The sequence below is a fragment of the Aaosphaeria arxii genome (genome assembly GCF_010015735.1).
Source record: "Aaosphaeria arxii CBS 175.79 unplaced genomic scaffold BU24scaffold_1, whole genome shotgun sequence".
Classification (NCBI taxonomy): domain Eukaryota; kingdom Fungi; phylum Ascomycota; class Dothideomycetes; order Pleosporales; genus Aaosphaeria; species Aaosphaeria arxii.
Genome location: NW_022983474.1, coordinates 1,017,963 through 1,072,286, shown reverse-complemented (window position 1 = coordinate 1,072,286; position 54,324 = coordinate 1,017,963). Strand labels below are relative to the sequence as shown.

At 51.3% G+C, this 54,324-nt stretch overlaps 17 protein-coding genes and 1 non-coding gene across 18 annotated transcripts; 8 read left to right on the top strand and 10 right to left on the bottom strand.

Annotated features, from left to right (window-relative positions):
• Nucleotides 1-4,895: 4,895 nt before the first annotated feature.
• Nucleotides 4,896-5,633, top strand: BU24DRAFT_456769 (uncharacterized protein; the record flags this gene model as incomplete). Its single annotated transcript, XM_033531473.1, has 2 exons — nt 4,896-5,029; nt 5,087-5,633. The coding sequence occupies 2 exons, from the start codon at nt 4,896-4,898 to the stop codon at nt 5,631-5,633; spliced, it is 681 nt and encodes a 226-aa protein (XP_033389067.1).
• A 661-nt stretch (nt 5,634-6,294) lies between these two features.
• On the top strand, nt 6,295-7,282 carry BU24DRAFT_7643 (uncharacterized protein). The gene has a single exon (XM_033534616.1). It carries the CDS (start codon nt 6,484-6,486, stop codon nt 7,132-7,134), a length of 651 nt encoding a protein of 216 aa, XP_033389066.1. The 5' UTR covers nt 6,295-6,483; the 3' UTR covers nt 7,135-7,282.
• Nucleotides 7,283-7,695: 413 nt separating this feature from the next.
• BU24DRAFT_7630 (glutathione-S-transferas-like protein omega 1) lies at nt 7,696-8,845 on the top strand. Its single transcript, XM_033534615.1, has 4 exons — nt 7,696-7,836; nt 7,893-8,075; nt 8,139-8,486; nt 8,550-8,845. The coding sequence occupies exons 2-4, from the start codon at nt 7,908-7,910 to the stop codon at nt 8,763-8,765; spliced, it is 732 nt and encodes a 243-aa protein (XP_033389065.1). The 5' UTR covers nt 7,696-7,836; nt 7,893-7,907; the 3' UTR covers nt 8,766-8,845.
• A 337-nt stretch (nt 8,846-9,182) lies between these two features.
• BU24DRAFT_469489 (DNA-binding domain of Mlu1-box binding protein MBP1) lies at nt 9,183-10,646 on the bottom strand (the record flags this gene model as incomplete). The annotated part of the gene is made up of 4 exons (XM_033532611.1): nt 9,183-9,928; nt 9,988-10,072; nt 10,120-10,235; nt 10,283-10,646. The coding sequence occupies 4 exons, from the start codon at nt 10,644-10,646 to the stop codon at nt 9,183-9,185; spliced, it is 1,311 nt and encodes a 436-aa protein (XP_033389064.1).
• A 4,856-nt stretch (nt 10,647-15,502) lies between these two features.
• Nucleotides 15,503-21,229, bottom strand: BU24DRAFT_487284 (type II DNA topoisomerase). Its single transcript, XM_033533442.1, has 5 exons — nt 20,618-21,229; nt 20,272-20,559; nt 17,523-20,222; nt 17,213-17,473; nt 15,503-17,164 (listed from the first exon to the last, which is right to left on the bottom strand). The coding sequence occupies exons 1-5, from the start codon at nt 21,065-21,067 to the stop codon at nt 15,740-15,742; spliced, it is 5,124 nt and encodes a 1,707-aa protein (XP_033389063.1). The 5' UTR covers nt 21,068-21,229; the 3' UTR covers nt 15,503-15,739.
• A 626-nt stretch (nt 21,230-21,855) lies between these two features.
• BU24DRAFT_469487 (uncharacterized protein) lies at nt 21,856-23,210 on the top strand (the record flags this gene model as incomplete). The annotated part of the gene is made up of 1 exon (XM_033532610.1): nt 21,856-23,210. The coding sequence occupies exon 1, from the start codon at nt 22,005-22,007 to the stop codon at nt 23,208-23,210; it is 1,206 nt and encodes a 401-aa protein (XP_033389062.1). The 5' UTR covers nt 21,856-22,004.
• A 357-nt stretch (nt 23,211-23,567) lies between these two features.
• On the top strand, nt 23,568-23,648 carry BU24DRAFT_t5. Its single transcript has one exon. It is a non-coding gene; the product is annotated as a tRNA-Ser (tRNA).
• On the bottom strand, nt 23,640-25,376 carry BU24DRAFT_361248 (thiolase). Its single transcript, XM_033524138.1, has 3 exons — nt 25,098-25,376; nt 24,234-25,044; nt 23,640-24,174 (listed from the first exon to the last, which is right to left on the bottom strand). Exons 1-3 carry the CDS (start codon nt 25,251-25,253, stop codon nt 23,837-23,839), a joined length of 1,305 nt encoding a protein of 434 aa, XP_033389061.1. The 5' UTR covers nt 25,254-25,376; the 3' UTR covers nt 23,640-23,836.
• A 133-nt stretch (nt 25,377-25,509) lies between these two features.
• On the bottom strand, nt 25,510-26,767 carry BU24DRAFT_416414 (uncharacterized protein). Its single transcript, XM_033526445.1, has 2 exons — nt 26,104-26,767; nt 25,510-26,032 (listed from the first exon to the last, which is right to left on the bottom strand). Exons 1-2 carry the CDS (start codon nt 26,329-26,331, stop codon nt 25,985-25,987), a joined length of 276 nt encoding a protein of 91 aa, XP_033389060.1. The 5' UTR covers nt 26,332-26,767; the 3' UTR covers nt 25,510-25,984.
• Nucleotides 26,763-27,248, top strand: BU24DRAFT_403801 (uncharacterized protein; the record flags this gene model as incomplete). Its single annotated transcript, XM_033525601.1, has 1 exon — nt 26,763-27,248. The coding sequence occupies one exon, from the start codon at nt 26,763-26,765 to the stop codon at nt 27,246-27,248; it is 486 nt and encodes a 161-aa protein (XP_033389059.1).
• Nucleotides 27,249-27,440: 192 nt separating this feature from the next.
• BU24DRAFT_361245 (uncharacterized protein) lies at nt 27,441-29,717 on the bottom strand. Its single transcript, XM_033524137.1, has 2 exons — nt 29,035-29,717; nt 27,441-28,970 (listed from the first exon to the last, which is right to left on the bottom strand). The coding sequence occupies exons 1-2, from the start codon at nt 29,449-29,451 to the stop codon at nt 27,756-27,758; spliced, it is 1,632 nt and encodes a 543-aa protein (XP_033389058.1). The 5' UTR covers nt 29,452-29,717; the 3' UTR covers nt 27,441-27,755.
• Nucleotides 29,718-30,089: 372 nt separating this feature from the next.
• BU24DRAFT_7539 (uncharacterized protein) lies at nt 30,090-31,808 on the bottom strand. Its single transcript, XM_033534599.1, has 2 exons — nt 31,040-31,808; nt 30,090-30,922 (listed from the first exon to the last, which is right to left on the bottom strand). Exons 1-2 carry the CDS (start codon nt 31,684-31,686, stop codon nt 30,211-30,213), a joined length of 1,359 nt encoding a protein of 452 aa, XP_033389057.1. The 5' UTR covers nt 31,687-31,808; the 3' UTR covers nt 30,090-30,210.
• Nucleotides 31,809-32,637: 829 nt separating this feature from the next.
• BU24DRAFT_416410 (NAD(P)-binding protein) lies at nt 32,638-34,280 on the top strand. Its single transcript, XM_033526444.1, has 3 exons — nt 32,638-33,474; nt 33,543-33,628; nt 33,699-34,280. The coding sequence occupies exons 1-3, from the start codon at nt 32,950-32,952 to the stop codon at nt 34,216-34,218; spliced, it is 1,131 nt and encodes a 376-aa protein (XP_033389056.1). The 5' UTR covers nt 32,638-32,949; the 3' UTR covers nt 34,219-34,280.
• Nucleotides 34,281-34,394: 114 nt separating this feature from the next.
• On the bottom strand, nt 34,395-35,641 carry BU24DRAFT_456757 (Aldo/keto reductase; the record flags this gene model as incomplete). Its single annotated transcript, XM_033531472.1, has 4 exons — nt 34,395-34,775; nt 34,856-35,326; nt 35,396-35,546; nt 35,613-35,641. 4 exons carry the CDS (start codon nt 35,639-35,641, stop codon nt 34,395-34,397), a joined length of 1,032 nt encoding a protein of 343 aa, XP_033389055.1.
• Nucleotides 35,642-36,475: 834 nt separating this feature from the next.
• On the bottom strand, nt 36,476-37,905 carry BU24DRAFT_7241 (polyubiquitin). The gene is made up of 3 exons (XM_033534569.1): nt 37,618-37,905; nt 37,317-37,544; nt 36,476-37,255 (listed from the first exon to the last, which is right to left on the bottom strand). Exons 1-3 carry the CDS (start codon nt 37,637-37,639, stop codon nt 36,588-36,590), a joined length of 918 nt encoding a protein of 305 aa, XP_033389054.1. The 5' UTR covers nt 37,640-37,905; the 3' UTR covers nt 36,476-36,587.
• Nucleotides 37,906-40,055: 2,150 nt separating this feature from the next.
• BU24DRAFT_7207 (uncharacterized protein) lies at nt 40,056-45,239 on the bottom strand. Its single transcript, XM_033534568.1, has 3 exons — nt 44,338-45,239; nt 41,267-44,278; nt 40,056-41,216 (listed from the first exon to the last, which is right to left on the bottom strand). The coding sequence occupies exons 1-3, from the start codon at nt 45,062-45,064 to the stop codon at nt 40,249-40,251; spliced, it is 4,707 nt and encodes a 1,568-aa protein (XP_033389053.1). The 5' UTR covers nt 45,065-45,239; the 3' UTR covers nt 40,056-40,248.
• A 4,538-nt stretch (nt 45,240-49,777) lies between these two features.
• Nucleotides 49,778-50,227, top strand: BU24DRAFT_7192 (uncharacterized protein). Its single transcript, XM_033534565.1, has one exon. The coding sequence runs from the start codon at nt 49,903-49,905 to the stop codon at nt 50,161-50,163; it is 261 nt and encodes an 86-aa protein (XP_033389052.1). The 5' UTR covers nt 49,778-49,902; the 3' UTR covers nt 50,164-50,227.
• On the bottom strand, nt 49,890-53,495 carry BU24DRAFT_438168 (WD40 repeat-like protein). Its single transcript, XM_033530243.1, has 2 exons — nt 52,859-53,495; nt 49,890-52,804 (listed from the first exon to the last, which is right to left on the bottom strand). Exons 1-2 carry the CDS (start codon nt 53,115-53,117, stop codon nt 50,292-50,294), a joined length of 2,772 nt encoding a protein of 923 aa, XP_033389051.1. The 5' UTR covers nt 53,118-53,495; the 3' UTR covers nt 49,890-50,291.
• Between the last annotated feature and the right edge of the window lie 829 nt (nt 53,496-54,324).

Genomic DNA, 54,324 nt, shown 5'->3' with positions numbered 1-54,324 from the left:
TCTAATGTGTCCCAGTCTATCTCTAATGTGTCCCAGTCTATCTCTAATGTGTCCCAGTCTATCTCTAATGTGTCCCAGTCTATCTCTAATGTTTTCTAATCCCAGTCCCAATCCCAACCCCAATCCCAATCCCAATCCCAATCCCAATCCCAATGCTCTCAAACCGAGTAGCCTCGATACATCACTACTCTCGAGTTTCAATGAGATCAATTTGCGCCGCCACTAGAGGAAGAAGCTAGAATAATATCAAAGACAGTTTGGTCAAAAACCCTCTGCAGACCGTACAGGATATTGCCTCCACCAACTTTGACGTTCTCTTTCGCAGTATTCATGTCTTTACCAAAATGATGGCCCCATTCTCTCAGATCGTTCCAACTGATTGGGACGCCTCCCTTCTGCGCAACAGCTTGCTGCGCTAAAGCCACACCGTCCTGCAAATTCTTCTCTGAAATCATCCCGGTTCTGCGAAGCTCCTTTCTGATTTTGTCCATTTTTCCTGCCAGGTTAACACCAAAGTGTCCATGAGCCACATAGAGTCTCGTGCCACGGTAGATGAGTCTATTACTCCTTGTGGAAATCCATGTTCGGCTACCGCTTGGGATAAAACGCTCAACTGCCGTGTTCATGTAATTCGGTGCTAGTAAGTGCGTATTGGCCGAATAGACAAGCGAAATAGCGGTCCGTAGCGCTATTTGTATTGCCCTGGACGTTCCATCGGTAAAGAAAAAGTCGCAGTCCTCGGTTACGCCCACAGGGCCTCTTGACCCCAAAGCGAGTGTGGAAACGCCACCCATGACATTGATGATGACTGGATGTGTGATTCTTCGGTCCCGCGCTAAAATATCGTCTATCTGTTGGAATACTATGGCAATGTAAGTTGGACCCTATCAATTGTAGGAGAGAGAGCTTACTCTCGATCCAAGTCGCGATTGGGATTGCAAATCGGTCACCAGACATTCGTTTGGCGACTTCTCCAACCTCACGCTTTTGTTCAGGTTTCGAATCATCTTTCTTCTTGTCCTCTTTCTTTGGTTTCTCCACGGGCTTGATCATGACTGGTTTCTCTCCCTTGTCCAAACCATACAATGCCTCATCAAGGTCCTTAGGTGGTGGTACCTTGGGAAGTGGTTTTGCTTTGACTCCTTGCTTTGGAACGTTCAACTTGACAACGGGTGCTTTAGCACCGGGTTTGACGAGTATTGGCTTGAATAACTTCAACTTCGTTTCATCCATCTTTTGGGGCGGTTTCTGGCCAGGGTAAGGTTGCTCCTTCCTTTTGTCATTTGATGATATGGCATCGCGTTTTGAAAGAGGACTCCCATCGACTTGATCGATGCCAATGTCTCGATCTGCATGGAGAACACCGATATCTCCATCATTGTACGCGGGCCATCGGGCTTCAGCTACTTCTCTTTCAGCAATTGTCAGCGCGTAGGACGTCCCAAGATGGTTGTTGAGGACTGCAAGCCCGAGGGCCACGAAGGTAAAGCGCATGGTGATCACCCAGTCCAGGCGTTGGAGAGTCCCGATTGAATGTTTACTGCCCGCTCAAACTATGGGATAGAAGGTGACACCGGCCAGCGGTATCGTAATCAATGGAAATGGAATATGGTTGTTGTGTAGTGATTGTTGACGGACTGTGTGATGATAGCGTTTACGGCTAAAGCCATCTCGTGCTTTATATCTCGATAAGATGGGATGCAATCATCTCGACACAGTTTCGTTCAACAGTGTTACCTCCACCATACCATTCTTATGGCGAGTGACAGCCCGTAGGAAGCCTCTTTCTCCCAAGGACTTCCACGATTCGAGCTCTTGTGGCATCAACTTATTGCCAATGATCAACTTCAGTGACTTTGAAGAGGACAGATACAGATTCTCTCCCGTAGGCAACCCGTCTTATCGAATGAAGTCCACATCCTCAGGTTCCTCAGCCCCAGAAATGGTACATTTTGGCCATGCATAGACGCGGAGATATACTCTCAGGCTCGCTGCATTGTCGGGGATCGAACAGCATTGAAGTACCTGCTCCCTTAAGACACCGGAAGCTCTTGGGGAACCAAACAGATCATACTGCTCTTGTACGTGTCTCTAAGTAGGCTTCGAATGCTTCCTAATCCCCTTGATAATGGTGTGGGCCTATCGCTCTGGAGTCCTTGGACTCTCTCATCGGACATATAGAAATGCGGAAGGCCTTGAATCGTCATCAGAAAGGAGACAGTGTGAAGTCCGCAAATTGTGTCAAGTCTTCGCATTGGATATGATAGGGTAATGCTCTCGTTTAACAGCTCGGGGACATTAGATCTATGATTATAAAACATGGAATAAGGGCATACATTAATCAAGGTATTTGGTACACCTCGCACTACATCCTAACCAAGATAGTGAAGCACGTGGAATCCAAGCTGCGATTACTATCTAGGCGGAATATATTCGTTGCATTTCATGAATCCAAACAGATAATAATCAAACGGTCATAATCCGGCCATATTCGGAATCGTCATGCGTTCTGTGCTTGATGTAGGTCGGCACATTTTCCAGAACAGGGTAGAGGTCCAGGTTATTGCGGAAGTTTCAACGGCACGGGTAAAGGCAGTGTCCGCACAGCATGAGAAAGTATTGGACCATCGAATAACATACTGACCACATTCCAAGAGACCAATACTCCGACGGTTTCACGCCCAAATCGAGTTATCGCTACCAACATACCAGCTGCCGGGATGCAGTCGATGCCAAGATAGGAGACTCATCCTGTAGAGAAATATAAGGTCCCGATATTTTTTTGATTCGTCGAACGTTGTAATAAGGCCTTAGCGAACTCCGGTGGGTGAGGAACATTTGACCGGACTAAGTCTCAGGAAATGCGGTTGAGCGCCAGATATCATACTGGCTTGACTCTACCATTAGACACTCTATTCTCCGCGATCACCGATGCCAATTTCTGGTGAATGGCCTCTCCGGTCCATTTCAATGTGTTTTGGCAATTGCTATTGAGCACTCTGGGAATTATTTTTTAAATTCAATGCGCTTTTCAAAGTGGGTTCTGTACTCAAGCAAGCATCGGTTGTGGAGATAGAACGTTGTCTGGGGTCCGCTTCTCTGCAATATGAAGATCAGGCCCGAGGACGCGCTCAATCTTCTCCAAACGCGCGGACTAGAGACAGTCTATAGGCGACTTACGAAAAGGTGTGCTGATAGGCCAAAAGGAACATATGCGCACGATGAATTGCTATAGGAGGTGCGTAGATGAACCTACAATGATTGCAGTCTTGATCGCATTCGCATTCGACCAACATTAAGAATGTCTCAGTTTGCAACCCTCACGACGGTTCAGGCACGCAACTCGCTTCCGACTTAGCTTCTTACCGTGCCTTACTTGCGATTACAAGGGTTCGAAGCAAGCGTCATTTGTATATCTAGCTAAGAAGAACCCCAAAGCCATCAATTGACGGTGTGTAACGAAGATTCTCATAGTCGCAATGAGACAGGTCCGCTGATGACCGCTCCACTCACGAATCTTGTCGTTCGGATTGGTCTCCGCATCCACATGAGGCATAGAAGACCCTTGCTTGCTCCTGGTTCCCTTTTCATGGCGATTGAAGACGAAGTTTCAATATCCTTTTGTCCCCTAATACTTCCCTAATCGTCCGGCACATCAAGGTTATCATGAAGCGGTTTTAACAGCAACAGCATCCTCGCCTCCTAGATGAATTCTCCTATCCGTAGTAAGATCTACATCAGATGGGTATAATAGTATCCGTCAAGGCCGAGGTTGTCGATTCAAAAGGCCATCTGCACCTATGCCACCAACAACATGATTCAAAGGTACAAAGATCTCATGATATGCGGCGGCTGACTTGGATGGACATTGAAAACCTAGGAGATACCAATCTATCATCGAATAGCTGCTTATCTAAAATAGACCTCAACGTGAGTATGGTCTTTGACATTATTCGATGTCTATAGTTCCTATGATTGTATTGGAACCCATTCCGCCAAGATAGCTGCTCAATGTTGCAAGCAATGATGTTTCTCCAGTCCTTTCCGTATACGATAAAAGGCAAGTTGCTGCACTTCGGGATATGAAGGGAGAGCATTCGTTGCACGCTCTTTGCATGCTCTTGCACAATGTGTTCACAATGCCCCCTCAATGTAATAATGTACATGTATGGAGTACATACATACATATGTGCAGAGCCAATAGCTTCTAGATGTATCCAAGCACCTTGCCACTGGATCGATGTCGTGTCCGCTGGTCCAATGCATGGACTAACCTTGATTAGTCTGCATCGTGTTGCGTTGTTGACCGTTGGGAGATGTTCTAGTTCGATGGAGGTCGATCAACGGATATGTGTAACGACCGCCTCGTAGAAGAGGAAGACGGGTATCGGACTACACTTAGCAGTCTTCACATATAGTTTTAAGATTCTTTTAATTCTCTAAGTAAAGTAGTCATAATAGATGAAGGACGATGAATTCCTGAAAGGGATATCCGGGAATCTGCTTGGCGAGCGCGGGGAATGTATGCGAAAAGACGTCGTCCGGTAAATTAGCGACCTTGCCAACGCATCCGCGCATGTCCAATACAGCGAAACTGCCCCATAAGCCGCACCGCAACAACTAGCCTGATTCCTGTCCTGTCCATTCCGATGTCCACAGCATCATGTATCATGTACTTCGTCACCGCCTACATGCCCGTCGTCCAACTTAAGGGTCATTCGTCTCCTCAACTCAACCTCCCTCGCACCCGTGAAACCGTCTAGCATCAGACGAAACCACCAGGACTTAGGTCTCGCCACAAGATCGTTACCCCTCCCTTGATCGCCCATCAATTTCGCAGGTCGATTGCACCGCGATAATGTGCTTGGATGAGTCCCAACATTGAACCCCAAGAAATGGATGCGGCTCCAAATTGCGCCATCTGCAACGCTCCAGCGTACTCAGAATGCTCATGCGAATCCGAGCGACTGCAAATCGCAGTCCACCAGGCCGAACAGCGGGCCATGGAGGCGAGATTGGCGGAGATAAGGTAGGCACGCATCTACCCGTCGTCTTGTTGAACCGGAGAGAGCTCACCAAGTCAAAGGGACTGGGTCATTGCGCACGCTCGCATGCACATTCTGGGCGCCTTTGAGCGACTGAAGACGACTCGCAAACAGGCACATTCCGCCTATCTCGCATCGTTACCTTACTACACCGTCTATATGCAATACTCTGGGCACCCGCCGATACATCCAATGGCTATTGCACAGTTGCAGGCCCAGATTGGCGAGGCACACGCTGAATTGAAGAGAGGTATCGATGCCGATTGGCGAGCATCGGTCCTCCGCTATCCAGAAGTCCTGGATTATTTCTACAGTCTAGTGGAGGTGCGGATGCCGAGCGATAGGTCACCCCGTGTTAGAGAACCTCCATTTGCCGTCGCGGGATATGCAGACCGAGGGTATGACCATTCAAGGCTAGAGAAGGAAATGAAGAAGAGGAAGCAAAGGCGTGAGAGAGAGGGCTCTGTTGGTCTGAGAGAAGATCAGGTATACTCAGCGGTGGGCCGGCATTTGAGGGGCCCACCTCCTGTGCCGACACCTCCCGTAGGTGGAGGCTATCCTCCTCCACCTGGGAGGTACAATTATTGAGGCCAGCCTTCCACTACTGCACAACTTGTTAACGAGCAATTGTCGCCTGGTAACACTGGAATTTCCATTTCGACTACGAGAGCGGGCCCGATCTGCAAACAAGACTCTGGTGGCCAAGAGTTCCACCCAGAAACGGCTTGATGCCTTTCATTCTTATTCCCTCACATCACGAATAGCTGGTATGAACGCCTTCTTGCCACTGACACAGGATCGATTCTGGTTCCATCATGATCATAGAGCATCTGGATCTCTCTGACCTCACTCATTTCAAACCCGAAGGCTGCAACCTTTTCATCTTTACTCCTTACGCGATACGGTACCACACGATCACTCACGAATGAATCCAATACCAGCATACTGAGCGGCGTTTTTGTCAGAATCCGTAGCAAGCTGGCACTCCTGCGCGGCTTATTGGGAGGTCCCTGTGTCTTGAAGAGCAAGCATAGCGCGGAGTAATTTGTTTTTCTAATCTCTTTGAACGAAATTGGTTCAGTTCTTTCTGTAATTAGCTTTTTACTTCGATACCTCGCTGAATTATCTAAATTGAAACCATTGAATAGGATTAATCACCTTATATAACCTCGAATCATGAAGCTCATTCAGTTGAACACCACGGCTTGCCCCAATTGGTATTAGCGCCAGAATTTACCTAGGCTGTTTGGACCTCGAAGCTAAGATTTCGAGCTTCAACTTTCCCCAGAAACTAATCAACTGCAGCACTACTCAATTCTTCTAGGCTCTCCTCTACTAGACCAATCTACGATAAGAAGCCCATTCAGACTACCTGCTACATCTATCTCCAACTGGGTCCAGCATTACGCGTTATTCCTTTCCCCAGACGTGCCTCGCCATGAGTTCGCAAAAGCAAGGCGCCTACGGCGGCGCAAAAACCGGCGGAGACACACACCGAAAGACCTGGGACCGAGAAGAGTATGCGCAGCGCGCAAAGGACCATGACCACAAGTCGAAGGAGGAATCCAAGGCCCGCTACGAGGCCGCCTTGGCCGGGAAGAAATACCACAGACGAGCGTCGACGCCGCCCGACGTGCGGGCCACGGAAGCGCGACAGGCGAGGCTCGATGTCGCATCTCGAGTCGGGACGACGGTTCTGGTGGGTGCAAGTGCTGCGACGGGGAAGAGGGGGAAGGGCGCGGGTTTCTACTGCGAGGCTTGCGATCTCACGTTCAAGGATCACCTGAGTTACGTCGAGCACTCGAATAGTATACAGCATTTGAGGGCTATTGGACAATCTACGGAAGTTGCTGTGGCTACACTTGAGGATGTGCGGAACCGTTTGCTGTGGTTAAAGCGGAAACGAGACGAAGAGCAGAGGGATGTGGTTGTCGACTTGGATACTCGCTTGGAACGAAATCGATTGACGGAGGAGCAAGAGCAGGAAGAGAAGAGGCGCAAGAGGAGGGAGAAGAGGAAGAACAAGAAGAAGGCTGATGATGATAACGTTATGAAGTACGAAAGCGACGATGACGGCGTTATCCGGTGATCGAAGGTTGCTTGTCAAACATCAAGAGGCTTGCATCAAGTGTGACCTTCCGAGATATGCCATGGTTGCGAATGCTGCGACGGATTGCCATGCCGAACAGTTCGCAGATGATGGGATACTCCTTGTCAGAGTCGGCTAGCCAACATTTTCCCCAAAGATATTCAAGATGATCATTGAGGAATCCAATACCGGAGTGCCATCAGGATTTGTAATATCCCGTGCTGCAACTTGGACAGCCAATCTTGCCAGTACTGTACATGTGGTTGCCAGGACCTCCAGGAAGACGAGTCTGCAACTACGAAACCAAGACTCGTAAAGGAAATTGCATGATTCCAGAAGGGACAAACCCATCCTGAGCATATTCACATCGCGTTGTGCAAGCTCCGTGAAGCTTTGTCCGGGCATTTCCTGTGGAGGTGCGGAGTGCAGGAGGCCTGGGCGCTGTCAGATGGCGTGGGCGAAATGGCGGGGCACAGGAGTCCCTCCTCATTCGGGTCGCGTTGGGGATTCGCCGAATGTGTGATTTCCTTACCTTTGACGCAATCCTTTGATTTCTAAGCCATCGTACCTGGGGAAAATAAATATAATATATATCCGTACTCTGCTCTATCATAAAAGAGACACAATATATTTGTTTCGTCCTTCAAATTGCAACAGAAGTTGACCTCACAACCCCCGACCCACCTCATACTCACATCATTAGTCAGTTCAGAGCTTCCGAAGCTGTTGGATTGATTCATGTAGCTAACTTACCCCAGATTCCCAACGTCACAATGGCAGCTGTCAGCGGCGAGGCTCCCAAGATCACACTCTATACTAACCACCGATGCCCATGGGCTCACCGAGCACACATCGTGATTAAAGAGCTAGGCCTTCCATACGAAGAATCCATCATTGATCTCGACCGACCACGAGACCCATGGTACCTCGAAGTCAACCCTGTATGAACTACCCAGAGACCACATAATCACTACGGTAGATAGCTAAGAGATCCCCAAATATAGCGCGGTCTCGTCCCCTCAATCAAGTACTCCTCAGACTCCGTCAAAGATGAAATCATCACCGAATCCGGCGTCGTCGCGCAGTTCCTCGCGGACGCCCACCCCTCGCACCTCGTCCCCAGCACCGGCGACCCCAAGGCGTCCCTGGCGCGCGCTCGCATCCAATTCTTCGTCGAGACGTGGTTCTCCAAGGCGAATTCGTTTTGGTTCCAGATTCTGACGAAGGACACGCAGGAGGAGAAGGAGGAGCTGTCGAAGCAGCTCGTTGCCGCGGTCGAGAAGGAGATCGAGCCGCTGTTGAAGGACGCGAAGCCTTTCTTTGGGGGTAGCGAGAGGCTTACGCTTGCTGAGGTATGGTTTGGCTGTGTAGATGATCAATTAGTTGTTGTTCTTGTTCGCTGACGGTATCGTTAGGCTCTTACTGCGCCATTTGTCCTGCGTATCTATGCTCTGGCGAAGCATGACATCATTCCGAAGTCCACTTTGTCCAGCTTTGAAGCCCTTCCTAACTTTTCGAAATGGGCCGCAGAGGTCATCAAGCACGATAGCGTCACCTACATTTGGGACGAAGAGAAGGTCATCGCCGGTACCCAAGCAAGGATTGCGAAGCTGAAGGCTCAAGCCAAGTAAGTCCGCCACGTCAGTGAAGGGTAATATGCAAAAGAGTATCGCGGGGTAATTTCATGGAGGGAGATTTCACTTCAGAAGTACACAATCGAAACGAATGAACGACAGTTTTCATTTGCTTTTGCTTTCAAGTTTCGGTGTTGGTTAATCTTTCATTTCAGATTAACATGAATGCTCGACCAAGTTATAACCTAAGCTATGTTTACCATAAAACAAAGAATCCCAACCCGCGAAAACGCCAGCTCTACGAACGAAAAGGTTATTTTGAAATCGTGATTGCCACCGTGAATTGGGTATGTGCCTGCCAGTATCGCTGCATGTTGAACTAGGCCAGAAGGCTACAGGTGTGTTTCGTTACAATAGCTGCCTCCAGTGTTCGTGAACATCATTCCTCATTATCTGGAACCCGTCAGGAACCCGTCAGGACCCAGGGCCCCGACGAAGTCTCTTGCGACGGTGTATCATGTTCTCGTCTCCCGAGCTCAACTGGAGAAGGATCTCCGCTGCGTCAAGGTCGTGTTCACAGTGACGCCTCTCTGGAAGAGACGACCCCGAGTCGGATACGAGATCCATCTCGAAGGCGGAGGCTGTGAATGGTGCCTGGCTGTCCTCTCCATATGTGACTTTTGAGAATGTACGTTTAGCTCTAAAGTCTTCGTCGCTGTATCCGATGGGACAGGATGTGGCCCAATGCTGAGGAGGGCTGTATGTAGGTAACGTTTGAGGGGATTGTGATCGATTGACCGTTGTCCATGTGGTACTGCGGGGTGAGATCTCGGGCGAGAAGAGACCCTTTTCGCTGATGTCCTCATCAGTCCCGTACTCGCTATCTGTATCCGCAAGCTTCAGATGCCGTGCCCTAGTACTCTTTGCACCCCAGGGTGGGAAGGAGAACTTCAGGTGTGGAGTTCGGGGGCCCATCATGTCGGGACTGGAACTCATTGCTGGATTCCTGCCTGAACTCAATTTCTTCTTCCACTGCTTGCAATCCTCCGCGCAGAATTTGACAATCTCTGGGTTGATTACGAATTTGCCAAACGTGGGGTCTTTGGGGTGGATGCACATGGACAGGAACTCGTATCCGAAGACGGGGGTTAAAGCGTGCCGTATGTTGTAGCAGAATGTGGCGGCAATCGCTTTCGCGGCTTCGTAAGGCAACCAGTAGCCTAGATAGAGTGAGTACTTGTTGCCATATAGCATCGCGGCATGGGGCTCGGTCACTTACCTTGTGCTGCCAGTGCGCCACCAGTGATGCTATAAGAGATCTCTCGTAGGCCAGGGTTCAAGCTGAGAGCTTTTGCCGGTGTTGTCTAAAATCGTAAGAATGAAGCTCAGGACGTGAAGATCTTCTACTAACCTTGGAATATTTGCAGCACTTGAAGAGGGCAGTCATGCGAACAAGACCGACCTGGTAATCCCATAGCAGGATGTAGTCTTTCTCATCACCAGGCACCCTGAACTGGTACTGAAACACTAAGACGATGTGAGTATGAGCCTTTCTGAGATCGGATCCAACGAACCTTCGAAGGCGTCTCGCCCAGTCTTGTTCATGAAGTCCTTCTTGTCACTGTTATAAGGAATGCGGCGCGGCCCCTTCTGTCTGATATTGCCATTCGGGTATATCTGGAACTTGCGATGCTGAGCCTGAAGCTCTTTGTCATCCATGTACTCGTACGGGGGATAGTTGACCGGTCCATTGACCTTGGCTCCCTCCGTGAAGATGGCGGCATCCTTGGGGATCTTCTGCCTCTTATTGCCAGCTGTGTATGGAACAATCGGCCGCGGGGCCGGGGCAGGCGTCGGGCTCTCTGAAGTGCGGTCATCATCATGATAGTCATGGTAGTCGCCGCACTTGATGGGGTTTAGCAGTAAGGGAATCCGCATATTGAGAAGCTCAAGGAAGGTGATCCTCGAAGACTCAGGTCTAGGTTTTGTTGTGCGCGGTAATCCTGGTAGGAACGATCCACGGAAGGAAAGGGCTGAAATGGGATTATTACCGGAGGGTAAGAACTCGCTGTCGTGAAACAGTTGAAGACTCTTTGGACTTGAGGCTGCTAGATCAATATTGGGTACGGAGTGGCCAGGCAACAGGTCGTTTGCAAGTGTGGCCACGCGGGCGCGAATGACCTTATACGGTATGCCAACGAGAGCAGCCAACGTTGATGCCCACTGATTTATGGGCACGCGATCTATATTGGCCCGTTGAGTTCGTGGTATCCAAGAAGACTTTAGAGATTACTTACCTCTTGTAGGCGCCGAGAAACGAAGGGGTTCGAGAGAAGGGCGACGAAGTCCCAAGGGTTCTTGCAGTTCGTTCAGTATTCGGTATTCTTCTGTTCCAATGGGCCGACGCTCCAAGTATCAAATGACTTCGTTTGCTGGCGCTCTTCCCGTGGCGACAGATTGTGTCTCGCTTGGTCGTCCAACGAGTATGCCAACTCAGTGATTGGATGGCAACGTTCAGGTCCGACCACTTCACAAGTCAGCTCTTGGTATGGATAACTTGTGATGAATACGACCCTGAGACAGTGTTCAGAAGTATCTGGAAGAGAATGAAGGGCAGTCTCAAAGGGTATAAGAAGCGGTTGATGTACTGAGCGACGAGGAAACAAAGCTAACCAAACCATGTGCTATCAAGCGGCCTTATAGCACAATTTGTTTTGATTTTATGTCCACTAGTCGCCACACGTACCCGCAGGTGCGTCGCGAAAGCTTGCCGTCAAAGCTTCCTGCAAAGACGTCCGGTGTACTGAGCGCGCAAGATGGTACTCTGCGGTTTCAGCACAATCACTTGGTGGCTGGAAGGCCACAAAAAAGAAGGACAGCTAATTGCACCAAACGACCGCCCCAGCATGAATTTCTGTGGGTCAGCCTGGACAGATGGTAGGGAATAAGGGTCGAGGGAGGGCCAGTTCCACGACGTCAATCACTCATCCGGCTTGAACCATGCATCATGTCCAGTAGCCGTATGAGCGGTCTGTCAACTACAGATCCAGACTTTGACCTCAGAAAAAAGAGAAGAGATTGGGGTATGGGTTAACCGAGCTTGCTGTCAGTGAGTGGTGTAGCTTGTCCTGTTTGGACTTCACTGGGTGTGTCCTTAGATGCACCACGTTATTCAACAAGCGGCACTGCAAAGTCCATCCACATGTACCGCAATGGATCAAGTGGTCACCGTGGCCGATCGGATACTCTTCGTCATCGGCTTCTGCTTCTACCAGTCGGAAAGCATAGCGTAGGACACTACATCCTGGACAAGATCGCCCACGAAGCCCTCCGATTATTGGTATACAAGCGACATTGATGGCACCACACTTCAATTACAGGATAGCTGTCATGTACCTTCTTCTTGGTGTGTGGGTCGTGGAGATGAATTGGTAGGGTTGTTTACCTGCAGCCAGCCGCCAAATGAGCGCACGCACCTACATGTCAAACGGATACAAACGTGGTAGCACTCCCTTTCCCTGGCATTAACATCGGCTTGCCACACATCTGAACCCTCATCATCACGAATAAAGAATTTATTTCCAAACGGCCATTAAAGTTGCTCGCAATGTTTGAGACGACGGATGTACTCGAGAGAGCACCATCTCAGTGTCTTAGAGCTTGTGCGTGGGTGTCTTTCCGCGACACTCATTGATATAGCATCAACATGTAAGCTGTACTGGATTTAATGATGATTGGACTGCATCTCTCATGCCCACATGTTTTACGCCGCCATATGATTGCCCACAAATATGCAGTCAATGAGCAATCCAAGGATCATCGTTTTCTGGAGACTAGCCTTCACCGGGCGGACAGCAACACAGAAGTTGAGTTTCAACTCGCGATTGTGCATCGTTGACCGCTTGTTGCTCCCGCATTCTAGGGAAAGGCGGTGATTGTGTCTCGGTCGTCGTCATTCAGAAACAATTAGTTTTTGTGCACTGCCTCCTGGCATCAGTAAATGATTGCACTCCATTCTGGATCATTCTGGAAACCATATAACCAGAATCTGTAGCTTGTCATTTGGAGCCCATTAGAACGAAAGAACAGCAATATGCAGTGACTAGTTCACGAGCATAAAATGCATCCTGAGTTCAATGCTGCCATACGGTCAAGCCACGACTAGAGTCTAGGTACGCGCCCAGCGCCTTCGTCCGTATTGACCTCGATCAGTGGCCGTCTCTCTGAAACCCATGGTCAATAGACATTGCCCGATACAATTTCGGCGAGCTCTCATCCCTGCCGCTGTTGACCATGCTTGTGCGCGAAGCTGCCGATTCCGCCTGGGGACACAGAACCGTCACATTGGGATGACAACCCCTTTGCAGGACGTTAGATCTTACGGTGTGACACAAAATATTAACAGTGCATTTGGATGCCTATTGGGTGGCGGCTATCAACATTGGATTTTCAGTGAGGAGAATTGCCATCGCGGGCAGTGTTGACGGGCTTGAATTAGCGGACTGATGGCCTTTGAGACAGGCCCGTGATGGTCAACAGCCTGATCAATTACAGCCACAGTACAAGAAAAGCAATACTGCGAGGGCTGTATCTATTCGAGTAGTCTCAGCATGACTCACGACACCGACGGACAAGCACATTTAGCAACGAGCGTCGAGGAAGTGATTGGGCTTGCAACATGGCACCATGCCGGCCGTCTCTGTAGCAGCACAAAGACTCAACGAGGCTTGGAAATCCAGGGTTGGCCAGAAGAATTTACAACCAATAGTACAGGATGAATTTGCCTTGAATACTCCACTCGTCCACCCATGTCTATCGCACACATTGCGGGTACGCCCAGGAAGTCAGGGCCTCCTTTCCCGATCAGGTTTACAACATGGTAACTCAAACTTAATGATCGCCTAGATATCCAAGTCACTAGCGTACTTACAACTCATAGTGCTCAGTTGCACCCAAAGCGTGGAAACGAGGCCATCCCCACACATCAATCGCGAAGAGGCGATGAAGTGACTACAGCGCTGTCAGATCGAATCAAAGGTGAGTTTGACCCTCCAAGCCCATCATTCCGACGGCATATTCTCATTAATCTTAACCTTGCTATAGCAGACGTCTTGTATCGTGCTGTCCGAGAACAAACTACCGCACTCCGGGCAACTCTGCCAGCCGTTGTAGTCCATCGTCAAGCGGCGAACCCTTCGAGATGTACTCATTTCTCAGCCGACACCAGAGCATTACCTGTACTTCCTCGGTAGATTCATCTCATGTACGAGGCAGCTTCGAAAAAACACAAATGAACACATGCAGAGGCACCAACCCTCGCAACCAAAATATCTTTACGTCCGGTTCACCCGTACGCAATCATTCGTTCTGCCAATGACTTACCATCTCAAGTCGAGAACGCTTGCTCGAACTGCGTGCACCAATACAACGATCCACAACGTTTTCGACCAGTCAATCGCTCGTACAAGGTAAGTGGTATGCGCGGCAGTGCTTGTCTTGTATGACGAGGCTGTCAAAGGTTCCCATCCTGTACTCTCCCAGTACCGTTATGCGCTTCCGCAACCTATATCGGAGAAGAATTATATACTGATCTGAACGGTATAGCTGAACATTGGAGCTCCCAACAGCTGGGTGGAGTCCAGCTCAACAATTTTAGCAAACCGACGCACCTAGCGACTGCACTGGAACGTTTCCTGGAAGAAATGACCAGTTGCATTTGCCTTCCGAAATCCCCCCCAAAGGAAAGAGTTCACACAGCTGCTCTAACGAAGTTGTCGCCGAGGACAACAGTAGACGCCGATGCGTCACCCCCTCCCTGCCCCTTACCACAAAACAAAAGCAGAGAAGTGTATCGTGTACACCTGGTAACATGTCGAGTATGTAGGGTAACCATTACCTCACGGTTGAGCGAACGCAGTCCGTAACTGACATCTGCAGTGAGGCGATCAAGCTTTGTGGCGCATTTTGGTGCAGGTTGAACACGACCTGGTCACTGAACGACGACCTCGATGACCCGCATCACGGTATTGGAACACAACATGGCACAACACAACGATGAGGGAAAAGGGAGAAATAACCAAGGATCATGTTCAACGGGTTGTACTACAGAATGGTATCATTGAACCCCCATTGAACTGGTCCTTCTAGCCTATGATGGCTAGCCACGAGGTGCGAAACGCGGGTAGGGGAGGAAATTTTCGTTCGGCTGGGAACTGTCAAACAGCGGGATCGCGCTTTCTGTCAGGTCTGCCTTGTCTACGACATGGACACGGAAGACAAACGCGAGAGCGGGCTGGTGGTATCATTTGGACCGAGGAACGAAGACAAGACGGGAGGGGTAGTAGTCGGTGTTGGGATTTCATAGGGGGTCAGTCTTCACAGTGGTAGTAGTAGATGTTGTATCATGTAGCCAGGAGCGACGAGATCGATAGTAACGCCCACATTCCGTATCAGGGTTGATAGTACAACGCTTTGCGGGCACCTGAACGCTTCCAAGCTTCTGAATCATTCTGTCGTGTCGTCCAATGTCTGATCGACCAGGCACCCGAAATGATGAGATTCTGTTGTGCCATCTGTCAAGGACTTAAATGAGCGGGGTTTGTACGAGGGAGCACCATCTACATGCTCCCACGGTAAGTTGCTCATGAAAGAAACGTATCACAAGTAGATATGATTATCTCATTGGGTCTGGGGGATTTCAGTCCCGGTGATTCGCCCCGTCAATGTCCATTGACAAAACTCTACAGATTGAGTACCCGGAGTCACAGTGAGCAAGGTATATTCAGTGAAATCTCGGACAAACTTATCATGTCTCATTGAAAGTATGTTGGCCTATCGTTGCAGGTTAAGAACGCCTAAAAATCAACGAAACTGACGAAGACCCATAACAGGTCCAGTAATAAGGACCAATGAAAGAAAACTGCCGTGAAATGTGAGTTTCCCACCCACATTCGTCAATCTGCCCTCAGTGCCGAACGCCCACCCCTGGATATCTAACCCCAGAATAAAACAACGCCACCGAAAGAGACTGCTTAATCGCTGTCATCATCATCGAAGTCGGCCTCGGAAGCCTCGTCACTGTCGTCATCGTCACTCACGACATACTTCGCAGGCTTCGCAGCAGCCCTGCGGCCTGGGCGAGCAGGAGCGGGCTTGACGATGGACTCATCCTCCTCGTCATCAGAGAGGATTTCGTTTGCAAGATCATCGGCATCCTCCATGTCCTCATCGGAATCAAGTGACACGGGCTTTTTGGGCTTTGCGATGGGCTTGGTAGATGACTTTGCATTCATCAAAGCGTAAGCCTTTGCCGCTGGGCTCAGTTGTGTGCTCTTCTTAGCTACCACAGCGGCAGCAGGCTTGGGCTTGGTGGCCGTCTTTGAAGCTTTCAGAGTCGCTTTGGGTGCTGGTTTAGCGGAAGGCTTCTTGACATTAAACCCGAACTCATCCTCGTCATCGGAGAGCATCATTGTGTCGTTGACGTTGCGGGGTGCTGGCTTTTTCGGGGACGCCTGTGGCATCAAACCCTCATAGTTTGTCTCATCATCGTCAAGCTCGATGGGGCTTGACTTTGCTGCACGATTCGGTAGTTTTGAAGGCCCAGCGGCACTACCGGGGCGCGCTGTAGTCGAAAACAGCGGCCGATCGTTGCCCCCACCCCCGATGGTCTTCACCATGCTGCTGACATCAATATTGTTACCCAGGTCATCGCTGTCGCTATCATCATCAAGTGTGTACTTCGGGGCCTGCTTGGTGGCAACGCGGGCGGTTCGAGATGATTTGACAGGTTCCGCTGGCTTCTTCTCCACCTCCTTTGCTACGGCAGCGAAGACGTCAGAGTCCTCATCGGAGTCGATGGGAGCAGGTGTCGGCTTTTTGACGTTCTTAGCACCGGCAGGGCGTCCCCTCTTCTTTTCGGGTGCTGGTGCTGGGGCAGCTGCGACAGGCTCAGGCTCATCAATCTCCATGACATCTACCGATGGGGTAGGCTCCTTCTTAGTCAAATAACTAAGAAGACCATTCGTCTTCGGTGCAGCACCGCCCATGTTCTTGAGAGCCTCTGTAGCACTAGGCTTCTTCTTCGGCTCCTCCTTTTGCAGATAGCTTAGGAGGCCACCCGGTTTAGGCTTTGCAACCTTCTTCTTGGCAGGCCCTCCGAAGTCAGAGTCAGAGTCGCTCAGATCACTGTCATCCATCTTTCTCCTCTTCTTCTTGCCACCTTTGGCTGCTCCGATCCCGAGCTTCCTAGAGGCACGGCGACCCATGCTGGCCCGCTTCTTTGCCCGCTTATACTCTAGATCGATCTCGGAGTTCCATTCCTCAACAAAGGCATCAAGATCTTGCATCCAAATGTCCTTTGGTGACAACTTGATGAGAGCATCGATCTCGACCTCTTTATCGCCAATCTGTTTCTGCAGCTTCTCTACTCGTTCCTGAGTCAATGACCAGATAGCCATCTATATATGTGTTAGTTTGCGATACGCAACTGTAGATATTTCACTTACACCCAAGAGATAGTCATAATCGTTTGCTCCAGCTTCACCCTCGCCCTCTGATTCGTCTTCTGCCGCATCCTCAACTTCGCCAGCCTTCTTCGCATCGCTAACCTTGGGGAAAGGCTTGAAACCAAGTTTTTGAAGCTCCGCGACCAAAACGGCCTTCTTCTTTTTGGCAATCACGAGCTTTCCGTCGATAATCATCTGAATGAAGCGCGCCTGGTTGGTCAACTTGTCTAGATCCTTTTGTAATTCGCTGAGTTGATGAGACTGTAGTTTGTTAGTTTGCATGTCTCCATTCAGACAATTCTCACATTACCTTTCGCTTCTCATAGTACTTAAGACGGATGTGATAGAACTCCTCCATGATGTCAAGTGGGGTCTGATACTTATGAATGCGACCTTGAGAATCAAAGGCCACCAAGTTCGAGGTTGCCATTGTTTTCGCAAGCTTGAAAGCTTCCTCGAGTCCTTTCGCAAGAGCACTTGCCATGTGCTTGTCGTCCAGTTTGATGATGAAATGAACCTTATCCGGAGTATTGTACTCCGTGTAGTCCTTGATGAAAGATGGAGCCTTCTCAGCCTTAATGATTTCTTCCAGCTTCTCCTTGAAATCCTGGGTCCAGTATCGCACAGGCAACTCAGTGACCTCGATTTCATTGTCGCTGGTTTGGCGAATAGTTCCAGTGAATTTGAATCGATCTCCACCCATGTCTTCCGTGGTTCCAGTGAAACCTTTGAACCAAGGGATCATGGATTTCATATCATCTTTCGAACTTCCTTCTTGCATGCGAATCTTCAGATTCTCAACAATGTCAAGTGGGTTGTAGTTAGGAATGGATGTGCTCCATCCAGTTCCGATACCGTCAGCACCATTGACAAGGACCATTGGTAGAATCGGTACGTAAGTCTCAGGCTCAACCTTCTTTGCATCTGATTCTCCGTATTTCAAGATGGCGTCATCCTTGGGATGAAAAATTCTCCGTGCAAAAGGCGACAACCTAGTGTAGATGTACCTGGCGCTGGCGGCGTCTTGACCACCCTGTAGACGTGAACCAAAATTGCCACTAGGCTCCAGGCAATTGATGTTGTTGGAGCCGACAAAATTCTGGGCCAGGCCAACGATGGTGCCTTGCATAGACGCCTCACCATATGCGTAGTCTGTCGTTCCGGATACGGAACCAGCAAGATCCACGACCTTGATATCCTTCTTGAGATTCCTTTTGAAACAGGTATAAAGCACCTTTCGCTGTCCCGGTTTGAATCCATCAATGATTGATGGAATAGAACGCATGTTATCTGCCATACTGAACAAGATGAGCTCCTTGTTGACAAAATCGTCGTAAGTAATGCCTTCGTTCGTCAGATCTAGATGATTTCCCGGGACGAAGTCACGTAGCCATTCTTTTCGCGCATCGGCCTTTTTCTTCGAGAAAGCGAGCTCGATCATCTTTTCTTCGTGCGCTTGCATGGTGTGGAAATGCTTCAGATGCGTATCCAGGTCCCTGAAGTAAACTTCGGCATCGCTGACATTACTAGTACCCAATCCCTTGTAGTACTTGTATTCCCATTGCGACAGATTGTGTTGAAGTTTCCACTCTTCCCATTCAGGCATGGAGAAGAAGTTCTTCATCTGTTTCGGGTCTTTTGGATCACCTTTCCAGACTCGGACAATGGGAGTGATGAATTCCAGTAGGAATTTGGGAAGCTTCAACAGGCTTGGGAATTGGCACTGCAAGAAATTGATGAGTAAACCTTTGATATGGCTACCGTCGTGATCTTGATCGGTCATGATCATGATGTGGCCATAACGCAAGCCTTTTGTGTCTGTGTACTCTTTCTTATGCTGAAGACCGATGAACTTCTTGATGTTTTGAATCTCCTGATTTTTCGAGATTTGATCGATAGAAGCGTCTCGAACATTGAGAACTTTACCGCGGAGAGGGAAAACACCAAACAGATCAGGATTGACAACGGCACGGCCAGCAAGTGCTAACAGAGCAGCAGAATCTCCTTCAGTGAGGATCAGTGTGCACATGTGGCCGTCCTTTGTGCCAGCTCTATTTGCATCGGTGAGCTTGGAATTGCTCATGCGACTACGCTTGTTTCCATCTGTCTTCTTCAACAATTGATCAGCCTTCTGCTGCGCAAAATGCATGATGTTTTGAACAACTTCGGTCGCTTCGACTTTCTTTAAGAACCTCTCGGTCAGGACAGGTTTGCTTCCGAATTGTGACGATTTTGTTGTCAATTGTTCCTTGGTCTGCGATGTGAATGCCGGGTTGACGATCTGGCAGTTCACAAACAAGAAGATGTGGTTCTTGATCTGGGCGGGCTTCAACTTAACTCCGCCTTTGTTCTTCTTGTTAACATGGGCGAGAAGTTTGTCGATAATCTGGTCTGCGATGTAGTTTACGTGTGTACCACCGGAGGAGGTCGCAATCGAGTTCACGAACGAAACCTGGTTGAACGCGCCGTCTGAGACTGCGAAACCAATTTCCCATCGATCCAACGAGTCGGTAATGATGACTGGTTTGTCCTTTTCTTCCCCTTCCTCCGTCTTTCCTTGTTCTTTCGAGATGGCTTTTGTGTACATTTCCATGTACTTTGCGAAGGAATTGATTTTGATTCGCTCGCCATTGAGGTAGACCTTGATACCCCGCAATGTACCAGCCATATCATAGGTTCTGCGTCGAACCAGGGCGTCGAAATCGTCATCGATGCCAGACATACCAAACTTGCTGAAATCCGCCTTGTAAGACACCTTGGTGTAATCGTCCGTTTTGATGTCTGTGATTTTGGCCTTTCCCATCTTGCTCATATTGTTGGTCCAGGTCTGTTTGTACTTCTTCTTTTGCCGGGAGTCCACAGTTTCGAGTGTGAACTCAGTACTGAAAACGTTACACAGCTTCGCACCATAACCGTTTCGACCACCCGTAATCTTCTGCTGATTATCGTCGTAGTTGGAAGATGTCAGTAGATGACCAAAGATCATCTCCGGCACGTAGATGTTGTGTTCCTAGGTCCATAAGCTTGCGCAACATGCCCAAAACCAAATGCTAACTTACCTTGTGAATTTCGATTGGAATACCCCTACCATCGTTCTTGACAGAGATTTCGCCTGATTCTCTATCTACCGTAACGCGAATTTCGCTCATGTTCTTGTCGTTCTGCTTATTATCCGCGGCATTGACAAGAATCTCATCGAAGATCTTGTACAGACCAGGCACGTAAGTCACGTCGCGGAATTCCATAGCCTCCGTGGTCGAGTTATACACCCACATCTTGTCGGTAGTTGGTTCGACCGATCCGATATATGTGTCGGGACGCTTCATAATGTGTTCCAAATGCGTCAACTAAGTCACTGTCAGCAACCTATTCCAAATAGCAGGCCAAAGGCGCAATTCAACATGCCATCTGATATTTACCACTTGAACCGCCAGCGGCTTTCTTGGGCGCCGGGACTGGCTCATCATCATCTATGCCATCTAGACCGAAACTCTCGTTCGCAATATCTGCCAGGGGTTTGCCGCCTGCTTTCTTCGGTGCTGGGGCCTTCTTCGCCTTTGGGGGCGTGTCTGCGAGCAAGGACTCGCCGTCGAACGGATCCTCGTTCATGTCGACGTCGGAGTTTTCATCGTCAAAGTCGTCCTTTCTCTTCTTCTTGGGCGCTGCTTTAGCCTTGGTCGCTTTCGGTTTTGCAGGCTGTGAGGGGTCTTTGGCTGGCCTTCCGCGTGGTTTTGCTGGTCCGGCAGCCTTCTTGGGAGCGGCCTTTGGTTTCGTGGCTTTTGCAGCCTTGACGGGTGGTGCAAAGTCAGAGCTGTCACCGTCGTCGAAGGCGTCGCTCATCAGCGAATCGTCCATGGCGAAACTGTGGTTAGTATAGAAGAAAGAAGTCCCGCAGGACGAGAAGAATCAAAAGAGCGTAGTAAACAGGTCAGCAGTGGGTTGATGCGACTCGAGCGAAAGGAAGGGTTGTTGTTATGGGTGAGAAAAGAGAGAGAGGAGGCGTGAGGTGTGTTTTGACTGCAGCGCGGTCGTGTTTACTTTCGTTAGTTTCCGTGGCGCCGACATTGGAGATCCTTGCGCAGGGACAGCCCTTCACTAACCCCTATTGGCTACTACCTGCCACTAGTCCCGATCTGGCTTCACCGCGCGTGAAGTGAACGGCTGTGGTGAGATGCGCTTTGTGATTCTGGGTCTGTAAACAATCCATACTGAATACTTCCATGCGTGCTCCCAAGGAAACCAGGTCAAAGGATGCTCTGATGCTACCAAAGAAGTCTTCAATGGTTATCTCTAAGGCAACTGATTATACTTGCACAGTAGAACGCGATGGTTCCTGAAAAAGCTTAAATTACATGTTAATGCAACTCCTCGTATAGTGCACCGTAGTGAGTACTAAAATCAGTTCAAATCAAAGTAAACGGCAACGCAAAAATTAATTAGACACCTTCAATAGTTGGTATAGAATCAATGAAAACGTTTGTATTACTGAAACAATGGTTGCCATGAGATGAGGAAAATTGGCTTTTCGTTTTTTCTAGAGTAAGCACCAGACTATGTACCCAAAGTGCAATTTCTTGGTCATCTGCATGCTGACAGCAGCTCCAACGTCTCAACTTCTTTTATAATGTTGATTCCACATAAAGCTGGGTAGTAGTTGAATCTTTCCTACGTTGCATTTGCTGGCTTAAGAACAGAAGAAAACCCACACTTCACTATTGTTGGAAACCAGAATTGAAGGTATCGAAATCCAGCCGCGCTATAGCGATATCAGTTACACAATAAACAACAAAACATGGCAGACCAAACGACCTCCAAAAGGAGATCCTGCGCCGACTGCGTGAAACACAAGAGGAAATGCGACATGCAACAACCCAGATGTCGACGATGCCAGAAGAAAAAAATCCCTTGCTCGTATCCAAACAGACCCTCTATGGTTGCTGAAGTCGACATCCCAGAACTTGATTTCCCATGGCTGGACGACCTGATGAAAGATCCGGGGTTGGCACCGTGGAGTGGAAGTTTACAGCCATCCATAGCGAAAGTGGCTCCGGGCGGCATTGAGAGGGCATCCAAAAGGCAGAGAACACCTGATTACTTACCCGGGTACCCGGAAGGCTATACAAGATATACACTACCGCGAACAGAGACTGAAGCGGCGGTTCATCAGTTCAAGCTGTGGCCTTGCAAATGGCTCAGTGACGGCAAAGCGCCGTTCATCCATCCAAGGGTTTATTCAACCACTATGCCGAAGCCGCTTCAAGAGGCGTATGCGGCTTGCGCTATATACTCTACCATGACTACTCAGAATGCTTTCGTTGGCTTTACCGTAATCGAGTCGAAAGCGAATGAGCTGCTGAGGTCCGCTGATGAGGCCGCGTGGACGCCTCTAGATCTCCTAGCAGCCGTGCAGGCGTTGTTAATTTTCCAATTAATTCGACTGTTTGATGGAGACATTCGACAAAGAGCGCTGGCTGAGAAAGCCGAGTCTGTATTGCAAGCATGGACCGGTCAGTTGCAAGCTTGTACGGTGGAGGAGCGAGACTTTACATCGGACACTGCACCGTCGTGGCGATCTTGGGTTTTCGCCGAGTCGGCCAGGCGGACAGTTATCATGTCTATGTTCCTATCAGGGTTATATTCGCTTGTTAAGAACGGATATTGCGGGATGGGAGATAAGATCAACGTGAACTCCTTCACTGCCCAAAGAAGACTGTGGGACGCTTCTTCTGCGCTGGAATGGGAACGTATGAGACAAGCATACAACCCCTACTTCATCCAACGCATGAACTTTGAAGACTTCCTACGTGAGGGAAGTGGATCCGAGCTGGACGACTTCGGATTGGTTATGATTACAACGTACAAAGGGAAGGACAGGATTGACGATTGGTTGGCACTGAGAAGTGAAGGGTGGAATCTAATTGAATCATCCAGTATTGGCAATGATTTTTTGAATGTGGCTCAGGTTGGCAGCTCGATCTCATCTTCGGAAACTTTCTGAGGCATGTCTATGAGTAATTTGGTTACAATTTAACGCCCTTAGGTGTCTCGATGAGCGAAACGCTTATGCTGTCCACGTAGGAAGACCACGAAAGATGGCCAACGCACCCTCCGCCCCATTGCAGTAGTGTTCATGAACCCAGTCTTGTGAAACAAGTCGCCATTGCACCCCCGTCAGACATGGTGTACTTTCCCGTCGTACGCCATATGTCGATACCCGTCGGCGTTTGCTGCCCAGCTCATCACAACTCACCGCCACTCTCGACATGCTTGTGAGCACTTGTCAACGAGCCAGACGGCGGGCTGCGCCCGATCTCACTCGTTTATATGTTAAAGAAAACGAAAACTGTCCAAAGAGGGCGTGGTGGCGGAGTGGTTATCGCGCAAGACTTGAAATCTTGTTCCTTCGGGATCGTCAGTTCGAATCTGGCCCACGTCGATATTTGATAATCTGCATGATTTTTTTTGCTTTTATTGCTAGGCGATGTACAGAGAGGGCACAGACATGTCGTTGTTGGACATCCATCTGTATCACAAGTTCGGTCTAGTTGGCAGGTAGCTCAGGGTATGAAGTCGTACATTACATTTTTATTTTTGCATATCGTATCTAAATGACAGCTGATCCATTTACAGGCTGTCGGGGCTGACCTTTTGTACAATAATTCCCGTGGCTGCTCCTCCGCCGTTGCAGATGGCAGCGGCACCATACTGGCCAACCTCGAGCTGGTGCAACAAAGTCACCAGGATCCTGCTTCCTGAGCTTCCGAGTGCGTGGCCAAGAGCGATGGCGCCACCCCTGGGGTTGACGTTGTCGACACCAAGATCAAGGATCTTAGCATTTGCCTTGATGACAGCGGCAAAGGCTTCGTTGAATTCCCAGACAGCAATGTCAGACTTGGAGAGACCGGATTGCTTGAGGAGCTTCTCTACAACGGATGCAGGCGCAATTGGGAAATCAATAGGATCTATCATATTCGTTAGTACCTCCGCAGAAAAGTGGTCCTTATCCTGGGAATAAACTTACCAACAGAAGCATCAGCGTACGTGACGATCTTCGCCAACACCCTGCTGTCCTTTCCGTACTTCTGTGCGATCTCCTTGCTTCCCAAGACCAAAGCGGAAGCTCCGTCGCTGAAGCTCGAGCTGTTTGCCGCTGTGACGGTGCCAGTACCGTCCCTCACGAATGCAGGCTTCAGTGTTGGAACCTTCTCAAGCTTCAACTTGTTGTAGCCTTCATCCTCCTCGACGACGGTGTCGCCTTTCTTGCCCTTGACGGTGACGGGGGCGATCTCATCCTTGAAGAGTCCCTGCTTCCAAGCCTCCTGTGCACGCTTGTACGTCAAGATGGCGAACTCATCCTGCTCCTCGCGGGTGACCTCGTACTTCTTTGCAGTGTTCTCCGCACAGTTGCCCATGTGGATCTGGTTGTAAACATCCCAAAGGCCATCGCCGATGAGTCCGTCCTGGAGCTTCTGGTGTCCGAATGGGGGTTGCTGGCTCGCCCTGTTCAGGTAGTAGGGCACGCGGGTCATGTTCTCGAAGCCGCCGGCAACCTGTGCTTCTGCTTGTCCGAGCTCGATCGACTGTGCGGCAAGGTTCACGGCCTTGAGGCCGGAGGCGCACACCTTGTTGACGGTGGTGGCCTCGATGTTGGTAGGCAGACCAGCGAAGATGGCAGCTTGCCTGGCGGGTGCCTGTCCCACACCTGCAGAGAGCACATTGCCCATGTACACGGCATCTATCGAGGAGACCGGGACGTTCGATTTGGCGACTGCGGACTTGATGGCGGTGGCGCCGAGCTGTGTCGCGGACACAGTTGTGAAAGAGCCATTGAACTGTTACAATCAGTAAGTTTGGAGATCCAAGGACAAATGTGGGCAAAACCTACAACACCCGTGGGCGTCCGGCTTGCAGACAGAATGTATGCGTCTCTGATCTCTTTCTTCGCGGACTGTGACGTGCTAAAGTGCTTCTGAATGCTCGCCAGTCGTTGCTGCGGGCGGGACGCCATTCTGTATGATGCTCGTAACGCAGTGGCAGACATGATTTTCTCACACAAAAGCTAGGAATATGACGTTTTGCACGAGACAAGAAAAGAAAAGATGCAGCTCTTGCGAGTCGAGTATTCTGTCTCTCACATGGTGCATTACTGCTGTTTTAGTGCGGGTTGGGGTTGACATCTGCGTGCGGAGTGTTTCCGTGCCTCGGCTTTGCGGGCGCGTTCGGCCCGTTGCGGCTTAAGGGCTGATTTGGGCCAATCAGATGGACGTTCACCCACCTCGATCGACTTCATCCCTCTCTTCCTCTTGACCTTGGTCGGGATGTGGGGGAAGACGTCCTTCATCTTATCCCTGGCTTGGTAGTCCAGAATCTCTCACGATGGCAGACAAAGCTACAGCTCCGTCCACTCAGAGATTGAATTCGTCAGGTCGCCGGTGTCGGTAACCTCGCTCCTGACATCAACCTCAAACGCCTCCCTCGCATTTGCTCAGCCTGGGATCCTGACCGTAGGAACAATGAACAAGAAACACACAATTTGGAAGAAATCGTTTGGCGATGTGACGTTCTCCTCTTCCCTCGTAGAAGCAGCCGCAATTGACAATATCTCAACATGACGGGTGCAACGGAAACGTCTCAGCCCTCGCGCGCCGTTCCCGCCTCGAAATGAATTTTGTGTGGCCTGGTGGCGCTGCTTGACAGGTTGACAGATGACCACATGCTCAATGGAATCAATCAAAACATCATTTTCCCTTCCATATCTCGGTATTTGAGATGTTACCACAGAGTGCTCTCGTTGTAGTACCATTCGAACCGGGCCCTGTGGTATGATATCTTCAGTCCCCATGTACAATATCTCATCTCAATTGTGCTCCCCTCTGATAGGCCTCCTTTAGGTGAAATATCACGTTTCCTAGCAAATAATTGTCAATCACGGATGCAACGGTACCACCGCTATTCATCAATCTTTTCTGTACCTGCATCATCACAATCCCAGGTCGTACCAACGTGCCCGTCCTTTCGTAACCCTTCCACTCGCAGGAGTTGTAACCAAAACATAGCCCACGGGGGGAGAGCAGGAGAGAGGAAGAGGAGAAAACTTTTCTTGGAGAAACCTTGCACATACTAACTAACCCCTTGCCCTTGCCTGGATATTTGATATCACCAAACAATGTCTCTCCTCGCATCAGACGAAGGAGCTGCTCCTGCTCGGATACTGGCACTGGTGCCCGCCCCCGTGGTGCCTGAGTTGGGCACCTTGGTTCGACATTCTACCACCTTGCCTTATCTGCGACGACGCTAAATCGTCAATATCATTGTTCTAGATGGAAGAGCGGCAGTGTCTGACGCCTTCGCTGGCCAAGGAGGTCCTGTAAACCAAGGACAAATGCTCAGCAGATCGTGTATAAAGGGCGCCCGTCGATCTCTCCAAACACCCATACACTTCCCAACCACACTGGCCAGACACATCAACATCAACCAATCCCTCGTCCATCCAAACAACAACTCCAAACCCAAACCCAAACTCAACCCCAAAAAGAAACCAACTACAACAATGCTACACCTCCTCCTCCCCACCCTCCTCTCCACCCTCCTCCTCCTCACCACCCCAACCCACGCCACCAACTCCACCATCCTCGTGAAAAACAACTGCCCCTTCCCGCTCTACATCACCAGCGTCTCCTCGACCGTCGGCCCCACGATCCCCCTCGGCGGCGGCGGCGGCACCTGGACGGAACCCCAACACAAAGACCCCCTAACCGGCATCGCGATCAAAGTCGCCGTCGCGCAGGACGCGCTGTACGCCTCGAAGCCGGTGCTGACGTTCGGGTACACGGTCGACTACGGCGTTCCGGATGTGTACTACGATTTGACGACTACGTATGGGTTTGCGGAGGAGCTGAGGGGCAAGAAGATTGCGGTTAAGGGGGACGAGGGGAAGGGGGTGCCTGGGATTACGTGGGAGGGCGCGCCGCCGGGGGAGCAGCAGACGAAGAGGTTTGTTGGGACGACGGATTTGACGCTTGAGGTTTGCTCTTGAAAGGGCGTTGAAGGGAGGGGAGAGAGTGGTGGTTGGAGGAGGAGGGGATGGTGGATGGATTGGTCTTTGGGAGGTGGAGATGGTGTGTGGCAGATTTCAAGTGAGTCGGTTTGTCTGTGCTTGGATAAGTCAGGCAAAGTAATAGCGTGTGTCACTGTTCTTCAGTTCGATCAACGGAAACGAAAGCTTTGAGTAAAGAAGTGGTCAATATTGAAATATTTATGGAGCTCAATAAACACAGAAATGAGAAATGTTCCTCCTATTCAAGATCCCTTCATTGTGAAAAGAACTAGCGAAGCCGATGTAGTCCCTCGATAGAAATATATGTTTGACTAGAGACACATTAGGAGCAGACAGAATGCAACGCCGGATAGTAATGCTATGTGTATGACTCCAACCCAAAGAATCGTCGATATGTAGTTGAACAGTCCATGAAACGCCTAGGCCAAGCAAAAGAGGGTATAGAGCAGAAGAGTAAGGACGAAGTGCCTCCACCCTGGATGGAAACTACAGCGCCCGTCGACCCCCCCGTCTTCCAGACCCGCTAGCCGTCCTCGTCATACCGACACTGCCGAGGCCTAGAGAGCTGTCGCCAAATCGTCCCAAGGGAGTGTTGCCTCCGGTATCGCTATACCCGCCCATGCTGCTCTGGGCGCTCATAGGGATGCCGCCAAGGGGCATGCCGACCTCTAGATGTGGTGCGGAAGATCGCACGTGGCTCGTGATTTCAGAGACAGGGACTTGGAAATCTGGTGGTTGGATTTGGTATTCACGAGCCTTGACTGGATTCACGGCGGCCTGGAGGAGCTTCTCGTTGAGTGCATCATCTGGAGGGGCGTCTCTCATCATGAGCATCATATCCTGATCGATATCTTGCGATACTAGTGGGGGAGGCGTCGGGGCTTGTGCGTTCTGCTTCTGGAAGACCTTTGCATCAAGAACGAAGGGCGGGTTATAGATGAAAGGCAAGCGGCCGTTGGCGAGAGACGCAACATTGAAGGCTGAGCGTGTCGCACCGCGAGTGGCGTGGGGATTGGAAGAAACCTGGCGCGTCATCTCTGGTGCGCCCGCGGGAGAATCTGAATCATGATTGTCATCCGCAGGGTCACCATTTTCGCTGGCGACCTCCTGACCATTGCCGTTTGTACCGTTTGCCGAAGCCTCTTGGCTGGGTTCCGCATTCTTCATCTTCGTGAAGAAATGCGCAGCCGCGATCGTGGCTTGGTTCATCGCAAGATTCAGTTCCTTCTCGGTGAAGAGACGCTCCAGCGAGAAAGCCGCTGCTTCGAATTGAGTGTGCACCGTCCGCTGCTTGGCTTCGCGGAATGGTGATCCTATGCCCATTTCGAGATTCCTGCCAGACGGTGCTGGGGAGTCGTTGTCGTTCTCCTCGAAGAGCTTCCGCTTGCGCTTGTTCTCAGCAGCCAGCTCCTCCCCTTCTCCGGTCTTGTGGCCAGTCCTTCGAGTTTTGCGCGGCGCCTGAGGTCCACCTGGGCTTGCGGGGTTGTTGATGCTGAATTGATTGGGGTGTAGAAGCATGGCATTGCTGTCGGAAAGGTCCAATTGCTCCTTTTCACGCTTTAGTTTCGTTGTTCGCTGGAGAATGCTAGCCGAAAGGCGTTCGCGGATGGTCGCGGTGAGTAACTTGTACTCTTCTTCGGCGGTCTGCATTTTGTAAAGGTACGAGTTCTCGATTTCCTGCTTTATGCTGTCGTGCTTTTTCTGTGTATCGATGATGTGGTCAGCCAATGTCGGAAGTCAGGGTCTGCGATTAGAAAAACCCTACCATTAGTAGAACGAGATTGTAGTCACGCTCCTCCATGGCGTCATTCGAAGCATCCACGAAGCGTGCGTAGTTTCTGCCGACCTGGGCGACATAGTCGGTGCCGGCACTGGGCGCAGTGGGAACATTTTCGCCCATGATCTGCTTGATGAGGTCACGAGCCTCTTCTCCGTTGTCCTCCAGCGGTTTGTTGGCGTAGGGATCCGCTCGGAGAATAAGATTGATATCAGCTTGAAGCGCCTGCAATTGGGCTCTGAAATGGCTGTCCCGGTTGTCGGAGAACGAGGCCGCCATGTCGCCCATCTTCTCAGCAAGCATATTGCGTCTTTTATCCCGCTTAGAGACCTGCGGTTGCGGCGAAGTTGCAGACTGGCCGAGGGGAAGTTTGTCTCCCGGAGACGGGCTTCTATTACGAGCCATGGCGAGAGAATTCTAACGTTGTCTGTTTTGCGCAAGGGTCTGACGGGGAGGGTTGATCGTTTAAGGAAGCGCAAGAGAGCTCCGCTCGTTGCTGGAGCGGTGCGATTCGAGGGTTGGTTGGTGATGGAATGAGAGTGCAGACGAGGGATCGGCTGCCCTTTGAGAAGTAAAAGACTAAAGTGCGAGTGACATAGAGGACGATCGCAGTAGGTGAAGGTTCATTCAAGCGGCGCGCGAGAGTGAGTGAATGGGTGAATGAGTAGTAGAGCTGGCGTGAATGGTATTTCTGGTCTGCGCTGCGACCAATCGCCGGACCACCGACGGTCTTGGCCAGCACGTGCCATCAATGCACGGCATCGAAGCGCAGATCTGTACGCCAGTGATCATGCATGTAATGGACATCAAATTTGATGCTGGCATCCGGAAGGTGATCTATGAGAAAATCCTCTTCCGAATAGTAGAAATTCGAAATCAGCTCTCCATCTTCACTCAACACCCAGATCACATCTCGAAGTAGTCCAAAAGTCTGGAAGCACAGAAACGCTAACACGAATTGAAAACGCAGGAGGATTCTATTAGAAGAAGAACAAAAGGAATACTAGGCTACAGAAAGGAACACACTCAAGGTGGCCCGAAGTGGTCCACCTGGAAAACAGTCGTCATGCTTCAATGAGAACCACACTTTTTCCTTCTTCAAACAATTTGACCAATTTCCCCAAACCATGCTCTGCGTTCAGCATCAGGTATCAGACCTGACATCTAATGCTCATCATCAGACCACTCCACCTCCGGCCAGATTCTGTTGAAGTTCTTCTCAACATCCTTGGGACGCAGACCGGGGAGGTGTTCCTTGACTGGCTTGCCGAGATAAACCTTCTTAGAAGCAGAGAAATCGTTGACGATGGTTTCGCAGTTGGGGGCATTTCGTTCTGGGTACATGGCAAGGAGCCATTGGCATGCGACATCACGGGAGACCTTTGGTGTCTTGCGAGCTACGCGTAGACGAGTCAAGTGGCCTTCGCCGTAAGGGGTCCCGGAGCCGGAACTGGAGCTCCAGTCGTTCGCAGCGAAGAAGCTCTTCAGATCCTTCTCGAGGGATTCCCGTTCAACGAAAGAGTTCTCAATTCCCGTTCGAGAGAAGCGAGTGCCAAAGTGAACCTCGGGGTCACTCTTGGAAGGATGACGGGCCAGGGCCGCGTCCTTGAGCTCCCGAGCTCTCTTCTCGCAATCAGTGCCGCCGAACATCTTGAGAACCAGGTCGCAAGTGTCCTTGTAAGAGCGGGTCGCCCTCTTCGCCTGCTTGTTGTCGGCAGGCTTCGCCCAACCATAATCGGTGTCGGAGCCACTGGTGTCGCTCCAGCTGATCGTACCGTAGTAGTTGTCGAAAGCCTTCTGGAGCTTGTTGCGATTGCCGTTCTCGAGGCGGTGATCAACATACCAGCCAATGTTGACCTTGGGCTTTTTGCCGGGCCTCTTGGCCTTGAGGTCCTTGACGATTTTCTCACAGTCGTAACCGCTTGGGAAGGCAGGGCTTTTTGGGCGTCCAGTCAACGTACCAAGAGCCTGGCAAGCTTGGTCCTTGCTCAACTTGGTCTTGCGAGGCTCGACCTCGCCATTCGATGGCTGCGGGGTCGCATTGCGAGCTTGTGCACTCCAGGGGCTTTCGATCACAACGCGTGGGATCCTCTTTGGTGAATCTTCATTGCCGTTGGAGAGGATGCGTGGGGATCCTGGAGTTTTGTAGCTTCGCTCGGTTGAAGACTTGGTGCTGTTCTTGGAGGGCTTGTCCTTCAGCGATGCACAAAGCACGAGCTCGATGTCGTCGTCGGGCTTGCAAAGTCGAGTTGTGACTGACGCTCCGTGGAAGGAACCGTCGCAGGTGAGCAGGTCGATGTCGTCGAAGAACGCACTGCCACGAATATTGGAAAGGCCGGTCCAGATCTTCTTTGGGTCATGCAAGTCGACGGCGTAGGCGAAGTTGACTTCGTCCTTACCCTCGTGAATGCCGTTCTGGAAAGGCGAGACTTTGATGGCAACGCCGGGATTGGTTGGTGTGCCGTAGCGGAACTGCTCGACGTACTTCTCGCCAGACTTGAGGGGAAGGTTCTCGGCGTAATGTTTGGCTTCGACAACGGACCAGACATAGACGTCGTAGGGACAACTGTTGGTGACGATGGCCTTGGATCGAGCAAGGGCCGTGAGGGCACTGAGGGCCAGGACGGTCCGGCCGACCATGATGCAGGCAAGTCAGGAATCTGAGAAGGGTAGCTGGCTGGATGTAAGAAGAGAGAAGTGGGGATAGTGATATGGAAAGGCGATGTTTGGATAATGGGATGTTGGTGGGTGGATGAGTGAGATGAAGAAGAGATGGTATGAGTCGAGGTGTGGCAGGTTTAAGTACAACAAACCAGTCCGATGGGTTGCTTGGGTGATTAGTGTGAGTGCCATTCGCAGTGGTTTAGAAGCCGTGTATGCTTGATCAAGAGGAAGGAGGTGGCGGCAGAGGTAGGGGAGGAGGAGATGGAGGAAAGTATAGAGCGGACATCCACGAGCAGCCAAACTTTGCGTGGGCTCTAACTGACTTCATATGTTCAATAGAATAGCATCCTACGATATGTATATCAGCCAGCAAGCAGGAATTCCATGTCATATCTCAGGCAGTTGGGGTGATTCATTCAAAGTGTCTTGAGAGGAACACGTGAAGATATCATGAGCTGCTGCCATCAGTGCTTGCAAGATCGGTAGCTTCAGAACCGGAAGGAGTGAAGAAGGCAAGACCATCGAGCAGCTCATGGCAGGCACATGATCTTAGAGAGTCGTAGTCTCGAAGCAAGCTGTAGACACCCAATTGAGAGGTAAGTCACTAGATGAACAATATCGCGAACTGTTATTGGTGCCATTTCGGTGGAGAGTTCGCCATGGTAGTCAGTTCTCATATTCAGATCAAGCAAACCATCCAAACATCTAATAGGGTAATATCAGAGCTGAACACTAAACATGAATATGTCAGCCAAAGCGGCGTAAATGATTCAAACAAATGTTTCGAAGATGATCGGACATAATCCCCATGTCGTCGCTTACATCCTTCGGAGCAGTCAACCCGAAGATCACCTCGATACGGAGCAAGCCCACCCTAGCCATCACAGTACATCTCCGACAGGGATGGCGCCTCCAAACCTCCGTGTGCCTGAGGATGAAACGCAACGAACCTCAGATCTCAGCGCCCACTCCGTACGGTGAATTTGTTAAAACGATGCTTGCCCACATTCCCATCTCACCCCGGACGCTCCCTTTTATTCTTCTCTTTCTCTCTTATACCTTAGCTACTGGATAGCCCTACCTCTTCACGACATCTGAAATATTTAATCCCTAATCCCTCGTCCAGGCCGTTACTAAATCGGCTGCTGTGCCTAGCTATACGCGCCCGCATCATTGCTCCCCCACCAAACACTCCCGAACACCTTACAGACCACCACAGTCCACCGCCCGCCCGCCAAAATGGACACAAACACGCTGGACCCAGAGAAGAAGCTCCCAGAAGTTAACCCCCGCCTCCCACGCAGCAGCACGACGCCAGACGAGCCATGGCTCCGCTACGTCAACATCGACATCATCGCGTACGTGCTCAGTTACACGCTGTTCCACCCGTGGACGTCGTGGGTGCTGGTGCTGTGTCTGCGCGCGCAGCACACGCCGTGGCACCACACGGAGATCCAGGTCGCGATGGCGTGGGCGTTCGCCATGTCGACGGTCAGCTTCTTCAACGTCATGAGCGACCGGATTGCGTTCGGGGCGCCGAGGGAGGTCGATCTCGCGGAGGAGGTCATTGTCATTACTGGGGGTGTCGAGGGATTGGGGGGTCTGCTCGCGGAGACGTACGGCATGCGGAATGCGAATGTCGCTGTGCTGGATACGAAGAGGGTTGGTGAGGACGAGGCGGAGGAGAAGGGCGTGCTGTACTATGAATGCGACGTGGGAGACGCCGAGCAGGTCGAAGCTGTCGCGAAGGAGATTGTCGAAGACGTAAGTTCACCGCCATTGGAACACCCAATTGAACGAACAAGAACATCTAATACTAACAAAACCCACAGCTCGGCCCTCCAACGATCCTAATCAACAACGCCGGCATCGTCCGCCCGAAACCCATCCTCGACTCCACCGCCGCAGAAGTCGAACAGTACGTCTCCCCCATACACTCCCCCATATCAAACCCATTCCTTCAATTGACTAACACATCTCCCCAACAGAACCTTCCGCACCAACACCCTCTCCCACTTCAACACCCTCCGAACCTTCCTCCCGCACATGCTCCGCGAAGGCCGCGGCACCATCGTCACCGTGTCCTCCGTCCTCGGGCACCTCGGCGCCGCCAACCTCTCCAGCTACACGGCCTCGAAAGCCGCTCTCCACGCCCTCCACCAGTCCCTCCGCGCGGAGCTCGCGCAGAACCCAGAGGCCAGGGACATCAAGACGATTCTCGTGTCGCCGGGCCAGATGAGCACGAACATGTTCGCGGGCGTGGAGACGCCGTCGAGTTTCTTCGCGCCAGTCGTGCGGCCCGTCGACGTTGCGAAAGAGATTCTGAGGCTCGTGGAGAAGGGCGAGAGCGGGGATGTCGTGTTGCCGCTTTACTCGAGCTGGATTTCCGTGCTTGGGTTGCTGCCTGCGGGGATGAAGGCGCTTGTTAGGAGGTGGAGTGGCGTTGACACTGCAATTGCGAAGGCGGGTCTCGTCCAGGCGGGGAGGGCCGTCGAGAAGTCGGGGTAGATGTGTGCACATATGGATGGAGAGATAGATACCCTCGGGGTGTGATGCGAAGCACCGCAACGCAAGACGAGCATTGGAACTTTTGACACTTCCACATTCTACTACATAGTCGCATGTAGATATATACTGTACTTATACCAAACATCCCCCCATCACCACCTTTCCAACCCTCAACCCTAATACCCCACCCTCCCCCTGGGCAAATACAGCTCCTCAAGATACTTCACATCCTCCTCCTCCAGCACATACTTACTATTCCCCACCGCCTCATCGATCCGCGCCTTACTCCCGAGCCCAATAATCGGCGCCACCCCTTTCCCCACGCACCACGCGGTAGCCACACACGCCATGCTGACCCCGCGCTTCTTCGCGACCTCCTCGACCCGCGAGATGATGGCCTTGTCCGTCGCGTCGTCGCGCGACAGCGTCATGCTCTCGAGCACCTTGTCCGTCGTCGACCGCTTGGTGCTGCGTTCGGACCAGGGGCGCGTGAGGGCGCCGCGCGCGATGGGCGACCAGGGGATGAGGCCGACGCCTGTGTCGTTGCAGTATGGTATCTATCCTCACTATTAACCTCATACCATTACAAAGTGACGTGACGTGACGTGATGTGTGGTGAAGTGTAGGGGGGACTCACCATCTCCCTCTCCTCCTCCCTGTACAGCAAATTATAATAATTCTGCATGCTGATAAACTTATGCCACCCCCTCTTCTCCGCAATGTTCTGCAACGTCTGGAACTCCCACGCAGCCATCGAACTCGCGCCAATGTACCGCACCCACCCCTTCTCGACCACGTCGTTCAGCGCCTTCATGATCTCTTCTCGCGGCGTGTCGCGATCGAGACGGTGGATCTGGAGGACGTCGATGTAGGTGCCCAGGCGGGCGACCGAGGCTTCGACCGCGTCGAAGATGTGCTTGCGGGAGAGCCCGACTTGGTTGACCATGGCGCCGTTGTTGATGTTGGAGGCGGAGATGGGGATCGAGGGGTCCGGTTGCACGCCGAAGTAGCATTTGGAGAGGAGGACGACGGAGGAGCGGGGGATCGAGTAGGTGCTGAGGGCTTTGGCGATGATGCGCTCGGATTCGCCGTGCGAGTAGATGTCGGCCTGGGGGGAGGGGGGCGTTAGTGATGTGTTTCTTGGAGGAGTTTATATGGAGGGCGGTGATGGACGTACGGTGTCCCAGGTGTTGATGCCCCTGTCGTAGGCATATTTCAACAGCGGGAGAGACTCGTCCTCGTTCAAGATCCAGTCTTGCCATTTGTCGGAGCCATAGCTCATGCATCCCAAGATGACCTTGGACACCTTGAGGCCAGACTTGCCCAGGCTGTCGACGAGTTAGCGGACCAATTCAATGGTGGAGGTGTAGCTACTTCTCAATACGACGACGTACTTGACGTATTCCATCTTAGCCTCAGACATGTTGGTAGCTCTACTATCGTTGTCGTTGTTATTGTCTCCAAGAAAGTCAAAGTCCCAAGGAGTGACTCAAGAGTTGAGGAAGAAACAATCGGACGGGCCAATGTGGATTCCAGCGCCCTCTTATATATGCAAGGGTCCAATACTTGCTTTCTGGGTTAACTTGCAACATATTGAATACGGATTTTGAGGGATATATCCGTCGCATTTCGCACATTGGCCTTGACCGCATCCAGCGTCGTTCGTCGTTCAGCGGAAATTCTCCATGGCGCCCAATGCATGTTGATGACTCCCTTATTCCCGTAGCCCAGTTAATTTCTTTTGCTTACGGGGCACTTTCATGAATTGCACATCATTCAAGGGATCCAAGGTGGGGAGGATGGAGCTATGGCGGGGATATTCCTCTAATTCCGCTTCGTTGGTGCTGTTGTTGCGTCAGAGAACGAGAGGACCAAGTGGGGGTGCCCCTCTTTCTAGCTTCGGAGGAGGTGCCGGGCCGCCAGGGTAGTCGAGAGTCAAGACGACTGGGTTGGAACTGTTGAGGATCAGAATGCTTGTTTTGTCTGTCTATCACGATATGTAGGAAGAAGATAAGTGATGAACACGCAGCACATCAGGCTTGTGACACTGCAAAGATAGTAAACATACATGCGGTGCAACGACCAAGCAAAACGCTCATGAGGCGAGGTTTCCTGGCAACTCAACAGCACAGTCAACGTACACATCACAAGTTCACGTTCACATCATGATTGGGGAGAAACCTTGTTTGAGAGAGACTCTCGTTGCCCGTGGGCAATGCTGCTTTCGCGCATTTGATTGATTCTGGGCCTTCACGGCCGCAGTAAACTAGCTAGAAATAATAATCGTTCCCTTGCAGAAGACCTGCCCGTTATGCCTGAATACGAACGCCGTACATGATGAATCCGATATAAATGACCACAAAGAACACCTACTGTCCGCCACGGAGACGGAGCACCAAGTGCAGGGTCGACTCCTTCTGGATGTTGTAGTCGGAGAGGGTTCGGCCATCCTCAAGCTGCTTTCCAGCAAAGATGAGGCGTTGCTGGTCTGGTGGGATGCCCTCCTTATCTTGGATCTTTGACTTGACATTGTCGATTGTGTCGCTAGACTCAACCTCCAATGTGATAGTCTTTCCAGTCAAGGTCTTGACGAAGATCTGCATACCACCACGAAGACGAAGCACCAAGTGGAGGGTGGACTCCTTCTGGATGTTGTAGTCGGAGAGGGTTCGGCCGTCCTCGAGCTGCTTACCAGCGAAGATCAAACGCTGCTGGTCCGGAGGGATACCCTCCTTATCTTGGATCTTTGACTTGACGTTGTCGATGGTATCGGACGACTCAACCTCCAACGTGATAGTCTTGCCGGTGAGGGTCTTCACGAAGATCTGCATACCACCACGGAGACGGAGGACCAAGTGGAGGGTGGACTCCTTCTGGATGTTGTAGTCGGAGAGAGTGCGACCGTCCTCGAGCTGCTTTCCGGCGAAGATCAAGCGCTGCTGGTCTGGGGGAATGCCCTCCTTATCTTGGATCTTCGACTTCACGTTATCGATGGTGTCTGAAGACTCAACCTCGAGAGTGATGGTCTTTCCGGTCACTAGTGATGATGTCAGCATGTCGTTGAATGACAGATGTGATGGCGGTGAGTGGCGACTTACGGGTCTTGACGAAGATCTGCATACCACCGCGGAGGCGGAGGACGAGATGTAGAGTGGACTCCTTCTGGATGTTGTAGTCGGAGAGAGTGCGTCCATCCTCAAGCTGCTTTCCAGCGAAGATCAAACGCTGCTGATCCGGAGGGATGCCCTCCTTATCTTGGATCTTGGACTTGACGTTGTCGATGGTGTCCGAGGACTCCACCTCCAAGGTGATGGTCTTGCCAGTGACTGTGACGATGGTGTTAGCAGATGAACTTGACGAACCTTCGAGTGGCGATAGTGAGAGAAGGCAGGTACTTACGTGTCTTGACGAAGATTTGCATGGTGACAGCTTCTGATGGTGTTGTTCTGGTGTGTTTGTCGGTCAGGTGTGTGGTGAGTGAGAGTTCAGGCTCGTTGCCGTGGGTTGTGAGGTTGGAGTTGGATGATTGCGATGATGAGGGAAGAGAGAGAGAGGAAGAAGAATCGTAGGAGCAAGAGGCGCAGGAAGGGGTTTATGTAGTGTGTGAGTGAAGGAAAGGATGTAGGGTTTAGTAGGTGTAGGCGTAGGCGGCGGCGACAAGCAGGAGCGGCGGGAGGCTGTGACGCCTTCACTCATTGGAAGCTGCGCAGGCAGTGGTGAGTAATACAGATTGGAGAGGGAAGGAGCGATGGAGGGCCCGTGCGTTGGGGCTGGCAACTGGCAGGCCTGGAAACAAGGAATGGCGAACATTCGAGCGAATTCGACCAGGCGGCAACCCCAACACCATCCTCCTTACACCTTGTCATAGTCATACCTAAAGTCCAGAATAACGCCGACATGAAAAGAAGAAACTGCATTTACTCATCTCCTCATGAAAGGATTTTCAGGCACCTGTGCCACTCACAAAAGCCCTCACCAACGACACCGCCACCGCCGGGCATTCACAGGACAGGTACACTGACAGGTACCTCGCAGATAGCAGTGAGTACCCTACATGACGATGTACCTACCTCCATACGGACTCCACCAACAGCGCTAAACCCACCTCGTCGCTCCTTCCCCCGCTCGCGTCACCGTCACCGTCTCCACCCTCCCCTCCGTTATCGCGCGCGCAGCGCATTCAGACACACCGGACTGCCTTATCCGACCCACTAGTTATCGACTACCAACCTCCATGTGATCAATAGCCTCCAGTCTAGACGAACCTCACCTCAAAGCAAGTACATACATACTTGATCGTACAATGCACTCGCCGTAATCCATCGCGACCAAGCAATCCTGAATCCGAGGAGAAGTAAACTTATCTTACAAAGTGTACGATGCATGCAAGTAGTCATCCGCCCGCATGAGAAAGATACCATGCCGAGTCCGAACTTCCGCCGCGGGCCGGGAGGGGAGGGGAGGGGGATCGCATCATCTTGCGAACGCCAGGTGTACGGTAGATGCTTCCTATGGACTGATTGACTGTCTTTGTCACTGGTATACGCATGCATGCGCTTTTGCTTTGCGGAATAATTGAGCTGCTGGTTATAACTAAACGCAATGCTGACTACACTGGAGCATCTACTGCGAGTTAACATCTAGGCACCTAGGAAGATACATATCTCCTCAGAAGAATATGTGTATGTAGATACATCCAACAAGGTACATATAACGCGCGTGCATTGCTCCAATGCCTACTGTGAGGTACGGAGTACCTAGGTAGATATCTACCTAGAGAGTTACCATCAAAGAACAGACAAAGACGTCATAAGCCGCAATACCGTGCCACCCCTCCCTCTCATCCATCCCATCCCGCGCACATTCCCATGGAGACTCGTACGCGGAAATTAAATAAGCTACACCGTAAGAACAACAATGGTATCAACAATGACATCAAAAGCAAATGATAAATGGTATACAGTAAACAGCAGATAGTAACAATACAAGTACGTATGAGAGGGGAAATCATAGCGATTGAGTGTATACGCGAATGCGACGCATTTGGAACACGTTCGCCCGTGCGGTTTCTGATATGTGGCGCGGCGTCTTGCGTTCCACGTGTGGCAGTGCTGAGGCTCAAGATACACTCGTACGCGTTTTGTATCTCATGTACCGTGCGTACCTACATACGTACATGAATAGATGGATGAATAGACGAATAGATGAATAATTATAGATAGACACGTACATATGCACACACATAAAAACAATTGACCACGAAGCACGAAGCGCGAACTAACGACCAACCACCCAAACAACTTTTTTAAAAGTACTTGCGATTTACATTGTTTTTTTTCTATAGTACAAGTACTTTCTTCAAAAGTATTAAAAAAGCTTTAAGGTGTTTGGTTAAGAAGGTAGGTAAACGAGCGACTGAGAACATAAGTAAGGCTGATAAGGTAAGGGAACGGGAAGGTACGTGGTGATTCGAAAAATAAAAATGTACATTGTTCAGCGCTCACGATATACCGCTAAGCTACATACACATACATACATGAGAAGGAGAGCAAGAAGGAGGAGGGCGTCCTTGTTTATCAGTCCCGTCCCTCTCTCCTCGCCCTCCTTCTCTGGGGTCCGATGCACAGAATCAGTAAATGGATGATGGAAAGAAAAGGAAAAGACGAAGGAAAGGAATTATCCCAAGCCTGGCCGACACTCATAAGTGAGGAAATATAGGAAGAAACGCAGGGAGACAGAAAGGAGAATGTTTAGTGCAAAGGGTGATGGTGATAGATGGCATTCGATGCAAAGTATTGCATTCTAGTTGGAGATCTAAAATCTTTCTTCTTCTTTTGTGAAGAGAGAAAACAAGAAAACGCAAAAGAGAGGAAGAATTGGCCGGTCAAGAAATTATTGGAAATAGTGGCCGCCGCCTGAAGAACGCCAATGCATGCGTGAAAAGGACGAGAAATGAGGCAAGAGTAGCCAAAGCCAAAGAAAGGACATTAGATGGCGCGGAAGGACACAACATGAGCGGGAAGGCGTTCTCTATACCATCGACTTCTCGGATTGGCCGGGATTGATCGATGCGTACTGAGGCCCGCTGGAGACCTCCTTGTTGGGGATTTCCTCACCCCGGCTGCTCTCGCTGGAGCGGCTCGCGGCGTTGTTGGCGGCGGCAGCAGACGGGGCGGCCGTGGTCTCCTCGGCCTTCTCCTTCTTGACCTTGGGTACACGGACGAGCCAGTAGAGCAAGCAAGCGCCGAAGATGTTGAAGATGATGTACACCCACATGAGGCCAAAGTTGCGCCAGACGTTACCGTAGTCAGAGTTGACGCCTGCAAGGAAGATGTTGGTGTCTCCCATGGCGCAGTAGCTGCAGTTCTCGGTGGCGTTGGGGTTGGAGACATAACCGCCAGTCATCTTGGCGAATGGCTCAATGTATTCGTAGCAGCTGCCCTGAACAGGGTTGAAGTGGACGTACTCGTTGGGTCCGCACTCGACTCGTTGATTCGCCACGCCCGTAGCCAACATGCCTGAGATGAGATACGTGAACGGCGAGACTCTGTACATGAAGATCCAGAAGCCAGGGAGCTGATCGGGGGTGGCGAGAACACCGCAGAAGACGAGGCAGAGAGAGAAGGCCAAGTTAGCAATGTTGCCACCAGCTTCAGCCATTTCCACCCCAGCAATGACCATGTGGGCAAATGTGGAAGTGAAGAGCAAGAAGGTCCAGACGAGCAAGAACATCTGAGCACCACGGAGGTGGACAGCGTCGGTAGGCTCGGCATTGCGGTAGAGACCAATGGGATAGTACCAGCAGAGGAAGATGAAGACAGCCTGGAGAGTGTTCCATGGGAGTTCGACGACGATGTTGGCAATCATGAAGGCCTTCCAGGAGTATGCCTTGGATGGGCGCTCACGGACCTCGTACAAGGCACGTTGAGTGACGAAGTGGGGCATGATCTGCTGCACGAGCTGTCCGAAGATGGTCATCAACATGAAGATGGAGAACACTATAACTGTGGTTAGCTAATTTTCACCCAATGAGAATGTGTCAACTTACTTTGATTCTGCAATCCCTGCATGGTGTTGGGAGTGTTGTAGAGTGAGAAACCGATGAAGAGAGCCGAGAAGATGCAAAGACCAGACTTGGAGTAGATGTACGAAGGGGAACGCCAGTATTGCTGGAAGACTCGGACGGTGACTTCGCGCAACTGCTCGCCAAAGGGAGCGGCGAATTCACGGTAGCTAGCCTTGTCCTCACGCTTCTGGGCCGAAAGGGTGCGTTGAAGAGCAGATTCCTGACCGCGTTCATGCTTGAGCTCGGCAAGGTGCTGCTGGACGTACGCATACTCGGCACTGTTGCGCCATACCTCATTCCAGTCGATGTCAGTGTGAGATCCGGGGGCTGCACCAATGACTTCAAGCATCCATTCGGCAGGGTTGGCAGAAGGAGGGCAGGGAGGACCACCGTTGCGGACGAAATAGTCGATGAGGATCTTGGAGTTCTCGCCAACGTCACCATAGTACACGGTCTTACCGCCGGCCTTGAGGAAAAGAAGTCGGTCGAAACGCTGGAACAACATGGCAGAAGGCTGGTGGATAGTGCAGAGAATGGCCTGGCCGTTCTTCTTCAGTTTGTCAAGTAGATCAAGAATAGCCCAAGAGGTCTGAGAGTCCAAACCGGAGGTAGGCTCGTCCAAGAAGAGAAGGAGGGCAGGCTTTGCAGCGAGTTCGACACCAATAGTAAGACGCTTGCGCTGTTCAACGTTGAGACCTTCACCGGGAACACCAACGACGGCATCGGCATACTCGGACATTTCCAAAAGCTTGATGACCTCCTCGACGTAGTCAAGCTTCTCTTCGCGGGGGACGTGGGCGGGCTGGCGCAGAAGGGCGGAGAAAGTGAGAGCCTCACGGACGGTCGAAGTGGACAAATGGAGATCTTGCTGTTGAGCGTAACCGGTCTTGCGCTGGAAGGATTCATCACGAGGCTTGCCGTCGACGAGCATTTCTCCGGTGATAACACCCATAGTGGTACGAGTAGCGAGGCAGTCCAAGAGCGTAGTCTTTCCGGCACCAGAGACACCCATAAGAGCAGTCAGGGTTCCAGGCTTGACCCATCCATCGACATGGTCCAAGATACGGCGAGGTTCACCCTTGATCTTGATGTCGTAGCACACGTCCTTCCACTGGAAGATGGCGGTCTGGCGTTCGATGATGGCAATGTTGTTGTCGGAGGGAGTCTTCTCGGCACCGACTGGGCGAGCGGCTGGGGCAGCCTCCAAATCATCAGTAGACTTGCTGGGAACAAGACCAGTGTGACCACGACGGAAAACCAAAACTTCACCCTTTGACTTCTTGGCAGTGATGAATTCAGTGGCAACGAGATACACACCCATAAGACCGATCATGAAAGCCCAGAGAATTCCGAAGTTCCTCCACTTGTGGCTGTGGAGGTAGTCGTAGGAGACCCGGATGTAGGTATCACCGTTTACGAAAGGCTGGCCAGGGATCGATCCGGCAGTGGAACAGACATGGTTGTCGCCACCCACACTCTCGTAGCCAGGGCCGAAGGGGATGAAGTTGACGCAAGGGAAGTCCCTGTTGTGGAACTCGTTGATCATCAATGACTCAAAACCGTAACCGACGGGATTGATTTTACTGATCCATTTGGCCCAGCCAAGCATGTAAGTTGGTGGGATAGCGAAACCAGTGTACATAACCAAGCCGAGAATCAAGATGGCTGCGGGAGCCAAGGCTTGCACGAGAGACCTGGAAAGAGAGGCAACCGATCGGAAGAACATGGACATGACGAGCGTAAGCGTGAACGAGATAAGCGTGAAGAAGAAGAACGGGCCCACTTCGCGGCGAAGATTGGTCATGAAGTAGAGAACCAGATTGAAGAGGATCGCGTTGCAAATCTTGTAAGGCATATCTGTCAACATGGACGCGAATGCTTCGGCAGATGGGTGGTAAAGAGCATAACGGGAGTGCTTCTCGACGATGGGACGTTGGGCGTAGAGTGTAAGAATTTCCAAAGCAGAACCGAAAGCGTTCATGAGAATAGCGAAGAAGAGCAAAGCACCACGCTGGTAAAAACTGTTGGTATCCTCTTTCAAGTTGAAGAAAACGCTGGAGATGATAAGGGCCATGATCGAGTTTGCAATGAGCTGGGTCAATGTGATGCTAGGGTCAGCCTTGAGGCGCCAGAATCCACGCCTGAGGCAGAGGCCGACCTGCTGGGTGTAAGACAAGGTGTAGGGAGACTTGATGCGCTGTCGCTTGGACTGCTGGGCGCGACGAGACTCCTTGAACTTCTGGAGGTGCTCTCCGCCGATCGGGTACTTCTGTTCGTAGACCTCGATCTCTTGGAGCAGACGAGCACGCTCCTGAGACTCCTTCCATCGCAGGGCAAACTCATCTGGGGTCCTGGGAACACGGCCCTCGAATCCCTCACGGACGATACGCTCGAGAGGGCTGGTCATGGAGGTCAAGAAATCGGCATCGGTCTGTCGGTCGGGGCAGTGGAAACCCATGTCGACGAAGTACTGCTTGGCGGCCGTGGTGCGCCCGAAGAAGATCTGGCGACCCTCGTAGAGGACAAGGACCTTGTCGAAGACGTCGTAGGCGGCCTGTGGGGCCTGGTAGATGGCAACACACGCGGTTGCGCCGTTGATGTCGGTCTGCATGCGGAGGGTCTTGCAGAACTCGATGGCGTTGGCGGAATCGAGACCACGGGTACTGTTATCCCAGCATTGCAAGGGGGCCATGCTCAAGGCAGCCTCGGCGATACTGACACGCTTGCGCTCACCACCGGAAACACCACGGATGAAGTCGTTACCAACCTTGGTGTTGACGGTGTGGCTGATGCCCATGATGGCCATGATAACATCGCGCATGTGGCAGGCATATTCGTGGATCGAAACTCCTCCAGGAATGTGACGTGGTGCTCGAGCGCGTGCGGCGAAGTACAAGGTCTCGCCGACTGTAAGCATGGGGAAATGGACGTCGACCTCAGCGGTGTAAATGGCTTCACCACGGAAGTGCTTGGACATGTGCTCGGCGCTGATACCTAAAGAAATGGTGAGTACGGAAAGTGAAAAGCCCGTTCAGGGGGAATATGGTAATTACCTTGGTAGTTGATCATTGACTTGTCGTCGACGAAGAAGCCGTGGGTCTCACGAGTCACGGTCTTCAAGAAGGTAGAGCAACCAGATCCGGGAGGGCCAAGGACGACGAGCATCTCTCCGCTCTCGACAAGACCATCGAGGTTCTGCAAGATGTCGATCTTGCGCTTCTTGCTCTGGCCGAGGGCGTTCTTTGCGAGACCAATGACATCCAGCCAGACGTTGCCAACACTCTTCTGGTAATCGGTGGCGGAACCGAAACCGTGGACGTTCAAGTTGCGGAATGCAATTCCAGAAGTGCGGACGGGGTGTGCCTTCTCGTCTTCGGTCTGAAGGTGCAGCATAGCTTTGCACCAGGCTCTGGCGTTGAAATGGTCGCCAGTAGGGTCCAGGGTCGAACCAGGCTCAGCGCTGAACGGGTTCTGGCCAGTGGTGGAGTAGTGGCTCTGGGTGGTATATCGCCTTGCCAATTGGTGGACCTCCTCTTCTCTCCTCTCCATGCTGGAATCGTCGTTGTCGTTGTTGCTGGTTCCCTGGGCGTTCTTCAGGTCCGAGCGTTCGTTGTTGGAGTTGTCACGCGAATGTGCGCCATCCTGGTGGGGTGCGATTGTCGAAGCCTCGGAATCCAGATGGGGAGTGTGCGAGTTCCTTCGAACAGCATCCATGGGGGAAACGCCGTTATGGGTGGCCTCCCGGTCGTTGTTTGATGTGAAGTTACCGACCAAGCTCATGGTGGTTACGTTGTTGCCTCTATGGCAGGACCGAGGTAGGGGTAAACAATGCGGTCTTTGCTAGGGGCCGAGCCAGTAACGATCAGATGGGGATGCCGATATCGATTTCTCCGTCCAGGTAAGAAAGTTAAGGTTGGTTGAATTGTTCAGGAAAGGAAGCGGGAGGGAAGGGGGGATATTAAATGGTAGTAGTAGTAAAGTGAAGAAGAATTGCCCTTGAGATTGAAGTGGGGGGAGGAAGGACAATTAAGGACGAGGGAAGGAGGTTGAAGAAGGAGGGTGAGGTAGTAAAGAGAAGGTGGAAGAGAGTGACGGGGAACAGGAATAGGTATATTAGTAGTTGTTAGATATCTAGGGGCGGACGAAAGAGAGATGAAAAAAAAGGTTAATAGAGAGAACGAGAACGGAGGTCGCAGAGGCAAAGGCAACAACAACAACTGTAGGAAGCTCGCACTCTGGAATCGGATTGGGGATAGTGCAGAGTAGGAGTAGGGAGATTTGACCCCCGGCCGTCCGTTTCGTTTGGAGGGAGCCTGGGAGCCTTGGGAGGGGGAGGTTAGGATGGATGTGTAGTGGAAAGAGAAGAGACCGGGGGATGGGAGTAACCTTTTTTCGTCCAGTCTCCAGGCTTGTGGGTGCGATACTCGAGGGTGTTGCAGGCGTATTGCGCGGCGCGGGTATGGCATGCAAGGATTAACAGGGGATGGGGAACGGGTAACAACACGATGGGACAGCCGAGAGAGGGAACGGGATTTCAGATTGGTAGAATTGCAGAATTACGGTATTATCGTACAGGAACGAGTATCCGATGTCATACTACGGAAAGGTGTCATTAGTTCTATTACCTAGTACACAGTGAGTGAGTAAAAAGTGGTGAAAGTGTTGGTATCGTATTGATACATTCGGTTACGAAGTCTCTGTTCCAGCCGAACGACGGCGGAAGACGCGCTTGGCACGTGGCACTAAACCTATCATAGGCAGCAAAGAGACAATGTCGACCGGCTGGCGGATGTCCAGACCTCCGATCCGTCCTCTGATACAACAGACTACACTACGAACCACGACACTAATGCCACATGGACATGGACATGGACATGAAAATACCGATACAACATCGTTATGGTTCACCTAGTTAAGGTTTTCTTTGCTAGCAGTGGCCAATTTCATCACCATCACCATCCTCATCGTCACTCATGCATACTCATTCAAACTAATTACGACGGAGCACCTGTTCCACCGTATTGCTCCTCGTCTTCTCTTGTTGTTCCAGAACACTTGAGGCCAATAGCAATCCATCACAGTACCATACATACGTCCATTGCACGTCATTCCCACGCGATCAACTCCGTCGTTCGGAATATATCAATGTAAACAGATAATGTCTAACCTAATTGATATGGATAAACAGTATCGCGTATTGCCCATGCATTCGGCCATGCGGCTCTGTTCTCTTAACCTTAATCTATATCCAACGCCTGCACATCAACGGCCTGCGGATCCCGATTGTTCCAATTTCGTCCGAAGAGAATTGATCAATTGTAGCATCGTGTTGCATCTATTGCGTACTGAACCTTCCACGTGCCTTGCCATATCCAGATGCCTACCCAGCAACCAGTGCCGCGGCTCATCTTGTCTAGCATCAGAACTGTAAGCTACAAGACATGTTACACGTTGTACGTCCACCTCACAGCCAGTCGGTGACTCAGTATCACAATCTTTCGGATCCATTACCCATTTTCGAAATCGCATAGTCATCCACCAAACCGACCACGCGGCTAGAACTTCCATCCGATCTGTTTTTTACAACGTAGGTAAAACCCATATTCTCCCTCAGGCAGCATCAGATCTTGAATACAGCCCTTGGCGGGGCACAAGGGAGCACAAGGGAGCTGGATAAGCGAGATACCGAGAATCCTCGCGCTAACCCCATACGGAAGTTGGTGCTCGCCTGGCTGGTCTGCATACGGCGCTCATGATTCCATCCAGCCGGTCAGCTCGACATGTCCTGCCTTTGCTCGTGCTCTCTCGCAGAAGACCTGCATGCGCATGTGCTCGTGGGGTTCCCTCCGATGTTGCATCCTTCTGCTGGAAGAGAAGAAGCTTCAACACGAAAATAGAACCACCTCGTGGAATCGGTGAACCGATTATACAAAGAAAAATCTTATTGCGCAGGAACAGTGACCGAGTTCCTGGTCACGACAGGTTTGCACATTGTTCGCCGCCAGGGAAAGCCACGCGATCATTCCGTCTTGACTTTTGCCAACCTGTGTGTAACAACAACCCAACAACTCTTGTCGAAAATACCATACACGAATATTACAACCATTTTACGTTTACCCTACCCTTGGCGTAGGAACATCCTTTTGCCAATGATCACCATCGGACGAAAAACAACGCTCTCGAACGGTCTGCCGTACTCTGAGGGATGTGATTGACTCCCGCTTCAACGGCCGTCAGATCTTCCCTTCCTACGCTCGTCTCCCTTTCTCCATAAATGTATTTAGCGTGTGGACCTCCCACTACTTGTACACATGCCCCACCACAGTCTACGAGTACTCCCCATCAAGACGTTATATGAGTGGACGGATGGCCTTCCTCTCTGAGGGGAGAAAGATTTGCTTACTCGTGTCATGTACTGTACATAATAGCGGGACTCCACTCTCCGAGGATGGCCTACAACGTACGATAGGATTGCGAGGGAGATGAGTCGAAATGCATCGCACTCCAGGAGTCTAGTCCAATTACATGCAAACAAGGGGCATCCGACCTATAGGATTGCGTACCCTCCGTCGTAAATCTCCCTTAGTTCTACAATAAGCCCTACCAAGTCTGGTTGCGGCTAAGGGAGACGACGAGACGCTAGCTGCACTTGCCTCGCACTCGCTTTCTGCCTGAGGTTGGGAATGGGAGCCCAAGCGTCGGAACGCCCTCGAATCCGTTTCCGAGCCTGTCTTCACACTCTCACAGTACACAGTACACTCCAGTCCGCTAGATGAACTTTACAGCACGACATCTCTACAAGTACACTTACTTACGGCTCGCGGCTGTGGCTCATGCACACCACTCCCTTCAGCCTTACAAGCTACCCTCCTCTCGCATCCTCACTATTCCGACCGACTCTCCCATATGTATCTCCATATTAAACGTTTCAAAAAAAAAAAACCCAACTCTTCCAATACTCCAACATCCGAGAAGGAAGACTCTATATAGATAGCCAGCACACCTTCCTAGCAACACAGCACAGCCGTGTCCTTATCCCCACCCACGCTTCCTCCGTCCGTATCTCGTCCTTACCACCTACCCTCCTCCTCCCATCACACAAACTTCGGAACCATACCTCAGTCTTCCGGTAGGTGACGTCAAACCGAAGATTATGCGCTCACGATATCGTCCGCCCTTCTACGCAGGTACACATCGTGGGTAATACTCGGCACCTACGCACTCACACGTGGCGGTGCCGCCGCCGCTGCTGCTGAGGCGCTGTCGGCACCGGATGTCCCAGCGCTGGGGCTGCCGGTGCCCGGAACAGTTGAGCTTCCCCATGCACCAAGACGACGACCAGCAGCCCCGGGATGAATCGGATGGATTGAAATGACGTCCTTTGCCTCGTCGTCGCAGTGCTGTGTAGGTTGGAATTAAGGTTTTAAGGTGGAGGGAGGGGTGTGGGTGTTCCGGTGTGAGTTGGGTGGCTGTGTGCACGGACGTTGTGGTTGTGAGGTTTGGTTACTGACCTTTAGGTGTGATATAAAGGTATGAGAAGGAAGTTGTTTTTGCGTAGGAGGAGGTGAGGTTTATGTGTAGCTGTGATGCCTAGTACATATGGATAGCTCTTCGAACTTTTCACCTGCGTAGTCTTGCCCCGGCAAGGTAAACCAGAGCATACATCAGTACTCCGTACTCCATATATCTCTTCACCCTCTCCGAAAAAGGGAAATAGGAAGTATACAAACAATCACCATCGCCATAACCACACCTGATACAATGCTCTCCATGGTTCTCCGGGCAGACCTAATCACTGCACAGTCGACAACGAGAAACTTCGTAATCAATTCCAGAAAACAAAATAATTACCCCCATACCCACCTTCCTTCTCCTCCCTCCCTCACTCCCTCTATACTCACTCCACCTACTCACAATGATATAGAAATCCAACCCACAAATTCCACACAACCCACACCTCCCCGAACTGTCCGCAGACATGGAAACCCCCCCCCCATATCCTTGAGAAGTGCAAAGCAATCACGCAACCATCCACTCACAGACGAGAAAGGTAGATAGGAGAAAAGTGTGTCTCTGCACGAGCACGCTCATACCCGCCCATAAAGAAAACATGCGGCCATAAGTCCTGGGAGTTGGAAACATCAGACGGTAGGGCGAGGTGTTACCAGATCACACACGCACGCACATCTTTCCATTTGTTTCCATGGAAAGTGCGTCCGTCGAATGTGGAGTTGGAAGTGTGATACTATCGCCCCTTCCCCGTGGTTTTTGTAAGGAAGATGGATGGGAAGGGGAGGAAGGTGATTGTGGATGGGGTGCTATCTCAGCGATGTGGCAGTATTTCCGGGGGGTGGAAGAGGTGGGGGATTGGTTTGTATTGGGTGTTTTGGGGAGATGTGGTTGTGTGGAAGGGAAGGGAGAGGGGGAATGTTGATGAAGGTGTAGTTTTGTGGTGATGGGTAGTTATGTGTTGATATGCAAGCATGAGGGTGAGAGGATTTGGCGTGGTGTTGAGGTTTGCATATATCTAAGAAGGTAAGGACATTATTGGGCAAAATGGGTATCTTCAAAAGTAGAGAGGTGAAAAAGACGGCTTCCATATTGTGACAATATCATTGATGGTGATGATGCAGGAATATTCATTACTAGCGGCCGTTGATCCTGTCCTCCCCTCCCTCTCTGTCTGCCTGCCTGTCTGTCTTCTCAGAATCATTAAAATAGTTACAAGATGGGGGACCTCCCCCACGTCCTATCATAGGTTCTCAATTAGGGATGAAGATGTTGACCTCGTTCTGTTGTCTCTTCTCCAGATACTACTTGCTACTGTTTACTTCCACGTTCACTCTCGTGATTCAGATGCATGGCATTCTGCTTGTTGACGCCTCGTGTCGTTACTCATATACCGCGGTATCCACACGCGTCAGAGGGACGCTCATCGCTAGCGAGCGTACATCCTACTAGTAGTCTACGAATCCTACAACGGCTCCGTTACTCCACCCGCGAAACCTTAATCGGACTCGCCAAAGAACTGGCTGGCGAGTATGATGTCCGGATCGTTGTTCGCGAAGTCCCATCCCACGATCGTGGGGTCCTGGCTGCAGCAGATGATTCTGCGGGCGTCGAACTGCAGCTTGAAGACTCGCGAGTTGGTGCCTTGGTTGTTGAGGGGTCCGGCGAAGGGGTGGTGGTGATGGTGATGGTGGTGATGTGCACCCGCTCCTCCGGCTTGCGCTGCGCCCTGCTGCTGCTGTTGCGCGGCACCTAGATTGATGACAGGTGCTGGGCCGGCTGGTTGATGTTGTGTTTGGCCTTGGTTGCCGCTAGCCTGCGCAGCGGCTCCCTGGACAGCATTCTGGGTTGCCGTTATGGTCGTCACGGCTCCTGTTGTGTTTGTTATAATGCCCCCTTGTGCTGTATTAGATGCAGCGTGAAGGGCTTGAGCTTGTTGGGCAAGAGTTGCCGCAGCTTGAGCCTGTGCCTGTGCCTGTTGTGCAATGGCTTGGAAGTGGTTCTGGGCAGCATGGTTCAACTGTTGTGGGTTCTGGTTTGCACCAGGCTGATTCCCGTGGGCATGATTGTGTGCGGCCGGTCGTCGAGGTCGTCCGCCAGCTGCCCTGACAGCTTCATGCTGATATAGCGTGTTAGATCTTTCCCAAGCCCCGTCGTGACCTCTCTTCCAGATTATGACGGTTTCATCGTAGGAACCAGATACAATTCTGGCCCACTTACTACCACCGCCTCCCGGCGGAAGTTTCGCTCCGTAAGCGAATAGCGTTCTCGGATCTCGGGAGCCTGCGTTGCGCGCATGGCGCTGAGCCCTGGTCAAGTCATTGTTGACAAGCCCCTTGCTTTTGGCCTCGAAGAAAGTACGGTCCACCGCCCGGGCTTCGGCTTCGAGCTCTTCCTCGTTGCCTGGGAAGTCCCCAAATTGAGCCTGCACCGTCCGCACAAGATTGGAGTGCCCGTGAAGGCATGCAACTTCGGCCCCAGTCGCGCGGTCAAAGATGCGCACGGTTTCGTCCGAACTGCCACTTACTATCCTTCGTCCGTCGAACTGCACACACGCTATTCCTTTGCTGTGGCCCGTGAAAGTCCTCGAGCATGCACCTGTACGCACATCCCACACTTTCACGCTGCGGTCGCCAGAGGCAGACACAATCTGTCCATCCAGGATCTGGATAGCATTGACAGCCGCCCCGTGACCCTCCAAGCTCATGAGGAGCGAGTAAGGCTGCAGCATGGTATAGTGCAGATGCGCATTCTCCACTTGATGTTGCATATCAATGATATAGGATGGGAATTTGGCCGCTGACTTCGTCGTCGATGAAGGGTAAGCATCATCAGTCGGCCAGAGCTCCTTTCTATTCCACACTTTGATGGTCTTGTCTTTTGAGCAGGTCACCAGATAACGGTCGTCGAACCGGAGGTTCAGAACAGACTCAGAATGCGCCTTCTCGATCTTCTTAATGATCCGACCGGTCGAGAAACGCCACATGATAACCCGACAATCACTACCACCCGATATGATTACATCTTGTTCAGGCCGATCATCGAATTGCAGACATAAAACTGACGCAACATGTCCTTCTAGGGGTTCATGCATCAGCCGTTGGGTCTCTAGGTTCCACACTCGGACAGTCTTGTCGCGGCTGCCACTGACAAGGTGCTTGGCCGTGTATTGTATCGTGTATACACACTCGGTGTGAGCCTCTCTTGGGTGTGCGGGGTGGGGTAGTTGGAAGTTAGAGAAACGGCCTGCATCCCAATTGTCTTCCAGGCGACGCTTCTGCTTATATAGAAATTGCCAGTTGATCTTGGGCTCGAGATTCGGCGAAACAATTAGGGTTGGACGAATAGGGGGTTCTACTGGTGCTGAAGTGATGGGAGATACGATCGAATTGTCGCGTGAATTTTGAGCGACATGATCCTGAGTCGGTTGTTGTACCCCGTCTTCAATCGAATTGTATGATATCCCTTCCATCGTGTCGTCTGCTCTCCTGCTTGGACTTTCGTCAGCTTCGACGGCACCATGCTGCTCGCCCCAGTCGGGTAGGCCTTCTTTGTTGCCGTCTAATGATAGGGGCTCTAGTCCATTGCGAATGCTGTTATCGGCAGACGCGCCGTCGCCGAACAGTGGCCGCTGTCGAAGTCGTTTCTTCGTTGATGGGTTCTCATAATCCATATCCTCTGCGGCGCGCGCACGAGTTTTGCGTTCCCTCATCTCGACCCGCCTCGCTCGTTCAGACTCCTCGAAAGCACGCACTTGTGGGAAATTTGAGTTCCATCCTTCTAATCGGAACAGGAGCTTCCACAAAGGACTGTCCATGACCCGAAGACGCCATGTTCGAGACAATGTGGAAGCTCGAAGCAATGTTTCCGGCGTCAGATATGAGAATATCTGAAAAGTGATCTCGGGGGGGAGGTGGACCACGGGGTCGAGGTGAAGGAGCGGGTTCAACTTTTCCACAATGCCAGCTATTGAGGAAGTTCGTAGGGATCGGAGGATGGCATATGCGAATTCTGATAGCTAAAGTTAATGTTCTGGACATAACAAAGACAACAAATGAAACTTACCACTCCTTTCCGTCTCGTTCATGTTCATGACCCATTCTGGAAGTGGAAACTGCGCGTCTTGGTCTGATATTACACCTCCGATATTCTCACCAAGTCTTGTGTCTATCCTCATCACCGTGTCGCTCCCACTCTGGCTCCTGGTATCCTCGGAATACCCCTCATCGAACCTATTTGCGCTCATGGAAGATGCAGGACGGAAAGCTTGAATATATGAGGGTGGAGAGAAGTGGGCGCCCGGGTTGCTGAACGGGCCTGCCATCGTCGGGGTTTAGGCAACGAACGTGTGTTTGCGCTTCGAAAGCGCGTAGAGGAGTTACTCCAGAGAGCGGATTGTTGGTAGGTTGTAGTCTTCAGGAAGATGTGAAGGATAGTTGGTTTAGGACTGGTTTGCGTGGGTGAGCTGTACTGGTGCTGCCTGGGGAGGTTCAGATGAGACTACACGGGCCTCGTGGTTTGCTATTGTGGTCATCAGCCCGAGCACAAGGAACGTCACACGGTTAGAAGGCGAAGTTCGATTCGGATGGAGCACAAAGTGAACCCGATCAAGTTCAGGTGGGACACCAGGTGAATCCGATCAAGGTGACGATGGCACAATAATGGACGGGTACCTTGATGTTGGTCGTTGGGCCTAGAGGATGCGGCGCCGGTTCTCAAGGCGTTTCCACCTCCCGACCGCCATTCACGCCTGGCGCATGCCGCTAGCCGCTCTTCGTCTAGTCTGACTTGGGCTTGCATCTTCTCTCGACGACACAACCACATCTACATCTTGACTCTTAAGATTATATCGATCAAAACAATCGTATATGCGCTGCTCAAAATGTTTAGAGTCCGTACGGACTAGTTGTCGCAAAAATAACTTTCCAGTCACAGGAAATGCAAGAGTTACACGCCAGTCCGTCGGATGTGCCATTGGGCCGCGATCTGTCCACTCACGCAAAGCATGTAGACTCTGGGTCTCTGAATGCTCAGTCGGGCGCGTAGACCAGCCACCAGCGTTCCATTCTCTCAAGTCGCGCATGAGCCAGCGCATGAAGAGTGCTCAGTCAACCTAATCGATTTGCGATGCTGGCATGGAAAATCCGAATGGTAGGAATGTCTGTTCAGGGATCGTGAAATCACTGTGGTTCATGAGCCGCGAAATGCCTACCGGTTCAACGAACTAATTAATTGTCTTACAATTTACCTATGATGCTAGTACGGAGTAGCATACTTGTGTCAAGGAAACGATGCAGACACACGACGGACTGATTAACAGTCGCTCAGCAAGCTGCTTCAGGTGTTCGCTACGCTTTTGTTCAAATCAAGACAAGGGAAGTGATCTTCCCTGCATTGTTACCTTTTTAAGTTTCTGAATTCTACTGGCCCCTCGAGCGGGGAGACTAGCCCAGCAACAATCAGGCTACATAGAATGTCTAGCGCACCTCGAATCGCTGTCCATCACGGATCACGACCCTGTGCATAATTCG

Coding starts and splice junctions, on each gene's coding strand:
- BU24DRAFT_7643 (XM_033534616.1), top strand. CDS start 6,484: ATGAGTTCGCAAAAGCAAGGCGCCTACGGCGGCGCAAAAACCGGCGGA.
- BU24DRAFT_7630 (XM_033534615.1), top strand. CDS start 7,908: ATGGCAGCTGTCAGCGGCGAGGCTCCCAAGATCACACTCTATACTAAC. Junction 8,076..8,138: donor GGTACCTCGAAGTCAACCCT/GTATGAACTACC, acceptor CCCCAAATATAG/CGCGGTCTCGTCCCCTCAAT. Junction 8,487..8,549: donor AGAGGCTTACGCTTGCTGAG/GTATGGTTTGGC, acceptor CGGTATCGTTAG/GCTCTTACTGCGCCATTTGT.
- BU24DRAFT_487284 (XM_033533442.1), bottom strand. CDS start 21,067: ATGGACGATTCGCTGATGAGCGACGCCTTCGACGACGGTGACAGCTCT. Junction 17,474..17,522: donor AGTACTATGAGAAGCGAAAG/GTAATGTGAGAA, acceptor AACAAACTACAG/TCTCATCAACTCAGCGAATT. Junction 17,165..17,212: donor ATTATGACTATCTCTTGGGT/GTAAGTGAAATA, acceptor ACACATATATAG/ATGGCTATCTGGTCATTGAC.
- BU24DRAFT_361248 (XM_033524138.1), bottom strand. CDS start 25,253: ATGTCTGCCACTGCGTTACGAGCATCATACAGAATGGCGTCCCGCCCG. Junction 25,045..25,097: donor GCCGGACGCCCACGGGTGTT/GTAGGTTTTGCC, acceptor TGATTGTAACAG/TTCAATGGCTCTTTCACAAC. Junction 24,175..24,233: donor GTACGCTGATGCTTCTGTTG/GTAAGTTTATTC, acceptor CGAATATGATAG/ATCCTATTGATTTCCCAATT.
- BU24DRAFT_416414 (XM_033526445.1), bottom strand. CDS start 26,331: ATGTGCAAGGTTTCTCCAAGAAAAGTTTTCTCCTCTTCCTCTCTCCTG. Junction 26,033..26,103: donor TAGGAAACGTGATATTTCAC/CTAAAGGAGGCC, acceptor AAGATATCATAC/CACAGGGCCCGGTTCGAATG.
- BU24DRAFT_361245 (XM_033524137.1), bottom strand. CDS start 29,451: ATGGCTCGTAATAGAAGCCCGTCTCCGGGAGACAAACTTCCCCTCGGC. Junction 28,971..29,034: donor ACAATCTCGTTCTACTAATG/GTAGGGTTTTTC, acceptor ATCGATACACAG/AAAAAGCACGACAGCATAAA.
- BU24DRAFT_7539 (XM_033534599.1), bottom strand. CDS start 31,686: ATGGTCGGCCGGACCGTCCTGGCCCTCAGTGCCCTCACGGCCCTTGCT. Junction 30,923..31,039: donor GTCGAGCCTCGCAAGACCAA/GTTGAGCAAGGA, acceptor CAAGGCCAAGAG/GCCCGGCAAAAAGCCCAAGG.
- BU24DRAFT_416410 (XM_033526444.1), top strand. CDS start 32,950: ATGGACACAAACACGCTGGACCCAGAGAAGAAGCTCCCAGAAGTTAAC. Junction 33,475..33,542: donor CGAAGGAGATTGTCGAAGAC/GTAAGTTCACCG, acceptor CAAAACCCACAG/CTCGGCCCTCCAACGATCCT. Junction 33,629..33,698: donor ACCGCCGCAGAAGTCGAACA/GTACGTCTCCCC, acceptor TCTCCCCAACAG/AACCTTCCGCACCAACACCC.
- BU24DRAFT_7241 (XM_033534569.1), bottom strand. CDS start 37,639: ATGCAAATCTTCGTCAAGACAC. Junction 37,545..37,617: donor GCAAATCTTCGTCAAGACAC/GTAAGTACCTGC, acceptor CCATCGTCACAG/TCACTGGCAAGACCATCACC. Junction 37,256..37,316: donor GCAGATCTTCGTCAAGACCC/GTAAGTCGCCAC, acceptor CATCATCACTAG/TGACCGGAAAGACCATCACT.
- BU24DRAFT_7207 (XM_033534568.1), bottom strand. CDS start 45,064: ATGAGCTTGGTCGGTAACTTCACATCAAACAACGACCGGGAGGCCACC. Junction 44,279..44,337: donor GTCAATGATCAACTACCAAG/GTAATTACCATA, acceptor CCATTTCTTTAG/GTATCAGCGCCGAGCACATG. Junction 41,217..41,266: donor GCAGGGATTGCAGAATCAAA/GTAAGTTGACAC, acceptor CCACAGTTATAG/TGTTCTCCATCTTCATGTTG.
- BU24DRAFT_7192 (XM_033534565.1), top strand. CDS start 49,903: ATGGTGATGATGCAGGAATATTCATTACTAGCGGCCGTTGATCCTGTC.
- BU24DRAFT_438168 (XM_033530243.1), bottom strand. CDS start 53,117: ATGGCAGGCCCGTTCAGCAACCCGGGCGCCCACTTCTCTCCACCCTCA. Junction 52,805..52,858: donor GAACGAGACGGAAAGGAGTG/GTAAGTTTCATT, acceptor TTTAGCTATCAG/AATTCGCATATGCCATCCTC.